At 43.1% G+C, this 61,567-nt stretch overlaps 3 protein-coding genes across 4 annotated transcripts; 1 reads left to right on the plus strand and 2 right to left on the minus strand.

Moving 5' to 3' along the window:
* Window positions 1-37,650: 37,650 nt before the first annotated feature.
* LOC115387760 (bryoporin-like) lies at window positions 37,651-39,310 on the plus strand. 2 transcript variants are annotated; one of them, XM_030090604.1, is made up of 4 exons: window positions 37,651-37,746; window positions 38,124-38,177; window positions 38,264-38,393; window positions 38,487-39,310. In XM_030090604.1, the coding sequence occupies exons 3-4, from the start codon at window positions 38,266-38,268 to the stop codon at window positions 38,908-38,910; spliced, it is 552 nt and encodes a 183-aa protein (XP_029946464.1). In that variant the 5' UTR covers window positions 37,651-37,746; window positions 38,124-38,177; window positions 38,264-38,265; the 3' UTR covers window positions 38,911-39,310. The 2 variants fall into 2 exon arrangements, with proteins under 2 accessions (XP_029946464.1, XP_029946465.1); XM_030090605.1 differs by having other exon boundaries at window positions 38,124-38,393.
* A 1,100-nt stretch (window positions 39,311-40,410) lies between these two features.
* On the minus strand, window positions 40,411-47,345 carry LOC115387761 (all-trans-retinol 13,14-reductase-like). Its single transcript, XM_030090606.1, has 12 exons — window positions 47,183-47,345; window positions 46,192-46,374; window positions 45,893-46,031; window positions 45,590-45,692; window positions 45,106-45,301; window positions 44,829-45,026; window positions 42,946-43,065; window positions 42,709-42,847; window positions 42,485-42,594; window positions 41,058-41,224; window positions 40,823-40,982; window positions 40,411-40,660 (listed from the first exon to the last, which is right to left on the minus strand). Exons 1-12 carry the CDS (start codon window positions 47,343-47,345, stop codon window positions 40,512-40,514), a joined length of 1,827 nt encoding a protein of 608 aa, XP_029946466.1. The 3' UTR covers window positions 40,411-40,511.
* A 1,842-nt stretch (window positions 47,346-49,187) lies between these two features.
* LOC115387759 (MAGUK p55 subfamily member 2-like) lies at window positions 49,188-59,407 on the minus strand. The gene is made up of 15 exons (XM_030090603.1): window positions 59,342-59,407; window positions 55,866-56,014; window positions 55,699-55,747; window positions 55,422-55,522; window positions 55,086-55,241; window positions 54,835-55,005; window positions 53,428-53,535; window positions 53,207-53,326; window positions 52,983-53,114; window positions 52,766-52,868; window positions 52,265-52,333; window positions 52,020-52,181; window positions 51,732-51,934; window positions 51,528-51,656; window positions 49,188-51,136 (listed from the first exon to the last, which is right to left on the minus strand). The coding sequence occupies exons 3-15, from the start codon at window positions 55,727-55,729 to the stop codon at window positions 50,960-50,962; spliced, it is 1,662 nt and encodes a 553-aa protein (XP_029946463.1). The 5' UTR covers window positions 55,730-55,747; window positions 55,866-56,014; window positions 59,342-59,407; the 3' UTR covers window positions 49,188-50,959.
* Window positions 59,408-61,567: the final 2,160 nt, after the last annotated feature.

Genomic DNA, 61,567 nt, shown 5'->3' on the forward strand with positions numbered 1-61,567 from the left:
GCATGAAGCAAATTCCGAACAATACACACACACACACACACACACACACACACACACACACACACACACACACACACACAAACCTCCTTGATTTTCAGCAACGAGTCTCCTGCAATCAGCACTCTGGGCAGACACACACAGAGACATTTTCAGCAGGGTTGTCCCGATCAGGTTTTTTTGCCACCGAGTCCGAGTCCTACCAGTCTAAGTATCTGCCGATTCCGAGTCCCAATTCGATTCTTTTCTAATATGGTAAAATATGTACATATGTACAAAAAAATAAAAAAAAAAACTTATTAAAGGTTCTCCTTTTTTATTTTCTTAACGTCATTTCAAAACAACACATATTGCTGTCTCTCTGTAATTACATCTTTCTGTAGCACGGAAAACCTAAATACATCTCATTTAACCCATTAAAGCCGGGCACGCATTACCGCTGAAGCATGCTTCAGTGTGCAGCAGTGGCCAGAAACGTTCAGTACAAAGTTAGGAGGCAGTGCAGCAACACCATCTGGACCTGGAAACAGGATCAGTTATGCATATGCGCCAGTTTAATGCATTTCATTGCCCAGGACACAGCTGATTAGCGCAAAGAAGAAGAAAAAAAGACCCGGCATCAATGGTAGAACTGTGCAACAGCGCTTCCGGATTTAATGATAGAATTGTGCAACAACGCCACTACCGTAAACGCATCCCGGCTTCAATGGGTTGAAAAGGAAATTAAAGAAAAAATAAAACATATGTATCCAACCGAGTCCAAATCGGAAGGAAACTACCGATCCCGATCGAGTTCGTAATTGCGTGATCGGATCGGGACATCCCTAATTTTCAGTGTTCGTTGTCTTTGCGTCCTGTCATGATCACATAACACTTGTTTAATCAGCCACTCTCTCATGATCGTTTTAGTGTCGCCACTCTCAGATTGAAGCAGCCCTCCTCCTCAGCCGGCCCCCCAGCAGGAGCTGTTCAGTGTACCCCAACAAACACATCAGGCAGGGACAATGGTAGGGTCTGTTGTGATTCCATGGAGCATTCTTCATGAATAGGGGTTGCAACAATTCAACCAGTTATATTATAAGCTATGCTTCTGGATGGAGTATCAAATCCGTGCTCCATGTGCCCCCTTTCAATGTTGAGTCCCTGCCCCTCCAAAGGTCTTTGCACTGCCTGCCTCACAGGTTGAGGATCTGATCACATGCCGGCACAAAGAGGCGGTCAAAACCTCAGTGAGGGATTTGGACAGGAAATGGTTGTTTTTGAAAATTTTCTGTTTTGAGCTTTTCCTTGGACTTCTTTGATTTTGTAGCAGAAATTAAGTTATTTTTTTATATTTTTTGGATTACCATTTGATTAAACATTTTTTGAAATGATGCAAAGACATACAGCAACCTTATAAGTATTAATATAGGAATACATCTACCCTGTAAGAATTTACTGCAAAACTGTGAAGAAAAAAACAAAAAGTTAAGTGTATGGTGATATTATTGCCTCTTGAAAATCTGTTTTAGGTTGACAGATCAGTACAGCAGCTGGAAAAGAGACAGTCAACCACCTGCCAACCAACCTGCTATACAGGATGTGATGATTGATGATTGGTCTGAGTTACAGTCGAGAGAACTGCTGGTTTTTAAAGTATTGGGAGCTTCAGGGCTCTGTCTCAACAGCAAAATACTGACCTTTTGTCTAAGGAATAATATGCATTAGAGAAAAAAGAGAAGACACCTCTGTTTCAGGCTACAGAGAAAGACTTAAAGATCTCTGATTCAAATATTATTGATTCTGTTTTATTTTCAACAACAATCTTCGACCATCCAGACATTGAAATCTGTCTCTCATCACTCATTTCACTTCATCTCACTAAGCTCCACCTTTATCACAGCCTGGTAGGCGTCTGACATGGTTGCATTGATGGTAACCTCTTTGCCTCTGTAACTCAAGACTTTTCCGTCTGGTTTACTTCTGACGAAGGAGTCATTCGTCTCGTAATACATCTCATGATACAGATTCTCATCACACTCCCTGCTCACGTCAAAGACTCCCACTGCGTACAGGTTTGAGTGACTGTTGAAGTCGTAGGGATTGGAGAACATTACAGCAATTTTTTCTCTTCTTTGGCTGCTGTCGTTGTTCAGGAGGTCGTAGGTGACGACGCCGACGGATCCACAGGCAGTGTGAGGAGTCTTGATGAACAGAGCGCTCTCCAGTGCGTTGGAGCGAATGCTGGGTGGAAAGGGTGCAGCGCAGCCTCCACTGTGGGTGTGCCACCTGTTTGGTGGAGGAAAAGATTAAAACTGAGAATCTGATGGTGTTCCGAGACAGTGTTTCAGGGGAGCACCTCTACCTGGGGTTGGTGAGGGTGAAGCTGCTGCATCCATTGGTTATCATGATATGACACTGCCGGTGTGTCGGAGCGGCTTGGCCGATGGCTTGGCCAATGGCTGTGACTAAGCCAGCTATTGCAGCGCCAGCACTGATGGCTCCAGAAATATCAGCGGACATTGGAGCTGAACTCATGATCCTGAACCTGATGAAAAAAGAAGCAGTGCCAATTTTCTGAGTGAAATGCTTACAGTCATGCTAAGGAGCTGTCTCGGAGAAGATCATGCACAGGTGAAACACGGTCTGTCTCAGATTTGAATGGTGCTGTGTTTAATGACTCCTTCAACAGACAGAGGAAATGGGGAAAACTCTTTTTTTTTGGTCAAAAAAATGATTTGAGGAGCGACATGGCACTTTTAAAATAAAGCCTTGGAATCAGACAAAAAACGGTTCCCACTGGATTCCAGATTAAATCAAGGTACTTTGAATCTCCTCTTTTCCCTACACAGCATGTTGGGTGAAGATTTTACATTCTCATAAAAAAGCTCCTTAACTTTCCAAATGAAGATGCTGTTCCATGGGACACTTCTGGAAATGTAATACCATGTTTTTTAATGTCATACCATCTGATCAATGAATGGATCAATAATGTCCTGGATCAACTGGAATTGGTATTCAAATGCAAAGCAGTGTCAGTGAAACTCTGCAGACAGAAGCTGTGACGGCAAAGCAGCAGAGTTTCTGAACACTGATGAGTGTAACTTCCTATTTTAGTAATAAAACAGACCCTGCTGTACAGAAACAGTTCTATTAGACATAACTTTATCACATATAATCTACAGATTGATCAGGCAGTATGTGAATACACTCCATAAAGGAGAGGGGAGCACAGTGGCATTATAGTAAATACCAAAACAAACAGCTGATTCCTGCTGGAGCAGCATGAAGGCATGGCTGTGCATGAAGGAGAAGAATCCATACTCACAGTGTTCTGAGAGTGGCTGGACACAAGGAGGAGAGAGGAGCCACCAAACAGAGCTCTGCAAGAGAGAAACAGGATTTATGAAACGATGGCAAACACAAAACAAGGAGCACAAACACAAACTGTCATCATACCTGCAGACAAGACAGTGAAGGAAGCAGGGAGCGAGGTGTGTCTCCGGACTGCCAGCAGTGGAGAACTCAGGGGACGGATGGCTGCTTTTATAGAGCGCTCCAGCTGCAGGGATTGGTCAACAGGGCAGGCCAAGTCACACCCAGCATGAGGGAAATCTGCTTCTGCTGCACAATCATCACAATCATCAGCTGACATTCAGATTTAATCTGTTGGACTTGGAGCAACTTAAGAATAAAAGTGGTTTTGAACATTTTGACAGTCGTCAAAATTAGTAACTGTAAATACTCTGTGTGTGTGTGTGTGTGTGTGTGTGTGTGTGTGTGTGTGTGTGTGTAAAATCAGATTGGTGTCAGTGGACTGAGATTTCAGAATAAGACATGTGATTTCAAACTTCAGTTTGTAGACTGATTTCTCAGCAGCGTCCATTAAATGTGTTTCCAAAGACTGACCTGGTGTCTCTTCTTCAGCTATGATTGATCTGATGACATCTTTCAGTCAGTGGATTTGAAGATGAGCATGATTTCCTCCTCCATACACTCCTCTGGATGGTTTCCTGATCTTCTTGTAGTTTTACTGTGACACACATGATTTGCCTTTTTTATTCAAAAATTAGTCTCCGGGTGCAACGTGGAGGAAACGGAAGGAGAAGGATGCTTGCATGTTAGATAATGAAGAGATCAATGATTAATCTGACAGTCTATCATGAATCCACTGGATCAGGAACACATTTCAAACATAGAAATAAAAAGACACTGAGTTTCAATGATGGACCAACATGATTTGAATCTTGAATCTGCAGTTTGTTCTAGATTCATGGAGTTCAGAGCATCGTATTATGTGTTTCTGTCAACTATTGACAGAAAACAGAAAAAAAAAGTTTCTGCTTGAACAGACGACATAATCATTAACCTGCAATTTAAAACTCTGAAGGTGTGCCATTCCTCTGGAAATGATTGATTGCAGCATTTTCTTCCTTGAAGTTCCAGTGAACTGAAGTAATTCATGACAGCAGGAACTGATAAACACCATGTTCACATTTCCCAACACGAAACTGCAGCGTCATCTCCATAAAGCCATGTCGGCTCACATCCTTGATGTTCAGAATCACAGTACTGACATGATTTACTCAAAGATGGTCTTCAATAGAAGTCTGTGGGTCTGTGTATCTTCAGGACGTTCAATTTTGGTTTTGCTTTGAGAAATGCAAAAACTGGAAATCAACATAGTTCCGTTATCGGATTTGATGTCGGTAGAAATCCAAAATCAGAAATGACTCGTCTGTTGTTTTGAATTTTTTCATAATTAGATTTGTGTGTGTGGACTAATATTTTAGAATGAGACGTATGAATACGTACTTCAATTTGTAGATCAAAATATTTGCATTCATAATCCGATTTGTAACTTTGTGGAATACAATGGCTCTCATTTATCAAACAGAAAACTGGGCAACGACGCAAGGTTGAGTCTGAAAGTGATTATTTATGGAAGTAAATCTGTGCCATCTGATTTTGAATTTGAATTTTTAGACCTGAATTATTTTTGCATCGAAATCTGACTTTGAATTTTAAAAGCGTTTGAATTTCCAGCACTGATTTCTTTTAACTGTGTAAAAAAATTCATTGCAAAAAAATTCAATGTCTAAAAAAATTCAGTGCAAAAAAATTCAATGTCTAAAAAAATTCAGTGCAAAAAAATTCGACGTCTCGAAAAATTCGGTGTAAAAAAATTCGACGTCTCAAATTCAGTGTCCAAAATTCGGAGTCAGAAATTCGCAGGCAACATCCGGGTAACTACGTCCCTACGGAAGCCCTAAAAGGACAAGATTGATCTTTTTGTTTTCGGCAAACCGGAAATCACAGGCTTTCGCCAGACAGCGACGCTCTGCTGCCCCGGACCACAGACAGAGGTGAGTTTGTGCTGTTAATGAGTTATTTTGTGCTGTTGCCCTTTCCTGAATAACTTACATGATGCACGCAAATCAAAACTATCTGTCCAGAATCTGCACAGTACAGTAGCCATATTTTGCCTCCTAATACACGGACCTGTGTGTTCTCTTGCTGCTGTCTGTGTTTTAGAGCAGGACGAGCTGCAGCCTTCCAAAGAACGGCAACAACCTCACCAAATTCACCAGGTAACTTTATGTACTTATGTAATATTCAAATACTGCTGTTTCCGTGCTTGCCATCCTGACAACCTTACACTCTGGTGTTTTTGCAGTTACATACATACAGCCGTATGGCCATAGCCTTATGCTCATTACAAAAAAAGATATATAAGTCACTGTTTCAAATGATTCTATGTTGACAGAATCATCAGTCACAGGCAATGTTAATTTACAAGAGCAAGGTGACTGAAACCTGCTTGAGAAACTTTAGATGTGTTTGGAAGTCTGAAACATCCAAATAAAATAAAATACATTCACTAATGTTTTGTCTGAATTCATAGTGAAACAAAAAAGGCAGACTCTTTGCTTGTTTTTTTTTTCTTTACAAAATTAAGTTAAAATGAATCAATTATGACACAGTCAATGAGAAATGGGGGCTTAAAATGAGCCACAGTGAAATTTAAGGTCTTCCTGAATTGAAAAAATGTTCTGCTTGATGCTGACTGCAAGAAGGTTCTGCTTTGTTAGTTTTAACAGCCGTTATTCTATTGATGAAACAACCAAGACTGCTTCCTGATTGTATATTGTATTAATATAGCATTTTAGGGCTTGTTCAGTGGTGTTTTCTATTATAATTTCAGTTTTTGTTTTTACTGTGGCAGGTAGACGGAGATGCTGGTGGGACGAAGGATGAGGAAACCCTGTCAAAGTCTATTCCTCATTCTGGAGCTGTGTGGAGGCCAGCTTTACACCTTCTGCTGTGTTTTCTCTTATTCACTTTCATGCAGTGTTATTTTCGACAAACTCTTGTCAGTTCCTGAATGATTTTATTGCAGAATATCATTGTCAACAAAGATTCTATTTTTGTATTAAACTGTTTCAAACTCAAGTCAGTCTTTTATATTTCCCAGTCTAATTATATTGATTCATATCTCTGATTTCAAGAATACTGGTTTCTGATGCTCTTAAAGCATTGAAGAGACCAGAGAGACTGTTTTACCTACCTGTACAGAGCCCAGCCTTACCTCGCAGTGAAGTTGTGTGTTTTACAACCAGGAGCTCCAAGTCTGCAACAAAGACCGGCGAAGAGGCCAGGATGCAGGGCTCAACGCTGTTTATTTAGAAAATGTAAAAAAAAAAAATCACAGATTGTCAGTTATCAGTGTGTGCATGGATGTGGTTGTGTGTTAAACTATAACAAAAAGCTGTGCGACTGAGCCCACATGGGTGGTGTGCACGAGGGCATCAGCCATCCATTGATGTGTGTGCCTTAGAGAGATGAGGAGGAATTTAAGTACAGATGTACTCTACAGAGAGTGAACCAGTATGCAGCCACTGACTATAGAGGTTGTCACAAATATTTGAGTCCATTCAGCCTCCATTTGAGGGTATAAATATCAGAACAATTCAATAATCCTTTCTGGACAGTTTTATCTTTATAAAGAGATGCTCTTTGTAAAAACTGACTCAAATCAGTCAAAACAAGAGATTCCATTCACACAAATTTATGGATCTTAACTGAAATTTAGCCGTGGTGTAGATTTGGCTGTACCATAAACTGAAATGCCTGGTTTTAGGTTTCAAGTTAACCATTTGTTCTGTCACACTATCGTCACACAGGTGTAAGATTCAGATAAACCAGCTGAAATCAACCTTTATTAGGCTCTGTCTGACATCTTTGAGGTGAAAATCAAAATATCTACAAAAATGATTTACATTCAGGCATTTGTCTGAGACTGTCCTATAAAAATTAACATTACCTGATGATGGTTTGACCTTTCCAAAAAAGCTTAGCACACATGGATCTTCAATGTTACTTCAGTATTAAAGAATGCCACAGCTGAGCACAGCAGTGTAAGTTAAGCATATACAATGGAATAATGGATTTTTTCTTTTAGAAACTGTGGGTATTTGTGAAGCATAGTTGGACTTAGAGGACATGCAAACATCCCACATTAAAATTAAACACATTTATTTGTTCCAAGGCATCCATGGAATAATTCATACAAACACCATAAAAAGAGACAATCAGAAAACAGGTGTGTATAAAACACTGGAAATGGAGTGTGCTCAACACAGTAGGCTACATTTTTTAACAATAGCTGTTGTGGCAACAGTTTTGGTAGGTGGGGGTTAATCTGACTCTGACAGCCGTGCTCTCATTAAAACCTCAGCTGTCTGTACAGTCTGGTTACCAGCAGCCTTATGACCTGCCTCAAGATTCACTCTGTTCATGACCACAAGGCAGAGCTGGTGAAGATCTGGATCACAGACAAAGTCAGGTTTCCAAAGACAGATGTCCTCCTCCAAGACAATGTTCCCTCTGTCCACTGGCTGGAGGTCGTCCTGTGCTTGGTGAAGTTCTGGTACATGATACAGAGGAAAGGTTTTCCATGGAACACATCGTGTCCTTTAGTGCCTGGCTGGATCCCCTGGGTGTTCCACATTCTCATCACGACATCCAGCTCCTTCTGTAAAATAAAAAAGACACGAGACATCGGTCAATAAACATGAATGTGTGAGTAAATTAAAGTGAGTTAGTGAGCATGTGAGTGAGTGAGTTAATGCAATTACATGACACCTTTATGACATTAACAAAGCAGAACTGGACATGACATTCAAACTATTACTATTTTCTTTCTTATCATTATCAGTGTTCTGTGCATGTTGTGTGTACATGTATGTGCATATATGTGTCTTTTGGTGCAGGTCTACCAGGTGTGAATGAGTGTGTTTGTGTTTTGAGCTATGTTCTTATGTTCTTATGCTATCGTTTATTTTTTTTTTCTAACCTTTCATTATGAAACATGAAAATCAAAAGTATCGGGGGAAAAAAAACAAAAGAAAGCAGAACTGAAGGAAACCTTTGTCAACCATATCTCCACTGAAGTTTAACACTGATCAGAACTCCTGGAACAAGTTTCTCCAATAGTTTGCTTGCTGTCTTTGATATAGTCACCATCAGCTTTTAAATCACTGCTCAACTATTTTTCTCGCATGTCCCACGTCTGTCTGCATGTATCAAACAGCATGGAAACAGTAGTATTTACATAAAGTTACCTGGTGAATTTGGTGAGGTTGTTGCCGTTCTTTGGAAGGCTGCAGCTCGTCCTGCTCTAAAACACAGACAGCAGCAAGAGAACACACAGGTCCGTGTATTAGGAGGCAAAATATGGCTACTGTACTGTGCAGATTCTGGACAGATAGTTTTGATTTGCGTGCATCATGTAAGTTATTTGGGAAAGGGCAACAGCACAAAATAACTCATTAACAGCACAAACTCACCTCTGTCTGTGGTCCAGGGCAGCGGAGCGTCGCTGTCTGGCGAAAGCCTGTGATTTCCGGTTCGCCGAAAAAAAAAAGATCAATCTTTAGGGCTTCCGTAGGGACGTAGTTACCCGGATGTTGCCTGCAAATTTCTGACTCCGAATTTTGGACACTGAATTTGAGACGTCGAATTTTTTTACACCGAATTTTTCGAGACGTCGAATTTTTTTGCACTGAATTTTTTTAGACATTGGATTTTTTTGCACTGAATTTTTTTACACAGTTAAAAGAAATCAGTGCTGGAAATTCAAACGCTTTTAAAATTCAAAGTCAGATTTCGATGCAAAAATAATTCAGGTCTAAAATTCAAAATCAGATGGCACAGATTTACTTCCATAATTATTCATTTTCCGCCGCTTTCTCCCTTTCGGGGTTGCGGGTGGCTGGAGCCAATCCCAGCTGCTGTGGGCGAAGGCGGGGTACACCCTGGACAGTTCGCCAGTCTGTCGCAGGGCTGACATATATAGACAAACAACCATTCACTCACACATGAGGCAATCACACCTAGGGGCAATTTAGGGTGATCAATTAACCTACCATTCTTGTTTTTAGACCGTGGGAGGAAGCCGGAGTACCCGGAGGGAACCCACGCACACACGGAGAGAACATGCAAACTCCACACAGAAAGGCCCCGAGCCCCGGCCGGTATTTGAACCCAGGACCTTCTTGCTGTGAGGCAAGAGCGCTAACCACCGCGCCACCGTGCGGCCTTCAGTGATTATTCAACAAACCTCAAACATGTCATGAAGCACAGGTAGCCACATATTCAGTACAGATTACAAATTAAAAGACTGAATAAATTAACATAATGTCCACATACAATACGCAATAACTCTGCTAGGAAACCCTGCCACAGAGCAGGAGCACCGTTTCAACGGAGCATGCACGAAAGCTGTCTGATTCAGGGTTACAGACCTGAACACCTCGGAGAATTTGGCCATAAAGAGATGAAAAATGATCGTCCATCTCAGCAGCCATCCTGTAAGTCAAGGCAGAAACAGGTTTCACGGCTCAATTAATGCAAAATGGTGTGTTACTGTATTCCAGTAAAGTCATGTTGTTACAGGTGGAATGTCTTACTTTACTTGTTTTCCCAAAAAAGTAATATTATTACTCTGTACTGTACGTCTGTAACTGACATGAAACACGCCCACCACGCTGGACCGTGACACAGTTCTGAACCAAACAACTCTTCCCATTCCGTGGCCATGATGAGCTGGTGATGATGACATTAACAGAATCTGATGCAGAATACATACATGCTGCTACTGAACGATGGCTGGTTTGTAATGCTGTTGAAAATCTGAAGTGTATCGTGCAGCTCAGGGTCATGGTGGTGCAGCTGTGATGACTGGACCATTATCAGAGGTGTTCAGGTCTGTTTCTCTGTGAGAAGCCCCTCAGTGGTCTGGAGGATCATTACAGTATTGATTTGAAATCAGAGGAGGTTCAAGTGGCTAAAGACTAAACTCCAGCCGCGGTGGCCAAGTCTCCTCCCCAGACCGGTGACGGCCCACCAAGCCAGACCTGGGACCGAGCACATGCCATCTGCTCCCCGTGCTGGACCAAGACCAGCCATCGTCACAGCGGAGGTCCTGCAAAGACAAGCAGAAATATTCCCTTGTGACGACGCCTGAGGGGATCAAGAACGCACTGAACAAATTTAATTACAATTTAATGAAGTCTCAATAAAATGTTTGACTAAATGTTGTCCGTTATCTGTATTTTGTCGCCCTTTAGCCAATAAGATAATCGTAGGCTTTGCTAAACTGTAAAGTACACTTTACTGTTCAGAAATGGTTCTTCGGGTCCTGTCTCTTCCATCCAGCCCCCAGTGGAGGTTCTGCTGGTTCCCTGATCCAAATCAGATTATGAATGTGAAAATATATCTGCAAAGTGAAGTATGTATTCATACGTCTCATTCTAAGATATTAACAGACGGGAGGCGAGTCGTTTCTGATTTTTGATTTCTACCGACATCAAATCCGATAACGGAACTATGTTGGTTTCCCGTTTTTGCATTTCTCAAAGCAAAACCAAAATTGAACGTCCTGAAGATACACAGACCCACAGACTTCTATTGAAGACCATCTTTGAATAAATCATGTCAGTACTGTGATTCTGAACATCAAGGATGTGAGCCGACATGGCTTTATGGAGATGACGCTGCAGTTTCGTGTTGGGAAATGTGAACATGGTGTTTATCAGTTCCTGCTGTCATGAATTACTTCAGTTCACTGGAACTTCAAGGAAGAAAATGCTGCAATCAATCATTTCCAGAGGAATGGCACACCTTCAGAGTTTTAAATTGCAGGTTAATGATTATGTCGTCTGTTCAAGCAGAAACTTTTTTTTTCTGTTTTCTGTGAATAGTTGACAGAAACACATCATACGATGCTGTGAACTCCATGAATCTAGAACAAACTGCAGATTCAAGATTCAAATCATGTTGGTCCATCATTGAAATTCAGTGTCTTTTTATTTCTATGTTTGAAATGTGTTCCTGATCCAGTGGATTCATGATAGACTGTCAGATTAATCATTGATCTCTTCATTATCTAACATGCAAGCATCCTTCTCCTTCCGTTTCCTCCACGTTGCACCCGGAGACTAATTTTTGAATAAAAAAGGCAAATCATGTGTGTCACAGTAAAACTACAAGAAGATCAGGAAACCATCCAGAGGAGTGTATGGAGGAGGAAATCATGCTCATCTTCAAATCCACTAACTGAAAGATGTCATCAGATCAATCATAGCTGAAGAAGAGACACCAGGTCAGTCTTTGGAAACACATTTAATGGACGCTGCTGAGAAATCAGTCTACAAACTGAAGTTTGAAATCACATGTCTTATTCTGAAATCTCAGTCCACTAACACCAATCTGATTTTACACACACACACACACACACACACACACACACACACACACACACACACACACACACACACACACAATATTTACGGTTACTAATTTTGACTATTGTGCAAATGTTCAAAACCACTTTGATTCTTAAGTTGCTCCAACAGATTAAATCTGAATGTCAGCTGATGGTTGTGATGACTGTGCAGCAGAAGCAGATTTCCCTCATGCTGGGTGTGACTTGGCCTGCCCTGTTGACCAATCCCTGCAGCTGGAGCGCTCTATAAAAGCAGCCATCAGTCCCCTGAGTTCTCCACTGCTGGCAGTCTGGAGACACACCTCGCTCCCTGCTTCCTTCACTGTCTTGTCTGCAGGTATGATGACAGTTTGTGTTTGTGCTCCTTGTTTGGTGTTTGCCATCTGTACATAAATCCTGTTTCTCTCTTGCAGAGCTCTGTTTGGTGGCTCCTCTCTCCCCCTTGTGTCCAGCCACTCTCAGAACACTGTGAGTATGGATTCTTCTCCTTCGTGCACAGCCATGCCTTCATGCTGCTCCAGCAGGAATCAGCTGTTTGTTTTGGTATTTACCATAATGCCACTGTGCTCCCCTCTCCTTTATGGAATATATTCAAATACTGCCTGATCAGTATGTAGATTATATGGTGCTAATGTGATAAAGCTATTTCTAAAATGGGAGGTTACACTAATCAGTGTTCAGAAACTCTGCTGCGTTGCCGTCACAGCTTCTGTCTACAGAGTTTCACTGACACTGCTTTGCATTTGAATACCAATTGTAATTGATTCAGGATTCACATGAAGGCCACCTGGAAAGGTCAGAATGCATTTTAGGTTCATCCTGAAATTTCAGCCCAATGACCAAATAACATCAACGTTCTCTGAGTCGTGTCTGTCATTCAGAAAAAGAAGCTGTTTCTTTAAATAACTTTTCTCAGTGCTGTAGCAGTTACAGTGCTGAATATCTTCCTCGTGATACTTATTTTCACTTCTTCATTGAGCTATAATATTTTCATTCTTAATTTTCTGAACACTGCAACAAATATTTACTATGACTGTAAGTATTTAACTCAGTAAACGTTTTCATGATGTTGTAAGAATAATTGACACTGCTTCTTGATTCATCAGACTCCCGATCATGAGTTCAGATCCCGGATCCACTGACATTTCTGCAGCTGTCAGTGCTGGCGCTGCAATAGCTGCCTTAGTCACAACCATGGGCCAAGCCATCGGTCAAGTTGCTCCGACACATCGCCAGTGCTTCATGGTCATGACGAATGGATGCAGCAGCTTCACCCTCACCAACCCCAGGTAGAGGTGCTCCCCTGGAACATGTCTCTAAACATCATCAGATTGTTATTTTTAATCTTTTCCTCCACCAAACAGGTGGCACACCCACAGTGGAAGCTGCGCTTCACCCTTTCCACCCACCATTCGCTCCAACGCACTGGAGAGCGCTCTGTTCATGAAGACTCCTCACACTGCCTGTGGATCCGTCGGCGTCGTCACCTACGACCTCCTGAACAATGACAGCAGCCAAATCAGAGAAAAAATTGCTGTAATGTTCTCCAATCCCTACGACTTTAACTCCTACTCCAACTGGTACGCAGTGGGAATCTTTGACGTGAGCAGGGAGTGTGATGAGAATCTGTATCATGAGATGTATTACGAGACGAGTGACTGCTTCGTCAGAAGTAAAGCAGATGGAAAAGTCTTGATTTACAAAGGCAAAGAAGTTACCATCAAGGCAACCATGTCAGACGCCTACCAGCCTGTGATAAAGGTGGAGCTTAGTGAGAATAAGTGAAATGAGTGATTGGCGGGTGGTTCACTGTCTCTTTTCCAGCTGCAGTACTGATCTGCAACAAGTTGACCTAAAACGGATTTTCAACGGATTGTCATATTACCATACCTTCCTTTTTGCCTTTTTCTGTTGTTCTTCATGGTTTTGCAGCAAATCTTAACAGGGTAGATATATTCCTGTGTTCCTACTTATATTGTTGCTTTATATATTTGCATCATGTGAAAAAAAATGTTTAATCAAGTGGTGAAAGAAGTAATTCAACCAAAAAGTATCAATAAATAACTTAAAGTCTTGTGCAACATCAAAAAAAAAAAAAAAAACACCAGGAAAGTCAAAAAGCACAAAAATATCACAAAACACAACCATGCCCTGTCCAAAGTCATCACTGAGGTATTGACCTGCACTTCGTTCCGGCATGTGATCAGATCCTGCTTCATCCTAACTCAGAGTATTTCTGAATGTTGTTAAACAGTGTGTGTTGCTTTTTGAAACTGTATAAAAATCGCTCAAATAATTAAGATCGACTATTCATATTTGACCATCTACAAACACTGTCAGTGTTCCTGTGTCCTTCCTGCTTTACATGCCTGCATTCTTTTTCCTGTGCTTCTAAATGAGTTGGTTTGTTTCACCTGTGTTTCTTCATTTCTCACTGTATTAAAGCCCTTTCCCCTCATGTTCTTGCCTCTCTTGACATTCTGCATCTTCCCTGTGTTTTTTTTGGCCTTCTGGATTTTTGAACTTTGTTTATGACCTGATATTGGATTTGCCCATCTTCTCATCTCTGAGGTTTAAAGGCAGCTTGCATCCCTTCAGTGGCACTACCGACCATCTTCTGGTCCTTTTTGCTTACATTCCTATTCATCTCTCTCTTACCACTCTCCTACAGGTCCAACAGATCCCACAGGTTTGGTTGTTTCCTCATTAATAAACTCCTAGAAACTCCACCTTCACAAAGTTTGATTCGTTGTGTTGCTTCACTTTGAGCCGGGATGGTCAGATTTACATTTTCCCCATCAAGCCTGTTGCTCTTGAGAAGCTGTTCAAAAAAATCCTCTCTCTCTTCCTCTCTCTCTCCCTATTCAAATACACCAACACAAGCCCTACGGATTCAGGTTCTTGGCAGCCATCACAAAGTCCTGCTGGATGTTTCCCCAGTAAGCAGAGATGGGATACTTGGACTCGAGACTCGGACTCGAATTTATGAGTACGGAGACCTGACGGACCGGACCGGAGAGGAAAATAGACCTCGGCTCTATTTTGGACTGACGGAGCAGAGCGGAGCGCAGCGGAGCAGAACGGAGGCTGTGGAATCCGCTACAGTCATTAAAATAGCAACGTATTTGCTGCGGCGGTCGGACCGGAGCTGAGCTGAGCGCAGACGGAGCGGACCGGAGGATGTGGAATTTAGGGGTGAGGGACGGAAGCCTCGCGGTTCCATAAAACTCACGCCCAACAGGGTTGGCACTCCCCCTTGTGGTCAACTTTTGACACTGTACCTTGTATATGTCCACAAGCATCTCAAAAACACAGAAATGTGACCTTTTCTTCAAAAATGAAAACAGAAAAACCTTACAACTGTGATTACGCATTCGTGGGTATCACAAAAACACAAATGAGTTTGAAATACATGGCTTCTGCATCATTTCATTATTGCTTTATTTTTTCATTTGCAGTACAATTGACAAAGAGCATATGATGAATCAGCATGAAGCAAATTCCGAACAATACACACACACACACACACACACACACACACACACACAAACCTCCTTGATTTTCAGCAACGAGTCTCCTGCAATCAGCACTCTGGGCAGACACACACAGAGACATTTTCAGCAGGGTTGTCCCGATCAGGTTTTTTTTGCCACCGAGTCCGAGTCCTACCAGTCTGAGTATCTGCCGATTCCGAGTCCCAATTCGATTCTTTTCTAATATGGTAAAATATGCACATATGTACAAAAAAAAAAAAAAAAAAACTTATTAAAGGTTCTCCTTTTTTATTTTCTTAACGTCATTTCAAAACAACACATATTGCTGTCTCTCTGTAATTACATCTTTCTGTAGCACGGAAAACCTAAATACATCTCATTTAACCCATTAAAGCCGGGCACGCATTACCGCTGAAGCATGCTTCAGCGTGCAGCAGTGGCCAGAAACGTTCAGTACAGAGTTAGGAGGCAGTGCAGCAACACCATCTGGACCTGGAAACAGGATCAGTTATGCATATGCGCGAGTTTGATGCATTTCATTGCCCAGGACACAGCTGATTAGCGCAAAGAAGAAGAAAAAAAGACCCGGCATCAATGGTAGAACTGTGCAACAGCGCTTCCGGATTTAATGATAGAATTGCGCAACAACGCCACTACCGTAAACGCGTCCCGGCTTCAATGGGTTGAAAAGGAAATTAAAGAAAAAATAAAACATATGTATCCAACCGAGTCCAAATCGGAAGGAAACTACCGATCCCGATCGAGTTTGTAACCGCGTGATCGGATCGGGACATCCCTCATTTTCAGTGTTCGTTGTCTTTGCATCCTGTCATGATCACATAACACTTGTTTAATCAGCCACTCTCTCATGATCGTTTTAGTGTCGCCACTCTCAGATTGAAGCAGCCCTCCTCCTCAGCCGGCCCCCCAGCAGAAGCTGTTCAGTGTACCCCAACAAACACATCAGGCAGGGACAATGGTATGGTCGGTTGTGATTCCATGGAGCATTCTTCATGAATAGGGGTTGCAACAATTCAACCAGTTATATTATAAGCTATGCTTCTGGATGGAGTATCAAATCCGTGCTCCATGTGCCCCCTTTCAATGTTGAGTCCCTGCCCCTCCAGAGGTCTTTGCACTGCCTGCCTCACAGGTTGAGGAACTGATCACATGCCGGCACAAAGAGGCGGTCAAAACCTCAGTGAGGGATTTGGACAGGAAATGGTTGTTTTTGAAAATTTTCTGTTTTGAGCTTTTCCTTGGACTTCTTTGATTTTGTAGCAGAAATTAAGTTATTTTTTTATATTTTTTGGATTACCATTTGATTAAACATTTTTTGAAATGATGCAAAGACATACAGCAACCTTATAAGTATTAATATAGGAATACATCTACCCTGTAAGAATTTACTGCAAAACTGTGAAGAAAAAAACAAAAAATTAAGTGTATGGTGATATTATTGCCTCTTGAAAATCTGTTTTAGGTTGACAGATCAGTACAGCAGCTGGAAAAGAGACAGTCAACCACCTGCCAACCAACCTGCTATACAGGATATGATGATTGATGATTGGTCTGAGTTACAGTTGAGAGAACTGCTGGTTTTTAAAGTATTGGGAGCTTCAGGGCTCTGTCTCAACAGCCAAATACTGACCTTTTGTCTAAGGAATAATATGCATTAGAGAAAAAAGAGAAGACACCTCTGTTTCAGGCTACAGAGAAAGACTTAAAGATCTCTGATTCAAATATTATTGATTCTGTTTTATTTTCAACAACAATCTTCGACCATCCAGACATTGAAATCTGTCTCTCATCACTCATTTCACTTCGTCTCACTAAGCTCCACCTTTATCACAGCCTGGTAGGCGTCTGACATGGTTGCATTGATGGTAACCTCTTTGCCTCTGTAACTCAAGACTTTTCCGTCTGGTTTACTTCTGACGAAGGAGTCATTCGTCTCGTAATACATCTCATGATACAGATTCTCATCACACTCCCTGCTCACGTCAAAGACTCCCACTGCGTACAGGTTTGAGTGACTGTTGAAGTCGTAGGGATTGGAGAACATTACAGCAATTTTTTCTCTTCTTTGGCTGCTGTCGTTGTTCAGGAGGTCGTAGGTGACGACGCCGACGGATCCACAGGCAGTGTGAGGAGTCTTGATGAACAGAGCGCTCTCCAGTGCGTTGGAGCGAATGCTGGGTGGAAAGGGTGCAGCGCAGCCTCCACTGTGGGTGTGCCACCTGTTTGGTGGAGGAAAAGATTAAAACTGAGAATCTGATGGTGTTCCGAGACAGTGTTTCAGGGGAGCACCTCTACCTGGGGTTGGTGAGGGTGTAGCTGCTGCATCCATTGGTTATCATGATATGACACTGCCGGTGTGTCGGAGCGGCTTGGCCGATGGCTTGGCCAATGGCTGTGACTAAGCCAGCTATTGCAGCGCCAGCACTGATGGCTCCAGAAATATCAGCGAACGTTGGAGCTGAACTCATGATCCTGAACCTGATGAAAAAAGAAGCAGTGCCAATTTTCTGAGTGAAATGCTTACAGTCATGCTAAGGAGCTGTCTCGGAGAAAATCATGCACAGGTGAAACACGGTCTGTCTCAGATTTTAATGGTGCTGTGTTTAATGACTCCTTCAACAGACAGAGGAAATGGGGAAAACTCTTTTTTTTTTTGTCAAAAAAATGATTTGAGGAGCGACATGGCACTTTTAAAATAAAGCCTTGGAATCAGACAAAAAACGGTTCCCACTGGATTCCAGATTAAATCAAGGTACTTTGAATCTCCTCTTTTCCCTACACAGCATCTTGGGTGAAGATTTTACATTTTCATAAAAAAGCTCCTTAACTTTCCAAATGAAGATGCTGTTCCATGGGACACTTCTGGAAATGTAATACCATGTTTTTTAATGTCATACCATCTGATCAATGAATGGATCAATAATGTCCTGGATCAACTGGAATTGGTATTCAAATGCAAAGCAGTGTCAGTGAAACTCTGCAGACAGAAGCTGTGACGGCAAAGCAGCAGAGTTTCTGAACACTGATGAGTGTAACTTCCTATTTTAGTAATAAAACAGACCCTGCTGTACAGAAACAGTTCTATTAGAAATAACTTTATCACAATAGCACCATATAATCTACATACTGATCAAATAGTATGTGAATACACTCCATAAAGGAGAGGGGAGCACAGTGGCATTTTGGTAAATACCAAAACACAAACAGCTGTTTAAAACTGGAAAAGCATGAAGGCATGGCTGTGCATGAAGGAGAAGAATCCATACTCACAGTGTTCTGAGAGTGGCTGGACACAAGGGGGAGAGAGGAGCCACCAAACAGAGCTCTGCAAGAGAGAAACATGATTTATGTACAGATGACAAACACAAAACAAGGAGCACAAACACAAACTGTCATCATACCTGCAGACAAGACAGTGAAGGAAGCAGGGAGCGAGGTGTGTCTCCAGACTGCCAGCAGTGGAGAACTCAGGGGACTGATGGCTGCTTTTATAGAGCGCTCCAGCTGCAGGGATTGGTCAACAGGGCAGGCCAAGTCACACCCAGCATGAGGGAAATCTGCTTCTGCTGCACAGTCATCACAATCATCAGCTGACATTCAGATTTAATCTGTTGGACTTGGAGCAACTTAAGAATAAAAGTGGTTTTGAACATTTTGACAGTCGTCAAAATTAGTAACTGTAAATACTCTGTGTGTGTGTGTGTGTGTGTGTGTGTGTGTGTGTGTGTGTGTGTGTGTGTGTGTGTGTGTGTGTGTGTGTGTGTGTGTGTGTGTGTGTGTGTAAAATCAGATTGGTGTCAGTGGACTGAGATTTCAGAATAAGACATGTGATTTCAAACTTCAGTTTGTAGACTGATTTCTCAGCAGCGTCCATTAAATGTGTTTCCAAAGACTGACCTGGTGTCTCTTCTTCAGCTATGATTGATCTGATGACATCTTTCAGTCAGTGGATTTGAGGATGAGCATGATTTCCTCCTCCATACACTCCTCTGGATGGTTTCCTGATCTTCTTGTAGTTTTACTGTGACACACATGATTTGCCTTTTTTATTCAAAAATTAGTCTCCGGGTGCAACGTGGAGGAAACGGAAGGAGAAGGATGCTTGCATGTTAGATAATGAAGAGATCAATGATTAATCTGACAGTCTATCATGAAACCACTGGATCAGGAACACATTTCAAACATAGAAATAAAAAGACACTGAATTTCAATGATGGACCAACATGATTTGAATCTTGAATCTGCAGTTTGTTCTAGATTCATGGAGTTCAGAGCATCGTATGATGTGTTTCTGTCAACTATTGACAGAAAACAGAAAAAAAAGTTTCTGCTTGAACAGACGACATAATCATTAACCTGCAATTTAAAACTCTGAAGGTGCGCCATTTCTCTGGAAGTGATTGATTGCTGCATTTTCTTCCTTGAAGTTCCAGTGAACTGAAGTAATTCATGACAGCAGGAACTGATAAACACCATGTTCACATTTCCCAACACGAAACTGCAGCGTCATCTCCATAAAGCCATGTCGGCACACATCCTTGATGTTCAGAATCACAGTATTGACATGATTTATTCAAAGATGGTCTTCAATAGAAGTCTGTGGGTGTGTGTATCTTCAGGACATTCAATTTTGGTTTTGCTTTGAGAAATGCAAAAACTGGAAATCAACATAGTTCCGTTATCGGATTTGATGTCAGTAGAAATCCAAAATCAGAAATGACTCGTCTGTTGTTTTGAATTTTTTCATAATTAGATTTGTGTGTGTGGACTAATATTTTAGAATGAGACGTATGAATACGTACTTCAATGTGTAGATCAAAATATTTGCATTCATAATCCGATTTGTAACTTTGTGGAATACAATGGCTCTCATTTATCAAACAGAAAACTGGGCAACGACGCAAGGTTGAGTCTGAAAGTGATTATTCAACAAACCTCAAACATGTCATGAAGCACAGGTAGCCACATATTCAGTACAGATTACAAATTAAAAGACTGAATAAATTAACATAATGTCCACATACAATACGCAATAACTCTGCTAGGAAACCCTGCCACAGAGCAGGAGCACCGTTTCAACGGAGCATGCACGAAAGCTGTCTGATTCAGGGTTACAGACCTGAACACCTCGGAGAATTTGGCCATAAAGAGATGAAAAACGATCGTCCATCTCAGCAGCCATCCTGTAAGTCAAGGCAGAAACAGGTTTCATGGCTCAATTAATGCAAAACGGTGTGTTACTGTAGTCCAGTAAAGTCATGCTGTTACAGGTGGAATGCCTTACTTTACTTGTTTTCCCAAAAAAGTAATATTATTACTTTGTACTGTACGTCTGTAACTGACATGAAACACGCCCACCACGCTGGACCGTGACACAGTTCTGAACCAAACAACTCTTCCCATTCTGTGGCCATGATGAGCTGGTGATGATGACATTAACAGAATCTGATGCAGAATACATACATGCTGCTACTGAACGATGGCTGGTTTGTAATGCTGTTGAAAATCTGAAGTGTATCGTGCAGCTCAGGGTCATGGTGGTGCAGCTGTGATGACTGGAGCATTATCAGAGGTGTTCAGGTCTGTTTCTCTGTGAGAAGCCCCTCAGTGGTCTGGAGGATCATTACAGTATTGATTTGAAATCAGAGGAGGTTCAAGTGGCTAAAGACTAAACTCCAGCCGCGGTGGCCAAGTCTCCTCCCCAGACCGGTGACGGCCCACCAAGCCAGACCTGGGACCGAGCACAGCCATCTGCTCGCCGTGCTGGACCAAGACCAGCCATCGTCACAGCGGAGGTCCTGCAAAGACAAGCAGAAATATTCCCTTGTGACGACGCCTGAGGGGATCAAGAACGCACTGAACAAATTTAATTACAATTTAATGAAGTCTCAATAAAATGTTTGACTAAATGTTGTCTGTTGTCTGTATTTTGTCGCCCTTTAGCCAATAAGATAATCGTAGGCTTTGCTAAACTGTAAAGTACACTTTACTGTTCAGAAATGGTTCTTCGGGTCCTGTCTCTTCCATCCAGCCCCCAGTGGAGGTTCTGCTGGTTCCCTGATCCAAATCAGATTATGAATGTGAAAATATATCTGCAAAGTGAAGTATGTATTCATACGTCTCATTCTAAGATATTAACAGACGGGAGGCGAGTCGTTTCTGATTTTTGATTTCTACCGACATCAAATCCGATAACGGAACTATGTTGGTTTCCCGTTTTTGCATTTCCCAAAGCAAAACCAAAATTGAACGTCCTGAAGATACACAGACCCACAGACTTCTATTGAAGACCATCTTTGAATAAATCATGTCAATACTGTGATTCTGAACATCAAGGATGTGAGCCGACATGGCTTTATGGAGATGACGCTGCAGTTTCGTGTTGGGAAATGTGAACATGGTGTTTATCAGTTCCTGCTGTCATGAATTACTTCAGTTCACTGGAACTTCAAGGAAGAAAAATGCTGCAATCAATCATTTCCAGAGGAATGGCGCACCTTCAGAGTTTTAAATTGCAGGTTAATGATTATGTCGTCTGTTCAAGCAGAAACTTTTTTTTTCTGTTTTCTGTCAATAGTTGACAGAAACACATAATACGATGCTCTGAACTCCATGAATCTAGAACAAACTGCAGATTCAAGATTCAAATCATGTTGGTCCATCATTGAAATTCAGTGTCTTTTTATTTCTATGTTTGAAATGTGTTCCTGATCCAGTGGTTTCATGATAGACTATCAGATTAATCATTGATCTCTTCATTATCTAACATGCAAGCATCCTTCTCCTTCCGTTTCCTCCACGTTGCACCCGGAGACTAATTTTTGAATAAAAAAGGCAAATCATGTGTGTCACAGTAAAACTACAAGAAGATCAGGAAACCATCCAGAGGAGTGTATGGAGGAGGAAATCATGCTCATCTTCAAATCCACTGACTGAAAGATGTCATCAGACCAATCATAGCTGAAGAAGAGACACCAGGTCAGTCTTTGGAAACACATTTAATGGACGCTGCTGAGAAATCAGTCTACAAACTGAAGTTTGAAATCACATGTCTTATTCTGAAATCTCAGTCCACTGACACCAATCTGATTTTACACACACACACACACACACACACACACACACACACACACACCCACACACACACACACACACACACACAGAGTATTTACAGTTACTAATTTTGACGACTGTCAAAATGTTCAAAACCACTTTTATTCTTAAATTGCTCCAAGTCCAACAGATTAAATCTGAATGTCAGCTGATGATTGTGATGACTGTGCAGCAGAAGCAGATTTCCCTCATGCTGGGTGTGACTTGGCCTGCCCTGCTGACCAATCCCTGCAGCTGGAGCGCTCTATAAAAGCAGCCATCCGTCCCCTGAGTTCTCCACTGCTGGCAGTCTGGAGACACACCTCGCTCCCTGCTTCCTTCACTGTCTTGTCTGCAGGTATGATGACAGTTTGTGTTTGTGCTCCTTGTTTTGTGTTTGCCATCGTTTCATAAATCATGTTTCTCTCTTGCAGAGCTCTGTTTGGTGGCTCCTCTCTCCTCCTTGTGTCCAGCCACTCTCAGAACACTGTGAGTATGGATTCTTCTCCTTCATGCACAGCCATGCCTTCATGCTTTTCCAGTTTTAAACAGCTGTTTGTGTTTTGGTATTTACCAAAATGCCACTGTGCTCCCCTCTCCTTTATGGAGTGTATTCACATACTATTTGATCAGTATGTAGATTATATGGTGCTAATGTGATAAAGTTTTTTCTAAAATGGGAGGTTACACTAATCAGTGTTCAGAAACTCTCCTGCGTTGCCGTCACAGCTTCTGTCTACAGAGTTTCACTGACACTGCTTTGCACTTGAATACCAATTGTAATTGATTCAGGATTCACATAAAGGCCACCTGGAAAGGTCAGAGTGCATTTTAGGTTCATCCTGAAATTTCACCCCAATGACCAAATACCATCAACGTTCTCTGAGTCGTGTCTGTCATTCAAAAAAAGAAGCTGTTTCTTTAAATAACTTTTCTCAGTGCTGTAGCAGTTACAGTGCTGAACATCTTCCTCGTGATACTTATTTTCACTTCTTCATTTAGCTATAATATTTTCATTCTTAATTTCCTGAACACTGCAACAAATATTTACTATGACTGTAAGTATTTAACTCAGTAAACGTTTTCATGATGTTGTAAGAATAACTAACACTGTTTCTTTATTCATCAGACTCACAATCATGAGTTCAGATCCCGGATCCACTGACATTTCTGCAGCTGTCAGTGCTGGCGCTGCAATAGCTGCCTTAGTCACAACCATGGGCCAAGCCATCGGTCAAGTTGCTCCGACACATCGCCAGTGCTTCATGGTCATGACGAATGGATGCAGCAGCTTCACCCTCACCAACCCCAGGTAGAGGTGCTCCACTGGAACATGTCTCTAAACGTCATCAGATTGTTATTTTTAATCTTTTCCTCCACCAAACAGGTGGCATACCCACAGTGGAAGCTGCGCTTCACCCTTTCCACCCACCATTCGCTCCAACGCACTGGAGAGCGCTCTGTTCATGAAGACTCCTCACACTGCCTGTGGATCCGTCGGCGTCGTCACCTACGACCTCCTGAACAATGACAGCAGCCAAATCAGAGAAAAAATTGCTGTAATGTTCTCCAATCCCTACGACTTTAACTCCTACTCCAACTGGTACGCAGTGGGAATCTTTGACGTGAGCAGGGAGTGTGATGAGAATCTGTATCATGAGATGTATTACGAGACGAGTGACTGCTTCGTCAGAAGTAAAGCAGATGGAAAAGTCTTGATTTACAAAGGCAAAGAAGTTACCATCAAGGCAACCATGTCAGACGCCTACCAGCCTGTGATAAAGGTGGAGCTTAGTGAGAATAAGTGAAATGAGTGATTGGCGGGTGGTTCACTGTCTCTTTTCCAGCTGCAGTACTGATCTGCAACAAGTTGACCTAAAACGGATTTTCAACGGATAGTCATATTACCATAACTTCCTTTTTTCCTTTTTCTGTTGTTCTTCATGGTTTTGCAGCAAATCTTAACAGGGTAGATATATTCCTGTGTTCCTACTTATATTGTTGCTTTATATATTTGCATCATGTGAAAAAAAATGTTTAATCAAGTGGTGAAAGAAGTATTTCAACCAAAAAGTATCAATAAATAACTTAAAGTCTTGTGCAACATCAAAAAAAAAAAAACCACCAGGAAAGTCAAAAAGCACAAAAATATCACAAAACACAACCATGCCCCGTCCAAAGTCATCACTGAGGTATTGACCTGCACTTCGTTCCGGCATGTGATCAGATTCTGCTTCATCCTCAACCCGTGAAGGAGCTGGAGAGCTCCTCTCTCATGTGTCATTTATTTGTCATTTTCCATTTCTTTAAACGCTAACTCAGAGTATTTCTGGATGTTGTTAAACAGTGTGTGTTGCTTTTTGAAACTGTATAAAAATCGCTCAAATAATTAAGATCGACTATTCATATTTGACCATCTGCAAACACTGTCAGTGTTCCTGTGTCCTTCCTGCTTTACATGCCTGCATTCTTTTTCCTGTGCTTCTAAATGAGTTGGTTTGCTTCACCTGTGTTTCTTCATTTCTCACTGTATTAAAGCCCTTTCCCCTCATGTTCTTGCCTCTCTTGACATTCTGCATCTTCCCTGTGTTTTTTTGGCCTTCTGGATTTTTGGACTTTGTTTTTGACCTGATATTGGATTCGCCCATCTTCTCATCTCTGAGGTTTAAAGGCAGCTTGCATCCCTTCAGTGGCACTACTGACCATCTTCTGGTCCTTTTTGCTTACATTCCTATTCATCTCTCTCTTACCACTCTCCTACAGGTCCAACAGATCCCACAGGTTTGGTTGTTTTCTCATTAATAAAGTCCTAGAAACTCCACCTTCACATAGTTTGATTCGTTGTGTTGCTTCACTTTGAGCCGGGATGGTAATATTTACATTTTCCCCATCAAGCCTGTTGCTCTTGAGAAGCTGTTCAAAAAATCCTCTCTCTCATCCTCTCTCTCTCCCTATTCCAATACACCAACACAAGCTCTTCTGATTCAGGTTCTCGGCAGCCATCACAAAGTCCTGCTGGATGTTTCCCCAGTAAGTGTCCTGTACTGTTTCAGTACGTCTGTCCAATTCTTAGTCTTGTGAAGGTGTCTCCTCTTCTCTACGGCCTCCGCCACTCCTCACCCTTCCCTCTTCACTTTTGTCATGACCGGAGGAAGGACCCAAATGCAGACCACACAAGAGTAATGTAGAGAACCATTTATTCAGAAGGAAGTTTGAGTCCAGGGGCATGAAAGCCTGAAATGAAGCTGCAATGGGGAGCATGTTAGGTCTGGAGCACATGAGGGAACCAAGCAAGACGAACACGGGTAGGGTTAGGGTTCAGACACGGAAACTTCAGATGCAAAAATTGAAGAATGATGAAGTGCCTGACCTAAAACGTTTATCACCAGCCATGATTTACAAAGCCCTTTAAGGTCACTCGGCCAGTCAGAGACATCGCGAGGCCAAGAGTCCTAAGACCGAGACAAGGCCGAGACCACAGACTGTCGAGGCCGTGGCAAGACCAAGACCATAAAAAATTGATCTGGAGATCAAGACCGGTCTTAAGATCTATAAGTCCAAGTCACCAGAGTGTCTCTCCACATCATGTCATAAGCTTGTTCCTCATCATTCCTCTTCCTTTGTCAAGTAAATTACCATGAATGTAATTTTGTTAGGAGACCACTAGATGGCGCAGGCAGGGCCCCCAGATGAGGACAACGGGTCAACATTCTGACAAATGAAGTATCATGGAGCAGAACAGCACAAATGCAGTGTCGTCAAATGAAGATGCAGGTTCTCAAGAAGCTTTCAGTCAAACTTCCTCCAGTCTACCTTTCCATACATCCAATTGGCTTCTCTCTCCAATTCAGCTACAGCAAGGCCAACCTTATGTAACACTGGGTAGTGGTCACTTCTGTTGAGGTTTACGTTTGTTAGATAACCGGAGGTAATTGATTACTTTAACTAATTTTATGAAATTATTAGTTTGAGTAAACTATCATTTACTAATTAATTACAGATACAGATTAATTACCTGTGAATCACTAATAATCAATTATGGTGTAATAAAATTTTTAAAGTGAAGCACAAAGCAATGTATCCAAAATCAATTATTAATAAATGAATAAACAAAAATATTAATAAACTTATTTATAAATCAAATCAGACAGTTTTTTGGGAATCAGTAAATCACAGAGCAAATTAATGATTAAATCATTGATTAACAAGGCGCGACCCAAAAAAGAAAAACTTATTTTTCACACAAATGTCCTACAATACATACATATTTTGAAATCAGTGCATTAGGACACTCTTTCTCTGACTGAGTCCTCATGCACAGAAAACGTGCAGCCCACTGCCAGTTTAATCTTATATGACTAACAAACCTACACAGCTAAGGGAGAGCCTTGCCGAGCTGCTCTCCAGTCAGCGCAGCGGTCTGTCCAGCAGGAAGTCGGTCTGACGACTGCTGTGGACTCTGTCGTGTCTCACACCCGTTTGAACCCAGCCCACCACTGAGGCACAGAGAGGGAATGAATGATTGTTGATGACAGGTGTTCCTGCTCTCCTCAGCAGCCTCCCCGAGGCCTGGTTCTCGACTTATCCTCCACAGCTGAGCGTAATCACACCCCACTGCCACGCACCCCAACCGCTCGGCTCAGGGCAGCCAATATAGATCTGCAAACCGAAGTGTGAACTCACACAAATATCAGTACACTTACACAATTCTGATTACTCTCTCTCTCTCTCTCTCTCGCTCTCTCACACGCGCGCGCACACACACACACACACACACACGGTTTTCACAGTTTGTCCTTGTACTACTTTCATTATGACGTTGCTCCAAGTCCAATAGATTACTCCACCATCCCAGTCGCCCTGTTGACCCATCCCTGCAGCTGAGGGGTCCATAAACACACTTATCAGTCCCCTGAGTTCTCCACTGCTGGCAGTCTGGAGACACACCTCGCTCCCTGCTTCCTTCACTGTCTTGTCTGCAGGTATGATGACAGTTTGTGTTTGTGCTCCTTGTTTTGTGTTTGTGTTCATTTCATAAATCCTGTTTCTCTCTTGCAGAGCTCTGTTTGGTGGCTCCTCTCTCCCCCTTGTGTCCAGCCACTCTCAGAACACTGTGAGTATGGATTCTTCTCCTTCATGCACAGCGATGCATTCATGCTGCTCCAGTTTAAAACAGCTGTTTGTGTTTTGGTATTTACTATAATGCCACTGTGCTCCCCTCTCTTTTATGGAGTGTATTCACATACTGCATGATCAGTGTGTTGATTACTCAATAGGGAAGTTAAAGCTCCACTAATCAGTGTTCAGAAGCTCTGCTGTTTTGCCGACACAGCTTCTGTCTACGCAGAGTTTCACTGAGTGTGCATTGCCTTTGTTCATTTAATTCAGTTAAATTCAGCTTTATTAATATAGCGCCAATTACAACATAGCCACTTTCTAAACACTTTTACAGAGAAAACCCAACAGATCCACATGAGCAAGCACAAGTGACTATGGAAAGGAAAAAATTCCCTTTTGAAAGGAAGAAAACTGCAGAACCAGGGTCAGAGGTGGCGGCTTTCTGCTATTCCGGTTGGGGTGAGGGGAGAGAAAGAGAGAAAGAGACAGGACAGACAGATACATTTCTTGTATCAACTCAGCAATACCCCACTCAAGCAGGTGGATCAAGATCAAGACAGTTCATAGACTACAAGAGAAACAATGGCGAATGGCACATAGCAGTGAAACACTGCATGAAAGAAAAGAGAGAGGTGAAGCAGAACTGGGAGCCAGTTCCACATGGTAGGAGCCCAGGATTAAGTAAACCGCTTGTACACATTGGGTCCAGATTGTCTCAATCAATCAATGGATCAGCTGTTTTGATTGATGTCCAATTAAAAACTGACTGCACCCATTGAGTCCAGGTTGTTTCATTAGATCAATGGATCAGCCGCGATTGATGTTCTGTTTGCGATCCCTCTATCACGGCTCTAGTCCACCTCTTCGAGACAGCCTCTTCGTCCAGGGTTTTTTGGTGTTCCGACGTTTTAGTCCCCTGTAGTGGAGTGAACTGTCAATCCCAGAGACACTGACAAAAAGAGAGAGAGCTGCCAACCTACAGCAACACCCCTAAGAAAATGGTCCAGGAAGGTCTGAACCAGCCCTAACTGTAAGCTTTATTAAAGAGAAAGGTCCTCAGCCTAACCTTGAAAGCAGAGACTGTGTCAGCCTCTATAACAGACACTGGGAGCTGGTTCCACATAACAGGAGCCTGAGAGCTAAAAACTATATCTCCTGTTCTACTTCAGGAGCCCACACAGTAGAACACAGTAGTCTACTCTGGAGGAAACAAATGCATAGATCAATTTCCCAGCATCGCCAGTCACCATGTTCCTGATTTTAGAAATAGAATGTAGATCTGTTTAATGTGGGAGTTAAAGGATAAGTCCTGGTCAAAGATCATTCCAGGTTCCTCTGTGTTGCTGGGGGTTAAAGTAAAACCATCCAGGATCATTATTTGGTTTGATAATTTTTCTCTCGGTTGCTCTGGCTGAATAACGGCGTTAACATCTCCATGAGCCCACTGCTGTCTGCTGTCTGCTGTCTACTCCTTCTCCAGCTGCGAACCGCCTGCTGTCTGACAGGATGGACCCTGTTACTTCTGGGTCGTAGATTAACAGAATTAACAGGCAACCTGTTTAACCTAGATTATGGCCCTATCCCAATTCTCTGCTTAATCCTCACTCCTCAACTTTGATCCTCAATCTCAAATTAAGTGCCTCCTAAAAACAAGTCTTAAGGAATGTAAAGTCACTTGGAAATGGGAAAACCCTTAAAGACAGTTACGTCCTTGGACCACAGGGGGCAGCACTGCGCAAGAGGGTAGAAGAAAGCCGGAAGTGCAGTGTTTACTGCAGGAAAAAAGTTTGGCCAGGGGGGAGCACGCGCTGCGGGGAGTTTCTGGACCGTCGGTAGGGTGCTAGCAGCGAGCGCGACGCTTCTTTGGACCGTCCGAAGGAGAGCGCTGTTTTTTTCCCCTCTCCGTTGTCAGGGCGCTGCAGAATTTAGCGCGGTGGGGGGGGGGGACCCTGAAGTGGAAGAGCAGCAGTAATAATTTCGGTCAATGATCAATAACAACGCCCTTTATAACTGAAAGTAATGTGCCCTGCATTAGAAATGTTTAACATTTTGCATGTGTGACCTTGTTAATAAATGCATTCAAATGAATTTTCTTGATTTCTTTCTAATAGCCTTTGTAAATATTATCTGTGATAGAAAGTTAATACAATTACAATACAATATTAAAGTAATATACAATTTTTTTTATTAATAAATTAACAGCAAAAGGAACTATTTAACAAGCATTCTGGGTTATCCTTAACTCCAAGGTAGGTCTTGTAGAATCTCAAAATTAAGGGAGATAACGTCCCTTAGTCTCGCTCCTTTCCTCAACTTGTTTAGGAACGGGACAACACTTAACTTCACGGGAGCACGCATTTTGAGGAATGAGGAGTAAGATTGAGGATTAAGCAGAGAATTGGGATTCGCCCTATATGCACCATGAATGTGTGTGAGAAGCTTTTATTTTGTTAACTGGTCTGACCACCCCTTTAAGTGGTGTGATTTATCTCATGTATTCCTGATTTGATAAGGTTTTTCTCTGTTTCATCAAATGACTGTTTCTTTTCTTTCTGCTGACACTCTGAGCTCTGTGGACTCTTCATCTGAGAACTTCCTGTTTGAAGCTTCATTCTGTCGACTTCCTGTTGATCGGTTGTTCAGTGTGGTCTTGGTGTCATGATGTCAAAATGTGAACAGCATGATGTTTGAATACCAATAATTCCAATTGATCCAGGACATTTAGTGATCCATTCATTGAGCAAACAACTGTTTTTTGTTTCTGTTGAGCTCCTTGTTAGAGAAAAACAAGTTGGACATAAGTACTGTCGGGACAAATTAATTTTTTCTGTCTAAAACTTTTTTCAGTGTGATAATAGCTACACTATTGAACATCTCCTTGGTGATGCTTATATTTGCTAAAACATATTTTGACTATATAGGTATTTCACTCAGGAAACCTTTCACGCAGTAGCAACAATAACTGACACTTGTTATCAGTTCATCAGAGTCACATTCCTGAGTCCAGATCCAGGATCCATGGGAGGTGCTGGAAGTAGCCTGACACACCGGCAGTGCCATATCACCATAGCGAATGGATGCAGGAACTACTCGCTTTCCAACCCCAGGTAGAGCTGTTCCCTGAATCAGTGTCTCTAGACATCATCACATTGTCATTTTTAATCATTTTTATTGTTATATTTTTTTATTTTTCATTGTACATGTTTGTTTGTTATGTGTCTATTTGTGTTTTTAACATGGACCACGAGTCTGCATTAAAGTCTATCTGTATATCTGTATATCTATCTATCTATCTAATAATTTCCTCCACCAAACAGGTGGTACACCGACAGCGGAAAATGTGATACACCCTTTCCACCCACCATTCCCTCCAACGAATCGGGCAGTGCTCTGTTCATGAAGACTCCTCACACCGCTCGTGGAGCTGTCGGTGTCGTAACCTTCGACCTCTTGCATGATGACATCAACCAAACCAGAGAGAAAATTGCTATAATGTTCCGTAATCCCTACGACTTCAACTTGTACTACAACTTGTTTGCAGTGGGAATCCTTGATAAGGGCACGGAGTGTGATGAATATCTCCATAAAAAGATGGAGCATGGGACGGGCAGCTTCTTTGTCAGACGTACAGCAGATGGCAGAGTCTTGAGTTACAGAGGCAAAGAAGTTACCATCAAGGCGACCATGTCAGACGGCTATCAGACTGTGATGAAGGTGGAACTCAGTGAGACTTAGTGAAATGAAGGATGAGAGACAGATTTACATGTCTGGATGGTCGAAGATTGTGGTTGAAACTGAAAAAGAATCAATGATATTTGAATCAGAGATCTTTAAAGTGTGGTGGGAAGAGGTTGAACCAATCCCCCCAGCAGCTACTGTACTATCAGTCCTTCTCTGTAGCCTGAAACACTGCTGTCTTCTGGTTTTCTCTAATGAATATTATTCTTTATTTCAGGAAGAGCTCAGTATTTTGCTGTTGAGACAGAGCCCTGAAGCTCCCCATACTTTAAAAACCAGCAGTTCTCTCAACTGTAACTCAGACCAATCATCAATCATCACATCCTGTATAGCAGGTGGTTGACTCTTTCTTTTTCAGCTGCTGTACTGATCCGCAGCAAGTAGACCTAAAACGGATTTTCAGCTGATAGTCATATTCCCATATCTTTAGCTTTTTCTTTTGCTTTTATTAGGGCTGTCAAAAATAACGTGTTAATGGCGTTAATTAATTTATGTAATCAATCTCCTTAAAATTTTTAATGCAGTTTAACACATGCGCATCATGACAAGCAGTGCGGTGCGGCGACGCGCGGTGCGGCTCGGCGTGCAGCGCGCGGAGCGGTGCCATGACGCACGGAGCACGTACAAATACACTACACACACAGACATTATGTTATGGTGTGCATGTTTTAGTTTTTTGAATGTTTATTTTATTTCGAGCCTTAAAGGTGCATTAAGGAGTTTTACAACCTTAAAAATACTTATTTTCCACCATAAATATGTTGCACATTTTTAATGATGTGTACAATGTGCCCTGACATGATCATTGCAAGTACCTCTAACAGCACTAAATTGTCACTTGAAAGTCACAGTGCCGGTCCGGCACCAGAGTTTTTTTGGGGAGAAATTGAAAGGAATGATGTAATGCACGCTCCGGCTGGTTAGATTTCGCTTTGTCCGCTTTGTAGTGAGCAACAACTGAGCAGGATCTTCCAGAAAGTAAGAACAGACTGGCTTCTAGCACTGCCACAGCTCCACACTGACTCCACCAGGGAAAAGACACTTAAATCTTACTTGAACGCTACTAAACGAGCGAGGAAGGAGTTCCCCTCTTCCGTGCACGCGAGCCACAGGGACGAGTTTTTCACTAAGCTGCATTACGCCCAAAGCCTGCAGGGCGCGCTGTTCCGCATAAAATGTGCAAACTCCTTAATGCACCTTTAAATATAACACATCACGTGTTAAATATATATAATCATGTCCTGTCGTTTTTTTTTTTGTTAATGCAATATAGGAAAAAAGGGTATATTTCAGACAAAGTTGGAAATTGCGATTATTTGTGATTAATCATGATTAATTAATTTGTAAGCTGTGATTAATCTGATTAAAAATTTTAATCATTTGACAGCCCTAGTTTTAACAGTTTTGAAGCAAATCTTAACAGGGTAGACATATTCCCATATTGCTACTCAAATCACTGCTCTCCATTTGAATTCTGTTTTGGAATTTGCAAGCTATCATCCCAAAAATAAATTCAATCAACATTTGAAAAACTGTGGATTTGTTTTTTTGCTTAATTTACTGTGCTTTATATAGAATTATATCACATCTCACAACTTAAAGCAGCCCAGAAGAGTCCAAAACCTGAGCATCCAAAAGGACTTGTTCATGAGTCTGTTTCAGTGTTCACCACGTTCATAGTGCAACAGTTATAGAAGTTTTTTTTTGTTTGTTTGTTTGTTTGTTTGTCATTTCGCTGCAATTTGTCTTTGAGAGGATGGAGGTTTTCCTCACATCTGCTGAGGAAAAACTCCCCAAGGAAACACTTCTAACAGGAAAAAATGGTAGAAACCTCAGGATGAGTAACAGAGGAGAGACGCCTCACCCAGGACGAGAAATAGATAACAAACAGTCTACAACACAGCACATAAAAAACACGGAAAATACTTCGAGGAGCTGACAAGGGGAACTCCTGGAGGGAGGGAAGGCAATTTCCTTGTTATTTAAAAAGTTTGCCTTGTTGTGATATATTTAAAGACATATGGTCATTATTGACAATATCCACATCGTATACGCATTACTACTTGCATGGGTTGCACATCTGCTCTTGTTTAATTAGCATTGTGAAAAGATGCTTTAAAAGGAATCTAATGGAAGTAGTTTGCTGAATGTGAGGTTTTTGCTCTATGTCACAACACACACTTCAGTTCTTATTACTTTGTAAATCATTAGATAAATGTGATCATACACCATCACAGAGCTTCAACAATATACATTTGACACACAACAGCAGCCTAATCAGATGGCAACTCATTATTATTCAAGCCAGAAAATGCTGTCTTTCCATTATAGTTATTTTTTAACTGCATTTCATTACATTTGACTTAACTGTCCAGAGTACAAATCCACAGCCAGAAACTGCAATTATGTAACTATGTAGGTATTGTGGGAATTCATTTTATTTCTAATATTCTTATTGTAATACTTGCTTGCGTACATATGATATTCTAGTGGAAAAGTACTATAATATGAGTCCATATAAACTTGCTCATACAACTGCTTGTGTAGCTTTTGATAAATTGTAATCTTAACCCTGAGAAGAGCACACGATGTCCCGCTTTCCCGTTCTTGCCTGCTTTTGCAGATAAGGACGGAATGCAGGAGTCTGCCGGGGCAGAATAATTGTTTCACATTTGTTTTACAGGAACAGTCAGAGTTGAAGGCGTGCATTCAGGTCAGTACCAGATTATTTTATAGGTAGGAGGGTGATAGTATAATGGACAAACTATTCCAAATCATTTGAAATCCCTATTTATCGCTCCCGTACAAGCTTCTGAAATTATTGAAATTATAAGATCTTTCGAAAATAAAAAAAAAATCAACTGATTGTTTTGACCTAGATATGTCCTTGATCAAAGACACTATTGATAATTTTGTAATTCCATTCGCATACATTTGCAATCTCTCTTTTACATGTGCTGTCTTAAGATCCAAAATGAAGATAGCTAAAGTTATACCCATCTGCAAAAGTGGTGACAAAAAGCAGTTCACAAACTATAGGCCAATCTCATTGCGGTCACAATTTTCTCAAATCCTAGAAAAACTATTGGTAACAAGACTTGACAGTTTTAATGAAAAACACCACCTGCTAAGTGAAAAACAATATGGCTTTCGATCAACATCTATGGCAGTAATGGAACTGGTTGGAGTAACAACTGCAGTAGACAAAAAACAATTTACTGTTGGTGTTTTCATAGATTTAAGCAAGGCCTTTGACAATATAGACCACACATTACTTATAAAAAAAAAAAAAAAAAAAAAAAAAATGGAGCGGTATGGTGTCAGAGGTGTTTCACATAATTGGCTCAAAAGTTATCTTGGAGGCCGGGAACAGTATGTGCACATGAATTATACAAATTCAAATAAAAAGGGTATTACACTTGGAGTTCCTCAAGGGTCAGTAGTGGGATCTAAATTATTTATAATATATATCAATGATGTGTATCAGATTTTAAATGAATAGAAGTGCGTTCTTTTTACCGATGACACAAGCCTGTACTGTTGCAGACAAGATTTTGACCAACTATTAAAGGGGCTGTATCATGCAAAATTCACTTTTTGTATTTTTTAACCTTGTTATATAGTCATGTTCTCACCAAAAACACCCCCAAAGCGTTTTTTTCCCTTCGTGCCTGCGTGTTTGAGCTTTCCTCGTGTTTCTGCTGCTCAGAGAGGCAGCCCCTCCCACACCCGTGAAAACGCTGTTTCCCACGTTGCCCTCACATGGTGAAGATGGCTCCCCTGAGCCCCCCTCCCGCAGGCTCTCGGCAATCAGCGTTGCTGCTTTTTGTAACTCCGATTTCGAGGATAAACTTTGACCATCGTCTGAAAGCAACAGTCAAGCAAGAGCAAGAGTCTGAAGGGTCTGAAGGGTCTGAAGGGTCTGGAGGGTCTGGAGGGTCTGAAGGGTCTGAAGGGTCTGCGCTTGGTGAGTTTCTCACAGGACCCCAGCAAACTTGCCGGACTACTTTCCTCTGGACCTAAACCAGACAGGATCTCTGCTCACTGGACGCTGTCAGGGGTCAGTCTGTGTGAATGAACAACACTGCTGACTGGGATGCCATACAGATTCATGTCAAAAATCCCGAACTATCCCTTCAAGGCGTATAATCACACACTCCCTCAGCGTTTACAAGACAAATTCAAACTCAGGGAAAGTTTTTATGATTCACAAGGGTCTTCAGTCTTTCAAAAAACCAAAGTCAGGACTAGTTTAAAAAGTATGAGTGTCTCTGTTAGGGGGGGTTCGTCTTTGGAATGGTTTGGAAGAAGAATTGAAATGCTCCAGTTCAAGCCACACATTTAAAAAAACTTTTAAAGAGAAAGTCATAGGAAAGTATAATAATGTTGAATATAATATATAACAAGTATGTGTATATATGTATGTGTGTGTATGTATGTACAGTATATATGTACATATATATGTATGCATGTATGTGTATATGTATATGGATGTATACATATACACATTTTGTTTTATGAGCAAGGCTGAAATTGTAGATAATAACAATAAAATGTTGAATTTTTTCAAATTTACATTTACATTTATGATCATATCTGGGAATAGAATCACACAATCAGTCCATCTGAGAGGTTTTCCATCTTGTCACTCTTTAGAAAACCACCATGTGCATCAGAGAGATCATATAAATCATCTTTAACTGACACTAGATTTGCATTCACACTTCCAAATATCAGATATTATATTGGTACTAGTGATTTTTTGTTGTTGTTGTTGTTGTTGAATTTATCAAATAAATCAGCCGTCTTACCTTTGCAACAGGCATGACTGACTGCAGCAAGCAGAAGATGAAGGTTAAGTGAGCAGCTCAGATCGGCTCTAAACACAGTTTGCAGACCGTCCTTTGCCTCAGGTTGCACTGAATGTGGAAAGACTGACAATCCTCATGTTCAAATGTGAGAAGGATTAATTGGAATTTCTATTGCTTAGCATTTAAATCTGTCATCTCTCCATCCACCTCCACTGCCAATTTCTCATTTGAATCATTTGCAACAGTTTGAAAGACAGAAGGTCTCTGGAGTCTTGAACGCATGAGTATTAGGGCCACTCAAGAAAAAGCATCATAGGAAAAAACATTTTTCATTACGTATTTTGAAGACATATCAAAGTACAACGTCAAGAATAAATTGTCGTAGAAAATATTAAATCTTATAACCTATACACAATAATACAAGGACTTCTCTCCACATCTCTCCCTCTGCTTTCTGTCTCTGGTTTCTGCTTCACTCATCCAAATTCACATCTCAATTCCTGCTCTGTTTTCCCATCAAACACTCTTGCACAGCCAGAAACTGTTTCATGCTCAGACTTCCCTCTTTTGGAAACTTACATTCAGGAATCCAAACAGGTTTCCCAACATGCACTGCACATCTCTTTTATTAATAATGTGATTTTGGCAGGCAAAGTCATTTTAATCTCCTGGGTCCCCATTTTCTGTCAGGTTCTAGACATCTCTAAATCCTGGAATTTACACAAAAGAACACTGTCCAAGCAAGAGCCTCCAACCTGCAGGATTTACGCAAGGAACCCTGTTCCATTCACAGGACTTGACCCTGCAGGATTTATCAGAGATAACGCCAAACCCTCAAGGGCCAAGAGCAATTTCAAACTGTACCTTCAAAAATTCATAGGCCAAAACCCTATACGTTTCTAGTAAAATGACATCCGTTCGCCTCGTCACACCCAATAAACCACTTTCACAAACTCCACCTACATTTACATCGCTTCAGAAACTTCATCTTCATGCTGCAGCATTCATGTAATTGCATATTTGTTATGTATGGATCAACACTGAATTTCTACAATTTCTTTTTCCTCCATGAGAAAAAATAATCTTGACATTACTATTTGTCTTTTTTTTTCTCAAAATGCACAATAAATAATGTTTTTAATGCATTTTTTTTCTTGAGTGAGCTTAACAGTCTTTGCAGAGTGTGGTTCCAAACAATTTATCTACAAATAATCCTCATTTTATGATGATTTAGGTAAACTTCTCTGTCTTTACAAAGTACAAACCCTTCAAGATAAATGTCCAAACCAGGCAAGAAACATGAAGTCTTCAATATCAACAGCTCGTAAAAGTATTGATCCCCTTGAATTTGTCACTTTACAACCACCACTAAACAAACCATGAATGGTTTTCTTTCCACTTCACGTTGTGTTGGTTTGTCACATAAAAACAATGAAATAATGAAAAGACAAGTTTAAGGGCAGTCAGTATTTCTGAAACACCGTATGTGATGCAAAATAATGTGTCGACATCCGTTTGTCTGTACTAAGCTAAACACCTCCTCATGTTTTGACAGTGAAGGGTGGCGTGCCAGGATTTTAGAACTCGTTTGGCAACACACGTGAGATTCTGTGGGGAAAAGGAGGCAGGGATTTTCAGTGTCTGCAGTATCTGGTCACTTCATAAAAGCTCATTTTAAACATTTCAGAGAGTCGCTTTCTGTGAGACGGTAAGCGTTTTGAATTATTGGATGTGTTTCACTGCTGCAGGTTCATGTGAGGTTCTGTGGTGGATTTGTCTTTGCTCGTTAGCTTTAGATCAAGAGGGAGAAACATTTGATTCAAACTGTGCAACCTCTGTTCCAGATTCAAAATGCATTTTTTTCTGTTTGTTTTCCTTCAGCTAAAATGAAGATTCTACACTTATTACAGCTATTATAGCTATAATGGAATAAATAAGTGAAAATGAGTTTCACACTTCAAGTGACTACAGTGTCGATTTTTACATTTCATAAAAGCAACACGAACAGCAAGTTGGTCAAACTTCACACTTCACATGTTTTTAAGGCGTTATCTTTTTCTAACAGATTCTTTTTTTTTTTAACAGCAAAAGTGACTTTTCAGATCATAGTTGCTGTGAATTCCAGGTCACCGTCACAAGGCAAGCATGTAAACACACACACACAAAAGACACACGCACAGAAACACGTGCAGGCATGATTGTTTTGTGTGTTTGATCCGCGGCAGTCATGGAGATCGCGACCGTGGCTGCAGTTGCGGCTGTGGGGCAAGCAGTGGCTGGAGCGCTGCCGACGCACCGCCAGTGCTCCATCCAGATCAGCAACCACTGTTCCAGCTACGCGCTCTGTAATCCCAGGTGAGAGTGCGCTCGTTTCCCGCCTCCCGCTCAGACTGAACGCTCAGAGGACGGCCCATGCTTGACACTTACCTCTGTCGCCCCGTCGAACAGATTCCATCAGGTCAGCGGGAGCTCCTCCTCTCCGTTCCCCCCCACCATTCCCGCCATGTCGTCGGGGAGCGGCCTGTTCATCAAGACTCCCCACGCCGCGTGCGGAGCTGTCGGCGTCTGCACGTACGACCTCGAGCACAACGACACAAAGAGACGCGAGGAGAAGCTGGCGGTCATGTACTCGGTGCCCTACGACTTCAACTTGTACTCCAACTGGTACGCGGTGGGAGTCTTGGGCGCTCGCACGCCGTGTGATTACGACCTGTACTGCCAGATGTATTACAAGGCCAGCAGATGCTTCATCAGAGGCAAGGCCAACGGGCCCGCTCTCGCCCACGAGGGGGATCGCTTTACCGTCTTGGCTACGATGTCGGACACCTACCAGCCGGTCATGAAGGTCCAGATCAATCAGACTCACAAGTGAAAGTGAGAAACGTGTCAATAAATCTGTGGTTTCTTCCTGTTTTCAAAGGCTGCTAATCTGAAACTGACAAGCTGAGAGTTTTGGGACACAACTCAACTCTCCAGCACTCTTCAAATAAGACAACTTCACTGTAACTGTCTCCCATGCTGAATCATTCTAACCTGTGAAAAGACCTCAACACAGGAGCTTGTTTAAATGCTGCGTATTGTTTCATTGAAATAAAGGTGATCTTATGCTGTTGAAATTCAGCTAGAATTAATTTTAAATTACTACAGAGAAAGGAAAGGAGAGCTTTAAATTTTCCACTTTAACGTTGTTTGTGTCTGTTCCTGATCATGTGTTTCAAGTCTGAGAGTAAAATCCTTTTGTATGTTGAAGCTTGTCAAAATGTGTTTTCTAAAGTTCCTCACTTTGGTTTTCTTCTTTGAAACATTAAATATGTGCTTCAGTATTCAGTGTGCTCTCTTGGGAAATGTGTGTAGCGTGATTCGTATGTGGGATTTGCTGCGGACTAACTTCTGTATTGGCTGCTTTCATGTTCCCACAGGTCAAAATGTTTTAGTCAAACAGAAGATCGGAAAATCATCAAATCCTCTGGAGCCCACCCACTGGAAAATCTCCAGCATGACTGAACGATGAGATTAGAGAGAAAAACTCAAAATAAATTGAATGAATGGAACAAAGCACACATAAATTAAGCTTTAAGGTTAAATATTATTGAATAATGTAACAGTAGAAGTTCATAAATGTCTCATTACTGAAACGCTAATGAAAGCAAAAACAGGCTGAGAGCTAAGACAAACGATGGATAAAAGAACTGCAACGTAACACCTTTAATGACTGAAACAACCATACAATATTAAGTTTTTACAGAAATGCAACAACTTAACGCTGAATAAATATTAGTGTGTTATCTTTATTTCGAAATTTAAAGATGTTTAAACACAGAGGTTTATGGAGACTTGGTGAAAGTGTTGCTTGACGGTTGTGGACTGCTGTCCTAAAGGACGTCGTGTCTGTACTGGACTCCAGTGGAGGTGGATGTGAAGGAGAGTTCAGGGTGGAACTCTCTCTGTTCTCACCCTGAACAGGCCTGAGTTGATGTGAGGAAGCTCGGCTGTGTTGCTGATACAGTGAAACAGGAACGTTATTGGACACAAGCTTTTTATTCTGTCAAATCAAAGACTTACATTCACGTCCAAAAGTAAAACCACCCCAAAGTAGCTGTGGCTAGTAGCAGTGGCTTTGAGATGGTACTTAAATATCATGTAATCATCTTCTTGAGCTATTTGAAACTTCTATTTCCCTCAAATGTTCAGCTCTGGAGCTAAGACAACATCCCTGATCACTTACTAAATCTCTATTTCCATAAAAATAAGTAGCTCGAACCAGTCACTCAGGTTAACCTTGCTTATTTACATTCAGCATGTATACCTCTATGGGTGCCTTATTTTGAAAAGGATTTTCCATTGAAGACAAAAGCTTCAAAAAGACATGCGAGTAAAAACAAATGTGGAAAGGTACAAGCAGACGATAGGAAATGAAGTTCTTCATTCGGGAGACGCCCGACATCGGAACCTTCCACCACAGATCTGTTGCTACTAGGTCTGCCTGTGATTGTTCTGCTTGTTCTTGAGGCGCGTCTTCAGGGCCAGGAGGTCGACGTAGAGGGTCTGATTGAGGACGGCCGATGCGCACAGCAGACCTCCGTGGAGAGCTCCAGCCATGCCATTACAGAACACATCCTGACCTGCACACAAAGACAGCAGGACGGTGTGGCCGTCAAGGAACGTGCATGCATTAAAACATCCAGGACACGGTGGGTTCATTTCTTAATCCTACCTCAAATGAGAAAAGACAAATTAGCTTGTGTTTATTTGTTTACTTCAGTCAGTTTTACAGTTTCAGCCACCTGTTAAGTAGAGCCCGTCAACGGGCGTCTTAGCTCGAGTCCTGGCGACTGCCTCGGGGTCGAAGCGCTCCAAGTTGTGCTCGGCGCCGTACATCTCTCCTCTCGGAGCGCCCAGGTAGTGGACGTTAGTCAGAGGGGTGGCAGCATCCACCATTACCACCTGAACACAACAACACACACCATGGATCGATGGACCAATCAAGGACAGATGCTAACACAAACGCTAGAGACATACCTTGTCTCGCAGTTGAGGGAAAATGGTCAGCGCCCAGTCCAGCAGTTCTTGAGCCATGCTGTTCTTCAGATCCAAGTAGTCCTGCCCCCTCTTGCCAAGCTTTGTCCCTTCCCATTCCTCGAACCACTCGTAGCGAGCCATGGTTAGCAACGTCATGCAGGACTTCCCTACAGTCGCGACAGAAGAGAAGAAAGACAGAACGAGAGCTGTCCATCTCAAAATTCTACTGGTGAGAGACGAGTAGAAATGTCCTGACCTTATTGGTTGGTATCAGATCAAGGCCAATTTTAGCAATTGATTGATCAGGTATCAACAAATCGATCCACTGAATGTTAGCTGAGCTTCATTTGTGACCTGAGAGAAATGGATTAATAGTAATCATCCTGTAAGTAGCATTAGCATTAGCAGCATTAACAAGCCAGTGGCCACTAAAGGAGCCGCTGTGGGTTTGGAGCTTGTCGGGAGGTTTTCATCCAATCAGAAGCAAGTAGAGTTGTTTCTGTCTACAGACAAAATGGAGACACTTTTTAAAACCTTTCATGCATGTAGGATGAATTTTTATGAACCTGTCAAATGAGAAAAAAATCGAAGCTGCAACTGAACCACAGTGAACAACGTCAACATATTTAAAGAGTCACGTTTCTAACGCAGCATGCCACACATTCCTGTTTACCTTGTTAACCTCTTTCCAAACTCTTCTGTTTTTAATGTGTCAAGCACTTTGTGCTCCATTTATTCTGTATGAAAAGCCTGCAAACAGCTCAGTCGAGGCCAACAACAACAGAAATGCCGTGACCTTCATGGACTGACTGCGAGGAATGAGTTTTTCAGGTTCTCAAAAGCAAAACAGGAAATTTGCCAAGCAAAACCATTTTTCTTTTCACATCAGAGAGATTAAGTTGCTTGACAGTCGGCATTTCAGTCATGTCTTTGCTGCATCTGTAAAACTGTCAGGCCGCGTCGTCTGCACCAGGCTGAATTTAACTGATATTATGAAAATTTAACAGCATTAAAAGACAAAATAAAAAAATAAAAATAAATTTAAAAAAACATCAGAATAACGACTGAATAAACTTAAACTGAAGCTGTTGTGAGCTGTGCAGTGGTGACACTTCCTCCTTAGAGCGTCTTTTGATATCTGTAATCGTTTTGATTTTTTTTTTTTTTTTTTTACTTTACCAACAATGACAGTTTGGGGTCGTTTGTTTTTTTTGCATCTTTATATGTGAATTCTTGAGTCTGTTATGATGAATGCAAACCAGTAATCTACAGTCTTAAAGAGACATCAGTCTGCTCATTTCATGTGAACAGAAGAAAGTTAAAGAGTTGATTGATTGATTGAAACGGATATAAATCAGCAGTGAAATAACCACTCACTGATTCAGAAGGCGTAGAAACGTGTGTGTGTGTGTGACACTGTGTACTACCTGGGTGTCTGATGCTGGACGTGGGGTCTTTAGCGGACGGGAAGGTGATGAACATCATTGGAATATTTCCTAACACCTGATCTCTGCTGAGGGAGGCGTACTGCTCCATACTTCAGGAGAAGTTAATGAAAACAGACACAAGAGGACACAAAATATATATCAGGGGTTATAAATCCACTCAGTTACAGACAATGTTGAGTTAATTCAGCAGAGCAAGAACCTACAGCGAGTCCAAGTCATTGTCTTTGTACATCCAGAAGTTGGTGGAAACAATGCCCAGCTCCTCTTTTGTTCCATCAAGACCAACGAAGACCAAGAAGGAGCCCATCCCATGACGCACCATGCCCAGCAGGGACCTCACCTCTGCACACACAAGGAAACGAGGACAAGGAAACGCGGAAACTCCAGAGAAAATCCAGCAATCAGATACAGGAAGCCTCAGAACTCTCGTTTATAGGTACCTTCTTTGTCCTGGATGTGCTGAGGTAGAAATTTCTGGAAAGTGTTGAAGATCCCAGCATTGGAAACGACAACAGGAGCGCGGACCTCGACCTCCTCCTGTCCTTTAAGCACAGTCACACCTAAGACACACACACACACACACACACACACACACACACACACACACACACACACACACACACACACACACACACACACAATTTCATCCAAAAGGAAATAACCAGGAATACTTTGCAACATTAAAGTACAAGTTAAAGTTGGTAGATTCTGCTCTAGAGCAGTGTTTCTCAAACTTTTTAAGGCAAGTACCACCTCAGAAAATATTAGGCTTTCCAAGTACCACCATTATGACCAAATTAAATATACATACATATATATATATATATATATATATATATATATATATATATATATATATATATATATATATATATATATACATACATACATACATACATATATATATATATATATATATATATATATATATATATGTATATGTATGTATGTATGTATATATATATATATATATGTGTGTGTGTGTAAGACACAGTCTACCCTGTTTAATTAAAAACAACACATACAGAAAGCAGGCATATTTCTAATATTCTTGGTCTCTATGTTTTTGTTTAATTCTGTCTGTCACAGTTAGCAAAGGCATAACACTAGAACTACTGTCACACAGAAAGGGGCAACCCTCCCTCTCTGAGACCGCGTTGCGCACAGGTCGCGCCGGAGCGCCACAGCAAACAAAACATGATGGTAAAAGTGACGGTAGACGGAGCTACAACCTGAATGCTCCACTCAAAGACACCGAGAGAGTGAAAAACTCGTGGATAGAGAGAACAGACTTTGTCGGGAGGGAGGAGAAGGTCTGCCGACTGAAATGAAAGTATTTAATTGCTCGGGCGCCGCCCCCGTGATTCAGAAACAGAAAAAAAAGGCTAAATAAACTTTAATAGTAAATCATAATGTACTGACAATGTATGTGCTTAATTTTCTCTAAATAATCTGTAATAAAAGAGCAGATAAACAGTCTGTAGTGCCGGAAAAGCTTCTTGAGGATGCGTGGATCAGCGCATCTGCATGGAACGCGCACAGCTGCGCCCAAACTGTAGCATGAGAGAAAGCGTGTGCACATCGGTGGTGCACGGACACCCCAAAGCGGACCCGGAAACGCATACGTGTGAAGCATGGACCAGCCTTTACTCACATCCCCCCCCTCTCTCTCTCTCTCTTTCTCTCTCTCTCTCACCCTCTCTCTCTCTCTCCCTCTCTCTCTCTCTCTCTCTCTCTTTCTTTCATACACACACGCACGCACATGCAGCCTCGTTTGTTGCTAACGCTAGCAGACGCCGGTGACACTTCGGCTACGCTGCCACTAGCACTCCTGCTCGCTTCACTGTCGTCAACTTCAGTTTCAAAAGAAGTTCCCCACGTACCACTAGAGGGCACCACAGTTTGAGAACCGAGGCTCTAGAGGAATTCCTGGAATAAATGAAGTCAACACATTTCAGTGGTACAGGCACAATCTGATTCCCTGAATGCTTGAATTTAAGGACCTGTCTATTTCCAGTTGTACGATGTTATTCTGAATGTTCAATTGTATTTTAAGGTATTTGCAGGGATTCAGTACTTTTTTTAGGAGCTTGGATGTAAACATAGCATTTTTCCAGTAAGAGCAGGCAGAGAAGGCAGGTTTACCAGACAGTAATGAAAGCGACAGCTGGAGTTCAAGACAGCTGTAAGAAAACTATTTCTGTGGAAAAGCTCACTTTTCAAAATGAAGTAAGGAGCTGAACAGCTGATGAATCAGCTGTTTGAAAAACCAGGTGACAGTGGGACTGCTGCAGTGTCGGCTTGATCCGGCTCTTGGACTCACCGCAGGCCTTCCCCTGCTGGTCCAGCAGGATGCGGTGGACCGGAGCCCTCACCAGCACGGCGCCGCCCGCCTGCTGGATGACCGGGATGATGTGGAAGGCAAACTCACTGGCGCCCCCTCGTGGGTAATACGCACCACGCTTGTAGTGGTGAAGAAGGAGAGCGTTGATCAGAAAGCTGGACTCTTTTGGAGGGACGCCTATGTGAATAAAGAAAGCAGCAGGTGAGGCACAGCGGCGGTGAACGAGGACCGTGGGTTCTGCAGGAGAGTCCGGTACCGTAGAACAGGTAGGCCGACAGGGCCTGCAGGTCCTTGTTCTGCGTGAGGCCCGACATTACTTCTGAATGGCTCGATGTTGCCAGGCGGAAAACTGAGGACAGACGATCCAACAGGCCGAACCGAATGAGAAAATGAACCATCCACAGTGGTATCATCTTCAACATGGCAATTAGAGGTGTCCTCCTGGATGCCAGCTTAAAAAGAAGAAAGGAAATCAGAGAATCGATTAATCATCTGAAGTTGAAACCAACCACAAACCAGGTCTCACGGACCCAGTAGCAGGTATTAAGAAATGTCTTTTTAAAAAAATCAAAGAAAACAATGAGATCTAACATGCTTGACAGGTCTGCTGTACTCAGTGCTCGAGGCCCAAGAATGAGCTGTGTGGTGAGAGTACGAACCTCTAAACCACCGTACTGACTCCTCTAACATCCAGTAATCACTTCCTCCTCCTGGTTTCCACCTTCGTGCTCCCTCTTTACCTTCATGAGCCTCATGAACTCGTCGATGGCCTCCTCTTCTCCTGGGAACTGCCTCTTGAGGCTCGCTGCCATCTCCGTCTTCCCTGCATGGATGTGGTACTCTCTGAAAAATGACCAGATGTAAGCTCTGAGAGAACCGCATTTTTACGGCATACGCATCTTTTTGAGAATCTTGCTTTGAAAGCGATGATGAGGAGTGACAGAACCAGTGAATTGGCCAAACGCAATATGATGGAAAATGAAACTGTCACAATCTTAAATGGACTTGGTGTTTCTGCGGTCAGAGGACGAGGCGTGCGGTACCTGCGCTGGTCGGACTGACCCAGGATCAGCGTGTCGAAGTGCTGCTCCAGCCGGGTGAACTGCAGCTGCCCCTCTGTGATCTGATCCAACGCCACCTTCAGCATGCCGTTCTCGTGAAGCTGGCCCAGGTAATGGATCCCTGACGGAGGCGGGAGGCTCAGTGAGCTACTGAACACCGTATCAAACCACGTCCGTCGTCAGATGATCTGCGACCAGGTGTCTGACTCTCCCTCCTCAAACTGAGGGCTGGAATTGCTGCAGCTGCGACCGGACGGCTTTGGGACGTCTTTCATTCTTACCCACATCAAACTCGAAGCCCTTGTTCTCGAAGGTGTGTGTGCAGCCTCCGGCCTGATCGTGCTGCTCCAGAACCACCACCTTCTTCCCGGCTTTGGACAGAAGCGCCGCCGCCGTCAGCCCGCCCACGCCGCTGCCGATCACCACCGCGTCCAGAGACGCCGGGACGCGGTCTGCGAGGAAGCCTGCAGGGAAACACAGCTTCCCCAGTCAGTCCTTCAGAAACAGGAAGCCAATATTGATTCTGCTAATACCAGGAAATCCAGTACGAAATCATTTTCAGCAAAAATATCTAAATGTTTTTCTAAATGTAATGTCATACTCATACCAGAAATTCAATTGGCTTACCGCAAACACAGCAAGGTCAATTAGGTTGACCATTTAAGCTTGTCATGTTAACATCCAATCGTAATTCAAGATTATGAGTTGCCCAAAAAACTTAAAATATTTTTGCCCCGTCTTTATAAATAAGCCTTAAAAAGGCTGAACATTACCGCATTAACATCTCAACCCTTAATTTTACACAAAATCAAATGATAGCAGTGATTTATCTACTGTGACATTAACCTAAGTACAACTTTAATCGGTTTTAGTTTGTGAGCACGAGAGAAGCAGCTGATTCTGAACAAATCAAGGCTGAAGAAAATTGTCAAGTTCCACTTGCATAAAGCTCCAAATGTCAAAAATTCTCCCTCGCATTCATGAAAATGAACAATCTCCACTTGTTTTTATGGCATTCTGAGAAGCTTTGACTGAGGATTAAAGGAAATCAATACCAGTCCTTTTACTTTTCGATGATTTGGAGAAAGTGTCTCTGGTTTCTTTCTGTTTGTAACTGAGTGTCTGAGAAGAAAGGCCTTATTAAATAAAGACACAACCTGCCTCCACTGAATCCCAGGAGTCTCTGGATGTGGATGACATGCTGGATTTGAATCTATGATCATTTCAAAGTGCTGAAGTGTGATAATCAGGTGGTCCCACGGCCTCGCTCACCTCTCTTCAGCCGGGTGTCCCTCTGCTTGCGGTCGGTGACGAGGGGTCCGGGCGGCCTCACGCACTTCTCACTGAACACCTTGTAGCGATGCCCGGTGATGAGAAACAGGACGGTCATCACCAGCAGTACGCAGCCCAGCAGGCCGAGCAGCCACCACCACATGTCAGAGCCGGAGAGGAAGACGAGTCCCGGAGAGGAAGACCGACGGACAGAACGAAGAGGAGAGCTGCTCCTTCAACGGTTCCTTCAGAAAGAAGCACCAAGCAGATGAGGAGGCCAAGGATAACGTGAGGGGTGGATCTCAATCTCTCTTTTTTTTAAAGACTTCACATGTGACCTTTGGAAAAATCTTACCCCTGAATTTCAGGAGCGGTTTGCACAGTGTTTCATGCTGAGAGCACGAGACCGTCGCAGAAGAGAGGCGGCTCATTCAGAGCGAGCAGCCGGCCTCAAAACCCACGCAGCGCTTCATTACCGAGCCGCCCGGGGACGGACGGCCTCCAGAAGAATATTAGGGGAGGCTTGAAATCAGCAGCGTTCCGCTTCAGGACTTCACAATGAGGCCTTCAGAGCCCAGTGGGACTGTAGGACATCTGAAACCTTCAACATCCAGAGGTTCACAATCAGTACATCAGGGTTTCAGGCCATAAGAAGCTGCCACAGGAATCCCCCGGCCCCCCATTAACCACCGATAAGACCTGTGGGAGGAAATCTGCTGGACCGGATGGCGTCCCGGGACGTACACTGACCTCCTGACACCGGTGACATCTTCACCCTCTCCCTGACGCTCGCTGCTTTTATTACGCTTTATTTGTTAATTTACTGGAGTCAGTAAGATAATAATAATAAACTTATTTGTGTAACAGGGTTGTGTGAGGTAGACTGAGACAGTAAAGCAAGGCTGACGATCTTATAAAACATGAAAACAGGAGAGAAGGCAGACCTTTTCTCCACCCAGACTGCTTGCATCGTGTCATGTGACTCACTGTTTTCTTCTTCTTCTACTGTGATGAAGATGTTCTGCTGACAGCCGAGTGCTGTTGTGGGACACAGACTCCTCACATAATGAATAATTTAAATATCATGTCGATCAAAAACAAATGTTTCCATAATTCCAAGAGACTTTGGTGAGCAGAATAACACAAAATAAAATACATTTTTATGCATTTTAACTGTTTTTGGAAGAACTCTAGACATATTTGATACATTGAAACATGTTTTAAAACGTTTTGTCCCAATTTTTTTTACATTTGGTGTCAGGACCAGTAGAACTTGCTCAAAACTGCACATTTTAACATTTTATACATGGGTTGTGTGAAATGTCAGTGCTGAGGTGTGAAATGTCCTGATCCTCTGGAGTGACCTTATAAACATCCTGCATTAGCGCCACATGCAGGCTGGAGCTGGACCAGGAGGGAACAGGAGGCGCCGCAGAGGATCACAGAGTCGTGAGGACACAGCCGCTGGACGCTGAGGACGTCTACCAGGCCCGGAGTGAAAACATTCTTATCACACTCTGTTCAACGCCAATTCAAACTCAGACAAACAGAAAAACAGCTTCTCCTCCCCAGCCTTCAAAGGGCTGAAGTCTGCCGGATTCCCTGGTACAAGTGACTGGGAAACCACATTTCATGGGCAATACAGTAATATCAGGCTATGTTGCTGATTTCATATGTATGTATGTGTATTGTCATTGATACTTGATTCCATTTATATATTCCTTTAATATCCTCTCCAGTTTTTTCAGGGAGTTTCACCTTCATTCTTTCCTGCAGATTTATGATGAAAATTAAGGTCTCGAATCTTGAATCAGAATCACGTATTAAACCAAAATGATCCAAATCTCCATCCTCTATATTCAGTCCACTCACTCATTCTTTCTGTGCAGTCTAGTGAAGATTAGCAGCTTCTTGGGGTTGGAATCCATCCTGCTCCTCTCACATGCGATCAAGCTTTTGTTTCCATGAGAAGATTTAAAAAGACACTCCGTGTTTACTTTACACATAAATTCAGTTTAATGACTTCACGGTTTTTCAAAGTCACTGGAATTACATTCTGGAGCTGATATATGACAGTGATGCACCGCAGTTAGTCCCGGACACATCGGCCAGTCTGTCTTCCATCTGCCAAAACGTAGAGATCCGCTACAGATCTGCGGACTGTAAATGTGAGACTGGCACGTCTGTTCTGCGGTGAACTCCAGGATGCATCACGGTCATGAAACGTTGAAGAAGTGGGACTCACTCTCACCACCGTGTACATGCAGTGCGTACGGTCCAAGCTCGGAGACTTTACAGTTTATGTACACAACGTTTCCAAGACACGAGGGAAAAACACGGTCTTATTGCATCAATGGCGGTTCCAGAAGTCAAATAGAAAGTACACAGTGCGATTCAGGACTTCTCCACAATCCCAGTGTAGCTGCCAGACGTTTCTGGGCCGGGAGAAACATCAGTTTACTGACTGAAAACATCTTTTTTAGCGTATAAAGGATTGGTTGTGCATCAGAAGGACTCTGTAGCTGCCACAAACACACAGAAGTAAAATGAGCTGGAGGAGTTTTCTGCGGCTCCGGAGGGAACGGCACAAACAGACCTGCTGTTATTGACTGTGAGCGTACCGGCCTGAGCAGGATCTGCCGTCCGCTCTCCACAAAATGACTCCAAACAGGGTTTTCTCTGCTCTCCATACCCCCCTGTATACACCGGTCAGTCCAGAACGCAGAGACATCAGGATGAGACGACAGGAAAGCTTAGACGTTCAGCTATTTTGGCACTTTTTACAGCTTGTTGATGTTTAGTACATGGATCATTCAGGAGTGTTTTTTAACACCGACTCTAAAAAGGTTTTAAATCTTGAACCAAACTCCTCATTTCCCTCAAGACTTCATAATTACTGTAATGGAGGAGTAAAACAGTCAGAAACATCCTCTTCCCAGCATGCAATCTGAACTTCTGAGAAGAAATGATGAAATAAGTGAAGAAATTCTTGAAAAGAATTGTAATAAAGACAAATTGAAGGTATTAAACAGTGCAAACAGAAGATTTCTCATAAAAAAGCATCTTAGTACCTTAATAACACAACAGCACTGTTTCAAGTCAGTAAACTGACCAAACAGCTCCATGGTCTGTTAAATCCAGCAACTGAAGTAAAAAGAAAAAAAACAACAGTGGCTGGGGCTGCTGGGAAACTGATCTGATTGAGAGAAAACAAACCGGTTCCCGTCACACTGAATCACGAGGGAAAGATGATCAGGCCTTATTTATGGAGATGACACCTAGTTTTAACACATAACTCTTATTTTATTCACCACTTATTGTTTGTTTCGTCATTTCTTCTCAGAAATGTGAAATGATGACGCTGCTGGCCTGCAGACGGCGGCAGTGGCTCGCTGACAGACGCTAATCTGGAGGTTAAAGGTCGACTTTCGTGCTTTCTCAATGTGTTCGAGCGGAAAAGCAGATGAAATGAAGAAGAAAAAGCAAACAGGCAAGAAGTTTGTTGGTCGGATACGACGCGGGCTGATCTGAACTCGTCCGGTACGCGAGCGCCGCCCGAGCGGCGAGCTGCTCCTGATATGTAAACAATGGACATCAGTAATGGCACGAACAATGTAGAAAAACATACAAAACATAGAAAATGGTCAGTGGTTTAGCACTACACACACTCTCTCACACACACACACACACATTCGTCTGATCCCCTTCTGTGCTTTCCTCACGATGCTAAGCTAACGCTAAAAGTAACGCCGACGACTCGGGGAAGGCGGGGGGAGACTAGAAGACCCAGGTCACCGGGACCCACTGGGGGTTCTTGGAGACCGTCTCCAGCGCCGCCTTGACGGTGCGGTACGTCTCGTCCAGGTTGTCGTTGACGATGCTGAGGTCGAAGTAGTGGCCGTACGCCGCCTGGATTTTGGCGCTCTCGCTGCAGGTCCTCCGCAGCTCTTCATCCTGAGGAGGGCAGGAGGAGGACGTTTAAAACAATAAATAAAAATCACGCGATGAAGAGACGAAAGAGAATCTGATGCACATCTGAACATTAAATATCTCAAATATGGTCACTAGAGGTCATCAATCGGTGACCTCTAGTGGTCACAGATGGTTTATACATCAGAAGCTTCCTCATATTGGTCACATGACGCAAAACCAATACAGATGTGCTGAATGTCACATTCAGGGCTGGAAGCTTTCTTATTAGAATATCTTAACAATAAACCATGGATTGTAATTTTATCCGGATCGCTCCTGGAGGAGCAGGAACAGAGGACGAAGGTGAGGCTGAGGTGAGCGTTCTGAGTGTGAAGGGCTGAATGGAGGAGAAGGGCGGGTCGGTCCGTCGCACCGTCAGCGTCTTGGCGACCACCCCGGCCTCCACCGCCGACTGGTTCATGGCCTTCAGCACCTCGAAGTCCGGGGACTGCAGGAAGACCACGTAGGGCAGGAACTCGGAGGTCCGCAGCACTTTGAGGGACTGAAAACAACACACAAACACACACAACATGAACACATGAACCAAGCCCCGCCTCAGTCAAACGTCAGGGCTCACCTGGGGGTTGGCGTCCAGGATGCAGACGCGTCCCGCCTCCACCACCTCGTGGATGGAGTCCATCTTCAGGCCGTACAGGTTCCCCTCGTACTCGCCGTGCTCCAGGTAGCGCCCGTTCTTGATGTCAGCCTCCATTTTGCTGCGGCTGGTGAAGCCGTACATCCGACTCTCGCGCTCGCCCTTCTTGGGTTTCCGAGACGTGTCTGAACACGGGAGGACAAAGAGACGGTCAGAGCGGCGGCGAGCAGGACGCCGGCTGTCCGTCCGTCCGTCTTGGGCGTCTCCTACACGGGATGGTGGTGCCGAACAGCTGCGGATCCCTCAGCAGGAGCTTGTTCTTCAGCCGGCGCCGGCCGACGCCCTGAGCGCCAATCAGAATCAGCGTTTTCCTCTTGAAAGGCGGGACTTTGGCCACTTCCTCGTAGAGCAGGATCTCATGTCTGTCGAACTCTGGGAGAAGAAGACATGATGGGCGCCGTGAGGAGCTGGGAGGAGGACGCCACGCTGGAGGACGACTGGGGCGACAGAGATACCTGCGTTTTTGGTGGTGACGTACATCATCTTCTTCTTCTTCTTCCCTCCAACACCAGAACACAGATTTCCTGTCAGAGTGAAAGAACGGCGTTATCGAGTCGACTCTGAATCAGATCGTCTGATCGAGACCCTGTGAGGTCGCTGGATTACAGTTATATTAATATTATTATATTAAACTGGAATTCTGAAGAGTGAATTCAGTGTTAACTAGCAGAGGATTACTTGTTTTAAATCCTGAATGATGAATGATCCACTGATAACATTTAACAGTGTTAACTTATTGACTGAAGACATTAGATGATCCTAAGATTATACCAAGACATATTCTATTTTTATTCAGATTCATCTTCATTTCCTTATTACAACCTTCTTCTCTTCCCTTCACATTACTTCTTTCTAAACACAGAACTCTCCTCAGATCTTCTCCACGTTCACCCTGAATGACTTCTGACTGCAGTGTGTAGCGGCGGCCACCAGAGGGAGACAGAGAGCGGCGTCACCTGCAGGAGTCAGCTCCACGTCTCTCTTCACGAAGGCTTTCCTCTTCTCCTCCAGCATCTGGGAGGGAATGAGGCCGGCGCTGCCCCCCTCCACGTGGAGGGCCTACACACACACACACACACACACACACACACACACACACACACACAGAGTCACCTGTGGCTCCAGGGCGGGCTGTCGACCCCTCCTCCCCCCTGAAGCAGGTTGCTTCCGTACCTGCCACCAGTTGACGTCGTCCTGGTTGACGATCTGCAGGATGTCGCCCGTCTCGAAGCGAAGCCCCGCCTCCTTACAGGGAATCAGGTTGTCATTGGCCGGGTCGTAGTCATAGTGGCACTTGAAGAACACCTGAAACAGAGACACACACACTCTGTTCAGCTCCGGGGCTTCGGTCACGCTCTGTTCTGCAGCTGACGCTGGAGTGTGTGTTCCTGCGCCACCTGTCGGGGCGGGATGGCTTCGTGGTAGCTGGGCAGGATCTTCAACACCACACTCCCGCTGGCGGCCTGCAGCTCCTCCTGCAGCACCCGCGGGTCCCGGCCCACCTCCCGTCCGTTCACCTGGACACACAACAAGACGTCAGCCGACGGAGCCTCGCGTCAGGAGCGGTGGGCGGAGCTCCAGCCTCCAGGACCAGAGCAGAGCGGGAGTTGTGGAGAACCTCTTTGATGATGTCTCCGACGTGCAGCAGGCCCTGCTGGTCCACCATCCCGCCGTGGAGGATTCTCGCGATCACCAGCTCTCCTCCCTCCACCTTGAAGGTCACGCCCTGGAACACCACGTCCGGTCAACACACCTCCCTCAAAGCCGGCTTCACTGACACGAACCGCACACCAGTGTGTGTGTTTCAGTGTGTGTTCAGAATTGAGCGCAGACATATATTCATTATGTCAGTCCAGAATTATGTCAGTCCAGAGTTAAGAAAAAAAAAAAAAAAAAAAAAAAAAAAGAGGGGAGGATGGTCTTCATTAATTTGTCATTTTTCTACATCTCAGACGAATACTGTAATACATTTTCATGTTTACATAATTTGACAGTTTTTCAATGAAGCTCAGAGTGAAATAACAACAGTAGTCGGTTATTACTTCGCTGAAGAGAATTATGTCTTACTTTTATCTGTGAAAGCTCATCGATAAATAACATTTACTTCAATTCCCTTTAAAAAAACATTTTAAAATTAAATAACTGCAGCCAATAACATAATAAAACAAACAGGGACTAATTTATTGTGAACACTTTCTATGCATTTGGTTTTATAATGAAAAACAGATTTAGAGGATACTAAGTTATTAAATATTCTATTTCTATTATTGGCATTATGACATTCAGAATGTCCAAAGTTATTTAAATATTGTCGTTTTGCTGGACGCTGGTAGCATGTGGTGGCAGGTACTGAAACAACCTGCACCACCTTATTCTGATGGGAGATTTTATTCTTTAATCTACGGACTGTGGAATATTCTCAGTCAACTGGAGGTTTTCTGCTAATTAAACGGCACTGTTTGACTCAAATGAAGTGAAATCCCAAGTTTGAATTTAATAGCAGACGGGGTTCGCAATGGATACCGAGCCCCGGCACTAAACGAGCTGTTGGAATACTGCAGGACCAATAAGCTCAGACGGTAACGGGTCTTTTAACGGAGAATTACAACAGCGCTCCAAAACATTTTTTGCACCACAGAACTTTTTTAAACATAATTTTTCTGCAGAAGGTGCATAAAAATGCCTTCATGAAGACTTCGTGATGCACTAAAAAAGGATGGAGAGAAGCTCAGGAAAGAAGTATTTTTCAAAATAAAACTTAATGCAGATTAACAGCAATGAAAATGTCCCATTTCAAAATAAAACTTTTTGTTCAGTCTTTGTGGCCTGTTACGAAATGACGTTCAGACAGTTCAGCCTCACAAACAGTTGATGGTGCTTGTGGCGTTAACCAAGATGATTTGTTCAAAATATTGCTTGAGAACTTTATTTTGTTAAAAAAAAAAAATCAAAACAAAGTAATGTTATAAATACAGGAGAGTGCCGATAACTTCTAAATGATTCTTAACGTGTGTGTTTGACCTACCAGATGCTCGCCCGCCACTTTGCGGATGCCCACCATGCGGATGGCGTCGGGTGGCAGGTGTGTGTTGGGTGTGTGTCCGTCTTCCGGGTCGTGATCCACGAAGTCACAGGGACTGGGAGGAGGGCTGTCACAGGTCTGAGAGGCCACCGAGTCGTGAGTCTCCAGCAGGGACTGAAGGAAAAACACGGGTTACTGATCCAGACCAGCTCTTCAGGGCCGTGTGTGTGTGTGTGTGTGTGTGTGTGTGGTACCTGGAAGTGAGGCTGTGTGAGGATGCGGGCCAGCTCGGCTGCAGTGTCGGAGCGATGCGTGAAGGGGTCCAGGTCTCGGAGGATCTCCTGCAGGAGCTCCACGTTGTTCTCCCTCACCGGGGACAGTCGAGGCTCCTTCAGGCCCTCCTCCTGCTCCTAACGGCCACACACACACACACACACACACACACACACACACACACACACACACACACCAGAGTGGACACACCGCAAGCCTGTCAGACACCTCTGGAGCTGTGTGTGTGTGTGTGTGTGTGTGTGTGTGTGTGTGTGTGTGTGTGTGTGTGTGTGTGTGTGTGTGTGTGTGTGTCCCACCACAGGGCTCTCCATGATGCCCTTGAGGTAGATGAGGTCCAGGTCATTGGCAGTGGTGGTGCTGGTGGTGCTGTCGCTCATCGCGTCTAACACCTGGGGCACTACGTTACACACACACACACACACACACACACACACACACACACACACACACACACACACACACAAAGTAGTTTGATAAATTTCCGCAGCGCCATCATTATGATGGACTGCAGTGGAGTGAGGCAGACTGGAGAACAGTGAGTCTGGTGCTGAGGTGGGCGGAGCCTGCTCTCACCTGGCTCTGTCCTGGTGGAGGCCACAGGCATGGTCGTTCTTCAGGAGATCTGAGAGAGGAACCGGACGGAAAACAAACGTGATCAGGGTGGAGCTGCAGTGAAGGAATCTCCGAGGGGGAGTGCAGTAGAACCAGGAATAACAGAACGCTGCTGCAGTGGCCAGCACCCCCGGTTCCAGGGGTCCGGGCTCTAGGCTCAGTTCCAGTCCAGGTACTGGTGTTGGCATGTTGTCCTGGTGCATGGATGGAGGGATGGACGGATGGATGGAGGGATGGACGGATGGATGGATGGACAGACGGACAGATGGATGTTACTCTGAAGAATAAAGCAAAAAGACAGGACTGTACCATCATCAACTTAAATGCTCATATTAAGGAAAAAGGCCCGATGTGGGCAGACCAATGGAAACCAATGTGTTATTTATCACTATTCTAGAAGAAACCGGGTCTTTCTTAGGAGTCTGGAGTTTTCAGTGTTTCTTCTCAGCGTTTCCTGAGCGAAGCACGCCTTCCCGGCTGGCCTCAGACTGAAACGCGAAGCTGCACCGCGCTCTGCCAGCGAGGGGTTCTGACTCACTCCAGCCTGTTCAGGCAAACCGTCCAGGAAAGGTGTGAAGCTGAACCTGCACACGGGAACACGTGGAGTGTTCGCACTCTGCACGCTCCCCCTCCCGTCTGGCCCCCACCCCGACGCAGCCCGACGGAGGCTGGGGCAGAAACAGAGGCGAGGAGGGGGGGCAAGTGGGCGGACCTCATCTATACAATGACAGGAAGGACAAAGGGGCATTTACAACAATATCCATCTCTTTATGAGCGGGAGCGCCGGCCGGCTGCTTCACGGCTCCCGGCTGCCATGGAAACCCGTCCACCCTCATATTCCCACTTCCACTGAGCGGCCGTTACGCAACACTGCAGGCAGGGAGCGTTAATCGAAGCTAATATCTCAAACGTGGAGTCGCTCCCAGGCTGCATCATCGTTTCCTTTAATGTAAACTCTTCAGCAGATGAGCTGGAGTCTCTCTGTGGTGATTCCCCCCCCAGCTGGGACTACACTTGTTTCTGTTTTCCCATCATGCAATTTTCCAGTAGTGTGTCAGAAGCAAACTGAGCAGTGTCTGCAACAGATTTAATTTATGGCTACACAGTAATCTCTGATGAAAAGGCCTAAACAGTCTCCTAAATACCTCTGATCAGCATCTTGACCGGCTGCGTTCAGGCTGGGTTTTGCTCTCCGGCTGCCACAGACCAGCCAGCAGAGTTTCTGTTTCCTTCTGTTCTTGTAATGTTTGAAATCACCCGGTGGCGCTACTGAATTATTCTGCTTCAGCCAAAGCACCAACCGTACACCAACAAAACATGTTATGCAGCTACGAAGTTAATACATGTCAAAAGACAACTTCACAGAAATCTAAATATTCAAACACAGGAGCAGTGGAGGGGTTGATCTATGGAGTGGTGGAGGATTGGATGATGCAGCACATGCACACACACACACACACACACACACACACACACACACACACACACACACACACACACACAAAGCCCATCTGCTCCTCCCCCTCCTTCCCACCCTCACCTCCCCACAGACTTCCATCAGGTCATCTAACATCTCCCCCTTCTTCCTCCTCCTCCTCCTCCTCCTCTCCTGCAGTTATCCCTCCTTTATTCACCTTCCCCCCTCAAGGCCCCTCCTCCCTCCTCCTCCCTCCTCCTCCCTCCTTCTCCCTCCTCGGCCTCCCACCATCCTCCATCTGCTCCGCTGCCTCAATAAAGAAAACACACAATGTTGTGCAGAACCCTGGTCCAAAACATCACACAGCAGGGTGAAAGGCCTCGCAGTACCAATTCGTACCACTAGGTGGTGCGCTGCGTTCAGTTCAAAGCAGTTCAAACCCCTCAACTCTTCCATATTTTCACATGGACTGAACAAGAATTGCTTAATATGGCGTTAAAGTATATAAATGAAATCAGACTTATTTAATCCGACTGATCTCAGCCAGGTTGAAAAAGAAAAGTGAGTGGACGTCTCACACAGATCAATGCTATACTTGACACATTCTCGAGTCTGCAGCTAGGTGGCCATGACAGTGTGAAAAGGACCACATTCACTTTAAAAGTCGTCGTGAGGGAAGAGCCTAAAAATAGACGCCCTTCCATCTGTGATACAGAACAAAGAGTGTTCGTGCGGTCGAGCTCACGCGATCGCGTTCGTGTGAAGACAGATGTTCCAGAACCTCTGGAGCGTTTGATAGACGGGATGCTAACGTTAAAGATCAAGAAAAAGGAGCTGTAAAATCTCCCAGATGTGGAGGAGCGCTCAGTGTTTGACCGCCAAAGCAAAATCACAAGATTTTTTATGAGAAATCAGGATTATCTCCGGAGAATGACGGTGGCACTACCGAGACATTTTCAGGGTTTCTGGTAACACATACTGTACATTGACGATGGTACTGTCTTTCTGCTTTGAAATTTGTTCGGAAAACAAGATCATTTTTTCGTGAAGAGTGATTTTGATCAAAAATTTACTTTGAAATGGAAATTGTGGACTTACTGTTGAATTCAGGTCAGGCGTGTCAGTGCGTGAATTTTAGATCTCAATGAGATGTTAGTTTGATCTCTCTACGACATTCCTACGGCCGTAGCAACCATTTTAGTGAATGTAGGTGGTGCTAGAGAGCACATTAGGGCAGTGATGGGGTTAATTTTTCTATTTTATAAAATTTTTCGCCAGTCCGAATGTACGTGCCAAATTTGGTGAGTTTTCATTGAGGTTTAGGGGGTCAAATGAGAGGTGATGATATAGACTTGATCTGGGGCTCGGTCCCTAATAATGCAATAAAAGTTTTCATGTCAATCATAATAAACAGGGTGTTGGCTGTTAGTTATGAACTCCCTTGTCGATATTGTACTGGCTTGTAAGTTCAGTCAAATTCATTAAATAACACCTTGTAACACCTTTAACACCTTAAACAACACCTTAACAGATAAGAATCACAAAGTGCTTTAATCAATTGTCTCCTCACTGAGCTAAAATTAAATTATGTTGATGAAACATTAAGACTTTAACATGTTCATGTTGAATTGTTTACTGGAATATTGTAAAGCGAGAAAAAACTGCAGAAAAACAGGAAGCTAGAGGCGTTCTTATCTGTATGGGACTCGACTGATGTAAATAATTTCATCAAAATGACGAAAATTGAGAAAAAATAACTAAAGATTAAAAGAAACGCCACGAGTGACGTGAGGAATAATATAATATAATATAATATAATATAATATAATATAATATAATATAATATAATATAATATAATATAATAAAATATAATATAATATAATATCAGAATGTTTTGTTTATTTCAAACACGGTTCAATGAGCGCGCACTGACGAGGCACGCGCAGAGGTCCAATAATTAGTCCCGGGGGTCACGCGTAACAAAGCACAACACGCACAACACACACACACACACACACACACACACACACACACACACACACACACACACACACACACACACGTACATAAACAAAGACGTGCTGCTTAAAGAGGAAAACATAAAGCGCGCGCCCTCACACCGTGAACGCGCCTCGTTAAAGAACCTCGGGTCCGAACGGAACGCGCACTATGCGCGTGCACCTTACCTTTCCACACGGACACGGACACGGTTCCCGCTACCTGGACGTCTCGTGCGCTTCTTGTTGTCGTCTGGTCGCTCTCAGCCCCCCTCTGATGTCAGCGTCAATTGACGCACGACGTACGTTACGTCACGGAGACGTCTCCACAATAAAAGGCTTTTAGGGCGCTATCAGAATTAAATCCCATTTATTGCTCTTATATATTCACTGCTTTATCAAGTCAAGAAGAACAACAGCAGCAATAAAAATAATAATAATTAGCAGAAAGAAGAAGTAGAATATTGTTATTATTAGTTGTTGTAGTATAAAATGTTGATGATAGGGTAATAATAAGCTGTTGGCATTTTACCAGTTTTTCTGTTGTACTACATTTTTGAGATTGTCTCTATGTTGTTTCCATGATAAGAAATTAAAGCTTTCAATCTTTTGTTTGATTTTAGCTGATGGTGCTGGCTCAAAGCTGCAGTCTTTTCCAGGTTTGCCCTGCATGACAGATTTCTACTATTAGTGTTAGTTACTCTGGAAAACTAAAAATAATACCTGAGTAACGGTTTATTTTTCACTTTTTGGTTGTCATTGCGGTTCCTTCTGAAAAGTGGAAATAACATAATCATGCTGAGAACAGTCGTCTCCCTGTTTACTTGAACGGAATTCAGTTTTGAGTGAAAACAAGACAACAGCAGCACGCAGTGGACAGATGGAAGCATTACACTTTAGAAGAATAACTAAATAAATAGCAGAAGAACTGAACAAGGACTAACGTCTTCGTCAGGGGCGTCAAACATACGGCCGGCAGGCCAAAACTGATCTGCAGGAGGATTTATTCTGTCCTTCACAATGTGAAAATTACAGATACCTTCCATTTTCAGTGAAGGAACCTGCTGTTTGTGGTTTATTTACTGAATATCACACAGTTTTCTCAAGAGTTGAGGACATTTATCAACAACGAGACAAAGCATTTAGAACTATTTCTAACACCACATGATTGCACAAGTCATCTAGAAACTATGCCACATTTGAAAAAGTGCTTGTTTTGTAGTGTTTTTAACCTCTGATAACTTTTAAATTGGTTTAACTTCTTAGAAAAAAATCCTCTCATGGCTCATATTTCATTAAATCAATCTCTATTTCGACATTTTCCGATGGCTTCCATTTGAAATGTTGCTGTATCATTTATACAGATGTTTGGCTTCCATGTTTTTGAGACCGTTTATAAACATGGAATTCATCGAATAATCACTTTTATATGCAATGTGTATTTTATACATGAAGACATTGTGAAAACAATCACGCAGAGAAGACGTGGGGCAGGTTCCAGGATTTCTATATCTTGCGTATCATAATGTTTTCTTCCAGCCTCTGTACTACTTGTGTCTGCGTGAATAGTTCTTCACACACGATGTTGTGATTTTCCTCATTCGCTTGTTGACGTCTTCTCGGGAAAGTCACTCATTGAGCCTTGGATACGTAGACACGAGCGTCATCATTCTGTCTCAGTGCATTTCAGTTTGGCTCCAGAAGAAAGTTTGTTCCACCGGTGAGGAATGCAGGAGTTGAAAGCTGCTTTACCTTGATTCCTCTGATTCTGGGAACGTTTAGGAAACCTCTTCCTGAGGACCTCAGAGGTCTGGAAGTTTCATTTTCTACAAGTAAATCGGGACAACATCAAAGAGGGCGATGCAGCCAGAAAACGATGAATCCTTCAGGAAAGAGATTCCGCAGAAGGCTGTAAAATATTACAGTCAAATCCACATCCAGCAGAACGCTGAGAACATCGTCCTGAAAGAGCAAATCAGAATCTTTAAAGCAGAGAAAGAGAAGCTGGTAGCTGACAAGGACCGAGCTGAGAGCTTTGGAGGCCAAAAAATCTGGTTCTGAAGCAGGAGATCAGCGACAAGGAGAAGAGCTTCCAGCAGTGGGAGGAGCTGCTGAAACTGTGAAAGACCAAGATTAAGAGAACAGCAAAGAAAGGCCAGAAGAAGGCTGCCAGAGCAGGAAAGACCCACATGGAGGAGAAGGAAAGCAGGAAGGAGGCTCAGGAGGACACAAAAGTCCACAAAATCTATTTGGATGGTGGAGGAAACACCGACTAACCTTCTTTGTTTCCCTCTAAACCTGAAATTCCATCGTCCTCATGCGTGTCTTCATTCAGTCTTTACAATAAACTCATTGTTCATGATAATTCCTGTCTGTAATGTTTGGTTCCACTGCGGCTCAGCTTCACCAACACTG

Source organism: Salarias fasciatus, chromosome 4, assembly GCF_902148845.1.
Source record: "Salarias fasciatus chromosome 4, fSalaFa1.1, whole genome shotgun sequence".
NCBI lineage: Eukaryota > Metazoa > Chordata > Actinopteri > Blenniiformes > Blenniidae > Salarias > Salarias fasciatus.

What these genes read in the sequence shown, in the direction of transcription:
- LOC115387760 (XM_030090605.1), top strand. Translation starts at nt 38,266, where the DNA reads ATGGAGATCGCGACCGTGGCTGCAGTTGCGGCTGTGGGGCAAGCAGTG. An exon ending in TACGCGCTCTGTAATCCCAG is followed by an intron (nt 38,394 to 38,486) that starts GTGAGAGTGCGC and finishes CCCGTCGAACAG; the next exon opens with ATTCCATCAGGTCAGCGGGA.
- LOC115387761 (XM_030090606.1), bottom strand. Translation starts at nt 47,345, where the DNA reads ATGTGGTGGTGGCTGCTCGGCCTGCTGGGCTGCGTACTGCTGGTGATG. An exon ending in GGACACCCGGCTGAAGAGAG is followed by an intron (nt 46,375 to 47,182) that starts GTGAGCGAGGCC and finishes GTTTCCCTGCAG; the next exon opens with GCTTCCTCGCAGACCGCGTC. An exon ending in GGTCAGTCCGACCAGCGCAG is followed by an intron (nt 45,693 to 45,892) that starts GTACCGCACGCC and finishes GTCATTTTTCAG; the next exon opens with AGAGTACCACATCCATGCAG.
- LOC115387759 (XM_030090603.1), bottom strand. Translation starts at nt 55,729, where the DNA reads ATGCCTGTGGCCTCCACCAGGACAGAGCCAG. An exon ending in CGTGGAGCTGACTCCTGCAG is followed by an intron (nt 52,334 to 52,765) that starts GTGACGCCGCTC and finishes TCACTCTGACAG; the next exon opens with GAAATCTGTGTTCTGGTGTT. An exon ending in GTTCGGCACCACCATCCCGT is followed by an intron (nt 51,935 to 52,019) that starts GTAGGAGACGCC and finishes TCCCGTGTTCAG; the next exon opens with ACACGTCTCGGAAACCCAAG.